The sequence below is a fragment of the Podarcis erhardii genome (assembly GCF_964252035.2).
Source record: "Podarcis erhardii genome assembly, chromosome: 14".
In the NCBI taxonomy this organism is placed as follows: Eukaryota; Metazoa; Chordata; class Lepidosauria; order Squamata; family Lacertidae; genus Podarcis; species Podarcis erhardii.
Genome location: NC_138503.1, coordinates 9,592,067 through 9,664,155, shown reverse-complemented (window position 1 = coordinate 9,664,155; position 72,089 = coordinate 9,592,067). Strand labels below are relative to the sequence as shown.

Genomic DNA, 72,089 nt, shown 5'->3' with positions numbered 1-72,089 from the left:
GGGGCTGCTGGCCTATGCTGGTGGGGGCTGATGGGAGCTGCAGTCCAATGCCCTGTGGAGGGGCACAGGTTCCCCACCCCTGATCTAAAGATAAGAGCAAATAAGAGCCGAGTCTAAAATTATACAACTGGCCCGCTGAAAGCCATGCCGAACAGCATAAGGTATCACTGCAGAGCCAATTGTGCAGGTTGTGTCTGTGCATGCATGCCCACCTTTCCCTTTTGCTCTGTTCCCCACACCTTCAAAAGCCTTTGCAAAAGCAGCTGCCAGTCGCCTTCAACAAGGCAGGCAGGGAGGCCGTGCGCATTCCTCCTGCTGCCCACACTCCGGCAGCATTTGCGACGTGTTCTGCCGCTTAATTGCCTGCAATGGTCTTGATTTACTCTGATGGCATCCAGACGAAGGGCCTTGATGGAACGCGCCTCATTAACCATTCTGCAAAGCACTTTGTATCTTATCAGTCGGCAATGAAGCTGCCCGAACACCAGGCAGATTTGCAGCGTTATAAGGACATGAATAGCTGGGATCTTACAAGATGGTTGCGGGGAGGTGGAGAACAGAAAGGGACTCTACATAGTGCTTTTTTTTTTTTTTTAAAGATTCACCTTGGCTGATCCGAAGGAAGAGAAACATCGGTGTTTTTGATGAGCTCTTCTTGCTTGAAATGGATTAGCCCCAAATAACCCATCAATTCCCTGTCAAAGTCAGGAAATAGCTTGGGTTATTTCCACAGCAACTTTCCTCTCTCCTCCAAACTGCTTTCTCCTCTCTGTCCCACAACTGGCAGTTGCTAAAGCAGGGCTTATCCAGCTCCAGATGTTTCGGACTACAACTCCCATCAGCCCCAAAGAGCACAGGCTGTGGTAGAGGAACGGCAAGCAAATTAGCAGGTGGAAAGAAAGAACCGAACTCAGGGGGGTCATTCCCAGACTGTTGGGACTGTCTGGGAACAACAAACTTCAGCAACATCTTAATGGACCTAGGCCTTAAGCCATGGCTTTTCCTTTGGGTTTGGGGGCAAATCGTGCTTCATCTGATTTGCAAAGTGTGGCAAGCTATGGTTACTGTGAACCAGGGAGAGCACATCAGGGAGGGAGGAGAGGTGAAGGAGCATGTGTGCAAGCTCATTGCTTGTTCTAGTTGGCCAGATCATGATTTGGATGTGACATGTCAACTGGGCCAAAGGCTGCTTCCAGGTGACCACAGATTCAATCACACACCAGCAAAATCAGGTTGGTGCAATTAAAAGTGACTTGGAGCTCTTCTACAACAAGCTAATTTCTGCTCCCCCACTCAAATTGATATTTTGCAATATGGAAAGTGGTGGGGAAATGGAAAAAGTGGGATAACACTTCCTTGATGCAAAGGTGCCTAATTTTATAGGCACATGGGAAGCTGCTTTCTACTGAGTCAGACGGTTGGTCCATCTAGCTCAATTGTCTACAACTGTCAGCAGTTCTCCAGGGTTTCAGAGAGAATAATAATAATAATAATAATAATAATAATAATAATAATAATTTATTTATACCCCGCCCATCTGGCTGAGTTTCCCCAGCCACTCTGGGCGGCTCCCAATCAAATGTTAAAAACAGTACAGCATTAAAAACTTCCCCGAACAGGGCTGCCTTCAGATGCCTTTTAAAGATAGGATAGCTGCTTATTTCCTTGACATCTGAAGGGAGGGCGTTCCACAGGGTGGACACCACTACTGAGAAGGCCCTTTGCCTGGTTCCCTGTAACCTCACTTCTCGCAATGAGGGAACCGCCAGAAGGCCCTCGGCGCTGGATCTCAGTTTCTGGGCTGAACAATGGGGGTGGAGATGCTCCTTCAGGTATACTGGACCGAGGCCGTTTAGGGCTTTAAAGGTCAACACCAACACTTTGAATTGTGCTCGGAAACATACTGGGAGCCAATGTAGGTCTTTCAAGACCGGTGTTATGTGGTCTCGGCGGCCGCTCCCAGTCACCAGTCTAGCTGCCGCGTTCTGGATTAGTTGTAGTTTCCGGGTCACCTTCAAAGGTAATCCCACGTAGAGCGCATTGCAGTAGAGAAGACATCCCCAGTCCTACCTGGAGATACCAGGGTTTGAACTTGCGACCTTCTGCATGCAAAGCAGTTGCTCCACCACTGAGCTACTGCCCTTCCCTGCAAACAAATCAGAATGAATGCTTAGTCAATAGCTGATGCCGTCTAGCCTCCCTGCAAACAAATTGGAACGAGGGCTCAATTAACAGCTCATCTGGATGGAGCCGAAGTCTTGGCACTTCCTTTCCCTGCTTGCAGGTTCCTGCTGGAAGGTTTGCCGATTTCATAACAATAAAAATAACATCAACAATAGACTCAGTTCTCATTGAAATGTTTTTGGAGGTCCTGTAGAGCAGTGTTTCCCAACCTTGGGCCTCCAGCTGTTTTTGGACTACAATTCCCATCATCCCTGACCATTGGTCTTGCTAGCAAGGGATGATGGGAGTTGTAGTCCAAAAACAGCTGGAGACCCAAGGTTGGGAAACACTGCTTTAGAGGATTCCCCAAATATTTTTTTTGGTGTTTCTGAGTATGATAGAACCTTCCTCTTGTGAGCGGGTGGTATCATTTAGGCTACCTAAGGAATGACATTCAGAGATTTGAGTTTGATCTTAATAAATATAAATATATGACATTTTCTCCAGGGAAGTCAAGGCAGCATCTAAGATTCTCCCTCTCCTCAGTTTTATCTTCCCAGCTGGGACTGGATTTTCGTTGTTCAGGAGATGAGATTAAAGGCTCTTTGAAGGGGAACTGCAATCAGAGTCAGTCCCAGAGGCAAGTCGGCAGGATGAGCTCATGGTTTCTGTGTCCTTTGTATCCTAGGATGTTCTGCTGCAATCCTCTGACACCGAGGACTCTATTGCAGCGGCCCTCCGTGAAGTCAGAGTCTCCCTTGCTCAGTCAGAACAAAAGATTGCCGGAACTGACTGCTTCTTACCTATCAGGTTTAGTCCTGCTGGCCACATGACCCAGAAAGCTGTCTGCGGACAAACACCAGCTCCCTTGGCCTGAAACAAGATGAGCGCCACACCCCATAGTCAAATTTGACTGGTCTTACCTTTTTATCTTTACTTATCAGTAGAGGTGGAGTTTACAGTGGAAGCAGATCTGCTGCTCCGGAGACCTTCAGCCAAAGGCCACATTTACACCTTACATGTAAAGTCCTGTCATACCTTCTTAAGGAGTCTTGGCTTTGCCTAAAGAATTCTGTGAGATGTAGTTTGTTAAGGGTGTTGAGAATTGTTAGGACACTCTGCTCCCCTCCTCACAGAGCTACAATTCCCAGGGTGGTTTAACAATCAACCCCTCTTCCCAGGGAACTCTGGGAACTGTAACTCCATAAGGGGAATAGGAGTCTCCTAAGAACTATCAACACCCTTAATGAACTACAGCTCCCAGGGTTCCTTGGGGGAAGCCATGACTCCTTGAAGTGGTATTATAGCCTTTCAAATGCATGGTGTGAATGTTGTTGAACAATAGGAGAGTGCTATTTCCTTATAGCTCTTGCATGCAACCATAGCACCAAGAACCCTGTGAGGTGAGTTAGGGAGAGGGAGAGGGAGAGGGAGAGGGAGAGGGAGAGGGAGAGGGAGAGAGAGAGAGAGAGAGAGAGAGAGAGCCCAAGATCACCCTGTGGGCTTCAAGGGTGAGCGTGGATTTGACCTGGAGTCCACTATACCACTCTGGCCTTACTACTCACAGTTGTTGCTGCTGTAGGATGACAGAGACTGCAGTCAATTCTGGCAAAGCTTTGCAAGCAAATAGTGTACGGCTGGTGTCAGGCTTCAGGGAATCCCCCTCCATCACGGCAGGCTGCCAGTAATGGAAAAAAACAAGAAACTCTTACCAAAGTAAAGGTAAAGGTAAAGGTAAAGGGACCCCTGACCATTAGGTCCAGTCGTGGCCGACTCTGGGGTTGCGGCACTTATCTCGCTTTATTGGCCAAGGGAGCTGGCGTACAGCATGTCTAAGCCATTTCTGGTGAACCAGAGCAGCTCACGGAAACGCTGTTTACCTTCCCGCCGGAGTGGTACCTATTTATCTACTTGCACTTTGATGTGCTTTCAAACTGCTAGGTTGCCAGGAGCAGGGACCGAGCAACAGGATCTCACCCTGTCGCGGGGATTCGAACTGCTGACCCTCTGATCGGCAAGTCCTAGGCTCTGTGGTTTAACCCACAGCGCCACCCGCGTCCCTCTTACCAAGGTATTTTATTCAATATTCACAGAGATAGACGTAGGAAGCAGTCTTTCAGATAATGGCGTTGCTGTGAGCAAAGTCCCACCCCCTCCGTCTCTCCTATTGTATGTCATCCCTGTGTCAATTGATCTGTGCTTTCTGCCTCTTAGCTTTCTGTTCTCTTACTTTCAATGCCCGCCAGATACTATGGGGGTGGGGAGTCAGGAACACTTTCTAAAGACACAGTCTGTCAGCTGTCTCTTCCCTGGTTCTTCTTTCTGCTGCTCTCCCAATATTTCCCAGATTCTCCATTCTGCAGCCTCTGAACTATGACCTTCTGCAAATCACTGTTGTAAATCTATACTGTCCTCCTCTTCTCGGGAAGGATCGGTGGGGGGTGGGGGGGCGGGGCGGTCCCCACCTTTCCTCCTTAGGCCAGTCCTTAACATCCGGACACATTTCTAAACCTTTCTTCTGCCCCTGCATGAATTTGCAATGTTCGGATTTCAGGCGACAACAATATATTTTCCCCCTTCGACAGTCTCACACCTGTTCATATTTCAACTTTCATGCAGTTACTACACACTGCTCAATTCTGCTTACAAGTTAGGAGAGCTGGGGGGGAAACCATTCCTATCCATTGATTTTTTTTTTAAAAAAGAAAACCTCTAACACACCAGAATTTCTCTTTTCTCTCTCCTCTCTCTCTCTCTCTTTTTTAAAAAAAGCAAAGCGGGGCTGCTCAGACAGAATAATCTTGTTAAAAAATCTCAGCGGGGATTGAACATAATTAATATGAGCAAATTCTTTTTGGAACAATCCCTCATTCACCTGCAAAATAAATCCACAGCTGTCACACAGTTCATTTCTCAATCACAAAGGGTGAGATTGCGCCCGCCCCTTCCCACAGACTGAAAAAAAAAACAATAAATCAGGGCCATTTCCCTCCAATGCTGCCAGGCCAGATACAATTAACACAGACAAAAACTGCAAGTACAATAAATCCTCCCTGATCCCAACAGGTCATTGTGAGGCTGTTTGCTGGGAGGAGGTGGTGGAGGTGGGAAAAAAGGATTTTCTCCCTTGTCAGAGCTATTCGTTGTTCCGAAAGAGCAGCGATGGGCAGCCATTTAAAGCCCAACCTGTCCTTTGTGATAGTTACTTCTTCCGTTGAATGAAGTTGCGCCACAGCTGCCTGACCCTCTCTTTTGCTTCACAGATGAAAAGCAGGTTAAAAATAAAGGTAAAGGTAAAGGACCCCTGGACGGTTAAGTCCAGTCAAAGGCGACTATGGGGTTGCGGCACTCGTCTCGCTTTCAGGCCGAGGGAGCCAACGTTTGTCCACAGACAGCTTTCCAGGTCATGCGGCCAGCAGGACTGCTTCTGGCACAACGGGACACTGTGACAGACGCCAGAGCGCACGGAAACACCATTTACCTTCCCGCCACAGCTGTACCTATTTATCTACTTGCACTGGCGTGCTTTCGAACTGCTAGGTTGGCAGGAGCTGAGGCAGAGCAACGGGAGCTCACCCTGTCATGGGGATTCAAACCGCTGACCTTCCAGTCAGCAAGCCCAAGAGGTTCAGTGGTTTAAACCATAGCGCCACCTGCATCCCTTTTAAATGAAAATATAAATCTGCTCACAACATGCCTCTTTTTCTCCCACAGATCATGATGTGCATTGCCACATCCATAATCACACATTGCCGAAGGCTTCACTCCACGTCTGTTTTGCTGCACATTGGGAAGAAAACAGTGGCGGCTGGTCCATCAGAGCCCAGCAGGGGGCGCAAGCAGTCAGCTTCCTCTTCCTTAGTCTCCATGTTGTCATTATGGAGCTCAGTAGGGAGGATGATGGAGACAACACAAGATTAGTGGGCTCCACCTATCAGTAGCTCTGGTGCCACCTACTGTTGGCCTCCCTGGGGCCCGTTGCAGCCACAGAAGAGGTTGGCAGGGCCGGCTTTGGCTGTGGGTAGGCCTGGTGAGGCCTGTCACAAGTTCGGGAATACTGAGGAGGCCTGACCCCTCCTTGAAAATTTTGGGGTGCCTCAGCCCCTTGGCCTTCCCTTCGATGGTGTGCCTGCTGCCTGCCCTTCCACCACCACTATCAACCTTGATTTCTGGCGAGATCTTGTGCAATTTTGGTGAATTGAAGCTGTTTCTCTTCCAGTGGCGATGGCAGGTTGTGTGGGTCACCCATAGGGGAGGGATTCACCACACCTAATGGCTGGGTGCTATCCGCCACTGGGTGTGGAACCTTTTTGCAACTCCTTTCTGAGCATAACTCCATAACCGCCAACACACCTGATGAAAATAGGGACGTCCTAAGGAAAAGCAGGATATTCTGGGATTAAATCAGAAACCAGGACGGCTCCTGTAAATGTGGGACTGTCCCTGGAAAATAGGGACACTTGGAGGGTCAGAAATTGCCACACTTGTCCACGTTAATTAGGCCACCCGTACAGTTAAACTGCACCTCTTGAATATTTGCATACCACACAAAACAGAAGCCACCGAGAAGGAAAAAGGCGATTCTCAGTGCTGCAAAAGAAGACAGAAAGAAAGAAATAGTCCTGATATTGAGTAATCGCCCCAACAGGGAAAAGTAATCAATCAACCATGTGACAGATCTATTATGTACACAACACATCTTGTTATAAGTACATCTTATAATATATTGCAGGGTGATAAAACCATGATATATAAAAGACAGAGCTATGGCAGTGTAGTTATAGCGCTCATATAATTGATCTGTCACAAGGGTTATTTTAATTTATTTTTCTCCTGTTTGGGTGATTCTTCAAAATCAGAACCAGGGCCTGCTCTCCAAGATGCAGAAGACCAGCCAGAAGAATAAGGGGATAAGTATAAAAGGGCCATAAAACACAAAGCGAAAACCATATTGGTGCCAAGCGCATAAAGTTAAGGAACCCCTTGGGGGTTCCAGCAAGGGAGTCTGCGAAGAGATCTAGGATGGTGTGATAACTAAGAGTGCCAGATCTAGGGGTAGATGTAGCTGTCCCCATCTTTTGACCTGAGCTACCTCACTGGTTTGTTGGGAAGATGGAAGGGGAGACTCATGGACCTACATGTCCGGGGAGAAGGAGAAAGAGAGATTCTGACAGCCCTCTTGCCAGCAGTTTATTATTTGCAATATTGCACTACCAAAGCAGCACACAGCTTCCCTGCTGGCATCTGGTACTGATTTGTTGGCGCTGAATGCCAGGCCTTTTTTCAGGTTTCCCCCCTGAGTTCACAGGAACTCAGTTCCGGCACCTCTCAGGTGGGTTTGGGTACCTCTCAGGTGGGCACCATTGCCATTCAAAAAGAACAAGGGAGGTGTTTATAGTGGGCCCTGGCTTCAGGTTACAGACTCCGCTACCCAGAAATATTATCTTGGGTTAAGAATTAGGGGGGAACTTTTGAGTGATATGTTTTATTGTTAAAATATGTTGTTATGCTCAATAAAATTATTTTTTTAAAAAATTGTTGGCTGATGAGCTTGCTGAAATAATTTTTAAAGTGGAATACAAGAAGGGAAGGCGGGTGGAAGTAAGGAAAATAAGGTTTTGAAGGTTATTAAATTGAAAAAGAGGTGTTTTTTTTTACTTTTTTTTTACTATGTTAAATCTTTTTTATGTTGTTTTTTTCTTTCTTTATGATTCCTTGTTTTGTTTGTATTTTTGATGTTTGTCGTTTGTTGTTTTTGAGATTTTTGTGGACTGTTAATTTTTTTGTAAAACTTAATAAATATCATTAAAATAAATAAATAAAAAAAAAATAAAAAATTGTTGGCTGATAAAGGCAGTGGAACCCATGCTAGAAAACAAGGTGGTCACCCGAGTCGTTCCCTCATTCCCAGTGGCTGTGCATGGTCTTTTGCTACAAGGGCAAGAGATGGGAGTGATGGCATTGTGATGCTCAGGGGCCAGGGGAGAATGGTTTTTGTTAGGGTGAGCCCATTACTCATAGACTCATAGAATCATAGAGTTGGAAGAGACCACAAGGGCCATCGAGTCCAACCCCCTGCCAAGCAGGAAACACCACCAGAGCACTCCTGACATATGGTTGTCAAGCCTCTGCTTAAAGACCTCCAAAGAAGGAGACTCCACCACACTCCTTGGCAGCAAATTCCACTGTCAAACAGCTCTTACTGTCAGGAAGTTACTAAAGTGGTCCTGGATGCTTTGCAACAATTAATGAGCATCTGAGGAATGCTGGGATGGAGATAGACAGGGGTGAGACTGGTGTGTGCATGCAGAAATCCAAATCTATCTCTTGGATGGACCTATAGAGAATCTCCTAGCAAAGCTGTTTTTCCTTGTCAGGATTGGACTCCTTCAAAAATTCACTTTGGTATATCCCTCTTGTCTATCCCACAGTGGATTTGGTGTGTTCGTGTGTGTGTGTGTGTGTGTGTGTGTGTGTGTGTGTGTTGTGGGGAGGGCAAGGGGAGGAGAGAGACAAGGAACCCCCTGTTGAGATCTTAAAGAGTTACATTCATTAAAATCTTTCTCCCATGGATGCCAAACAGCTGGTGAAGCAGGTTTTAATTACAGAAACAAAGGGTCTGACTGCACAGAGATTTCAAGTGCTTTTTTGGTTCGGGGACAGTCTGTTTGCCTGGAATTTTCCGAACAGAAAACTGCTGTGAACAAACCACCACCGCTTTAAAAATATTTACATTTACTTTCTTTAGCAATTTATACTGCTACCTTTTCTAATCATTCGAGGCAGCAAACAATCAAGGGAGAGGCAGACAAGATCTTTCTCTCTCACACAAAAATATTCAGGAATGTGCATACGAAGTATTAGTGGCGAAAATAATAAAGAAAAGTGGCAGGAAACATTCACTGTCAACAGAAGGAGTGGCAGCCACTGCTAGACCTATACTTGAATTTAACCCATTGAAGTTGATGAACACGACTATCTTTGGCTCATGCATTTCTATTGGTCTACTCTGAGTAGAACTAGCATTGAAGAGCACTGATGGTGAACTGCAACTCCTGTCACCCCTGGTCATTGGCCATGCTTGCTAAAGCTGATGGGAGTTGCAGTTCAGCAAAATCTGCAGTTCAGCAAAATCTGTTCTAATGAGATCAAAGACCTACCTAGTCTAGTATGTTTCCCACAATGGTAACCAGCATCCTGTGGGAAACTCTTCTGAGCCCAAGGGCTGCATTCTCTTATTGCAACAAGCCACTGGTGGGTGGAGCCAGAGGCAAAACATGCAGACTTTACCTTTGTACAGTCACCTGGTTTCTGCGCAGACTCACCTGGCCCTCTCTGGCCTCCACCCAAGCAAGCAAGAGGCAATTTCAGAGTTCAAGGATACAACCAAACCAGGCTAAATCACTTGAGGAGAGTGCAAAGAATGGCTTGGAAAAAGAGGGTCTACCTGGGGTGTACCATAAAGAAGGCTTATCGCCGAAGAATTGATGCTTTTGAATTATGGTGCTGGAGGAGACTCTTGAGAGTCCCATGGACTGCAAGAAGATCAAACCTCTCCATTCTGAAGGATATCAGCCCTGAGTGCTCACTGGAAGGACAGATCCTGAAGCTGAGGCTCCAATACTTTGGCCACCTCATGAGAAGAGAAGACTCCCTGGAAAAGACCCTGATGTTGGGAAAGATGGAGGGCAGAAGGAGAAGGGGATGACAGAGGACGAGATGGTTGGACAGTGTCCTCGAAGCTACCAGCATGAGTTTGACCAAACTGCGGGAGGCAGTGGAAGACAGAAGTGCCTGGCGTGCTCTGGTCTATGGGGTCACGAAGAGTCGGACACGACTAAACGACTAAACAACAACAAACCTGGGGTGTGTTCTTGGGGGAGCACTGTGGTCTAAACTACTGAGCCTCTTGGACTTGCCGATCAGAAGGTCATCGGTTCAAATCCCTGCAATGGGGTGAGCTCCCATTGCTCAGTCCCAGCTCCTGCCAACCTAGCAGTTTGAAAGCATGCCAGTGCAAGTAGATAAATAGGTACTGCTGAGACGGGAAGGTAAACAGCATTTCTGTGTGCTCTGGTTTCTGTCACGGTGTTCCATTGTGCCAGAAATTGTTTAGTCCTGCTGGCCACATGACCTTGAAAGCTATTTGTGGACAAACGCCAGCTCCCTCAGCCTGAAAGTGAGATGAGTGCCACAACCCCAGAGTCGCCTTTGACTGGACTTAACTGTCCAGGAGTCCTTTATCTTTTTATCCTCTTGGGGGAGAGTCTCAAGGGTCTGATGGAGAGGCTTGGAGGACTGTATTTGGCCTCCAGGTTTGAGGTCCCCCAACCCCAGCCATAAACAGAGCATGGAGACAAAAGCTACTCCTAGTTTTGTACCCCAGAAGCTGGTATTCAGTGGTGCACTGCCTAATTTAATTAAAACCCCAATTAAGCATGTGGTCAGGAGGGGGAGGAGGAGAAAACAATGTTGACGGCTGCATCTTTAATTAGGGACTTTGTATGGCCCCTCAATTTTGTCTGAGGCCCAGATCAGTCCATGTCAGAATGTAGCTTGCAGTGGAGAGACTGAACTCCTGGACTCCTTAGTGAACTGGAGGTGCTCAACCACAAACCTGCTCATAACCCCATCCAACGACACATTTGGTAACTTGCACAGCAACCCCCTCAAAAAGCCCTGTGATGCATGAAGGGCCAAAATAATGGGAACACTAATTTGCCAAAGGTAGAAGATGAAACAGATACTCTCCCTGGTAAATAGAGACATTTGGAGTATATGGTGTGGCTATCCAAGGTCTTTTGCCCAACCCTGGAGTTGAATGTGACGGATCCTCTGTCCTGGGGGAGTTTCCTGTTCCTGCCTCTTTCCCCTCTCAACTTGTATTGTCTTCTAGATGAAATGTGTCAGGCTGTATTAGCAGAGACTCCCCTGATTCCCACCCAGGGAGCTTCCGTTGCAAAACAAATAGTCCGGCATCAGCAAAATGTCCGGAATAATAAAAGCCAGTTGCCAGAAAAAGGAAGATGTAACTCTATATTAATGTTCACTGGACACCTTCATAGCTTATTAGTGGCTCTGAATATGATATCGGCAGTTTTTCTGTTCTGCCTCCCACACTGCAAGGATTTCCCTGAGAGGATTTGCGATAGCAAGAGATGGGAAAGGCAAGAGACCCTGGGAAGCCGCTGCCTCTCGGAGTAGATGGGGGAAGCCGAGATGGTGCCCTCTGGATTTTGTTGTAGTGTTTCTCTCATCAATGGTCTGACAAATATAATTGCTGTACATTGAAATGGAAAAATGGGTCTGAATGGTATTGCTAAAGGGAACATTGGAGAAATTCCATTGAGCTAGAGAGCTCTCTGAGCACCTAAGGGGTTGATGATTAACTGTTAGAATATATCTCTGCTCTGCTCTGTCACATGGTGTTTAACTTTAGATCACATGAGTAATGTTTTCAGTTGCAAATCGCCATTGAGAGAGTCTTTGTTCTTCAGTTTCTGTAGAAGAAAGATGTGCTAATGTTCTCCCAAAGAGAAAACAGCTCCAGGCTGTAATGGAGCCTGTGGAGAGAGACTCACCTTTGATTTCAAGTCTGTTTGGAGTTATTGTAAGAAGCTGAGTCTGTGCTTGGACATGCATATGATTTTATGCAATGATTTGGATGTATCATTTATTGTTTTAAGTCTGTTTGAAGAAAGTTCTGTTAGCAAAGCTTTGAAACCATATTTGGTTCCAAGAGGAGTCAGTTTTTATTCATCCTATTGATTCAAGCTGCACAATATTAATATCTGCAATAGAATTGGTAGGAATGGGTATGTCAAAAGGAAGGCCTAAGGTGGCTTTGTGTTTTATGGGGGGCAGCCTCCTTTTTGAAGGGAATATTTAGCCTGGAGAAGAGAAGACTGAGAGGTGATATGATAGCCATCTTCCAATATCTGGAGGGCTGTCCATGAAAGATGGAGCAAGCTTGTTTTCTGCTGCTCCAGTGGGCAGGAACCAAAGCAATGGATTCAAGTTGCAAAAAGGATATTTCAGCTAAACATTAGGAAGAACTTTCTGACACTAAGAGCTGCTTTGCTTACAGGCTACTTTGGAAGGTGGTGGGGCCTCTTTCATTGGAGGTTTATAAATAGAGGTTGGATGGTCAATTGTCGGGAATTCTTTAGGTGTGATTCCTGCATCGTAGGGGGTTGAACTAGATCAGTGTTTCCCAACCTTGTGACTCCAGCTGTTTTTGAACTACAACTCCCATCATCCCTGACTAGCAAGACCAGTGGCAAGGGATGATGGGAATTGTAGTCCAAAAACAGCTGGAGGCACAAGGTTGGGAAACACTGAACTAGATGACCCTTGGAGTTTTTTTACAACTCTGCAATTCCATGATTCTATGAAGAGGACAGTCCTCCATGTAAAGGAGTCTTCTGTTTGAAGAGCTGGCTGATCCAAGTCTGGGTTAAAGGAAAAGAACTGAGAAGAGAGTGCAGGAGGGGCCTTGGAGTTGCTCATTGACAGGGACTCTGGACTGAGCAGGCAAAGAGGTCACCTGGTCATGCAGTCTTCCCTCATATGAGATGGATTGTGTTTCTATTAAAATCATTGCGATTGTTTCTCATTGTACATCCGTGCACATATATGGGCTCCTTTGGGAAGAAGGGAGGGATATAGATTTAACAAGAAGAAATGTATACATACAAATTAGTATTTGTAAATAACCGTATTTTTTGTTCTATAAGACTCACTTTTTCCCTCCTAAAAAGTAAGGGGAAATGTGTGTGCGTCTTATGGAGCGAATGCAGGCTGCGCAGCTATCCCAGAAGCCAGAACAGCAAGAGGGATCGCTGCTTTCTCTGCACAGTGATCCCTCTTGTTGTTCTGGCTTCAGGGATTCAGAATATTTTTTTTCTTGTTTTCCTCCTACAAAAACTAGGTGCGTCGTATGGTCTGGTGTGTCTTATAGAGCGAAAAATACGGTATATGCAAATTGTACAGACTTACGCTGATGGGTAAATGGCAACCCTAGGGAAGGCTTTGACTCCCAGGAAGGAGAACAAAAAGTAGCAACGGATGTGTTGAATGGAAGGTAAGAGCAGAGGTGAACTATCTGGTAGACTCTGCCTTTGCAAGATGCAACATGGGACTCATAACACTATTCAGAGCTGGGGATTACTCTGGGTGCAGTATTTTATTTATTTAGATAAAATCTTGGACCACTTTCCCAGCTTGCTTAAGAGTTCTTAAAGTGACATGCAAAAACTTTTCCCCCTGGAAATTTTTAAAAGCATCCATTAAAACAGAAAACTCTTAAAACTGCTGAATGGCAAATTAAAATAACAGCAGTCAGCAAAGGGGAAAGAAACCATACACAACCCCTTTTAAAAACACAGTGTTAATCAATGGAGAGAAGTGGAAGCTTTTCCTCTATTATGTACTAAGCACTCTGAGTATATTTCATCCTCCCTCCCTCCTTTAAAGAAGGGTCTTCAGGATTGCAGGAACAGAAATAGCAGCCCAGCCCAGCTCTTTGAATGGGCTTATTTCACTTACGCACTTATTTTCAGCTTGGGTACACAATGGCTACTCATCTGCTCCCCTACCCCCCTCGTTTGGTGCCTCCTTGGGACTACTAAGTTGCTCAATGGCATAGAGGTTGGGTCAAATGTGTGAAGGATCCTGGGGCTGCCTGGAATGTACCACATAGAACAGTGGTAGGTAATATGGCGCCTCTCCAATTATTGTTGGGTTCCGAATCCCATCAGCCCCAGCAAGCACAGCCAATTGTCAAAGATGATGGGAGCTGGAGTCCAAGAACATCTGAAAGGCCACAGGCTCCCCATCCCAGGTGCACACTGAACCCAGGATCTCAGCTGAGATGCTTGTATGTGTACATAAGGAGCACTGGAGCATCTGGAGAAGACATGTATGCAATAGATGTGCTGAATTCACACAAGGGTCAGAAAATATGGCTGGAGATCATGAAGAAAGATAAATTAGCTCTGCTCAGTACAGCATCTCCCTTTGAAGAGCATCCCCCAGCACATGTTCAAACATCCCTCCACAACTACGAGGAAACATTTTTCAACAAACAAATGGATAAACAAGCAGTAAAGTTAAGAATCTCACCAATTAAAATTCTGTACCAGATACTCGATTCCACATGGAATTCCATGCTTGCAGAATCACGTAAGATGAACAGCTTCACTAATAGGCAATGGCACAGCCGCCAGCTGTTTGTTCATAGAGGTGGTCTTTCATGTACGATGCACCAGGATATAGGATTCAGAACACCTGCCTACATGTCTCAAAAAGTCATTTTAATTATGAAGGGGTTCCCTCTCTGCTTTACTGGTTCCAGGACTGGCCCAAGGCAATTTTCTGTCTGAGGCTGAAGACAAGATGGAACTGTTTTCCTCACCTTCCACTTACAGAAGCTGACCAGAATGTCAGTTGAATCTTAATTTTTAATGCCCGCCACAGTGCTGTGTCTTCTTGAGGGGATCTGGCTTAATGTAGGTACACAGGTCTGTTGTCCAATGCGCCATTTCTACTTGACATCTGCCACCTGAGATAGTTCCTTTGTTCTGCCTAATGATAGGGCTGGCCCTGCACTTTTATAGCCAGCTGGTCAACACTTCTAGCAAGCTCCTTGGGATTGGTGCTCCTGATTGGGAACTCCATAGCACAGCCGATGCCTGCTGAAAGTGGGATTGGTGGGAAATGCCAATGTTGATTGGCTGTTATTTCAAGCCCACAGAGTTCCTCATTGAAGCCTGCTCAAAGCGTGGCTTGGGGTAAGTTGCAATGTAAGAAAGCCTTGTTTCCTGCCCTGCCCTGTATTCGTCGCATGCAGCACCACTTCCATTCTGCTGCAGTCTGCCCTCTGCCAAAAACATTATTTGTCTCAATGTCTGTGGTGGCAAAATTACAGCAACTTACATACGTAATTGGGACGTGGGTGGCACTGTGGGTTAAACCACAGAGGCTAGGACTTGCCGATCAGAAGGTCGGAGGTTCGAATCCCCGTGACGGGGTGAGCTCCCATTGCTTGGTCCCTGCTCCTGCCAACCTAGCAGTTCGAAAGCATGTCAAAGTGCAAGTAGATAAATAGGTATTGCTCTGGCGGGAAGGTAAACGGCGTTTCTGTGTGCTGCTCTGGTTCTCCAGAAGCAGCTTAGTCATGCTGGCCACATGACCCGGAAGCTGTATGCCAGCTCCCTCGGCCAATAAAGCGAGATGAGCGCTGCAACCCCAGAGTCGGCCAAGACTGGACCTAATGGTCAGGGGTCCCTTTACCCTTTACCTTTACATACGTAATTAATCACATAAATTATGTAAGTTACATTGTGATCACCTCCTTCGGCCCCTGGAATTTTAGTGCAAAGGGGAAATGATGCAAATTGAGGGGGGGGGAAGCCCACCACGACCCATTAAGTACCGTTTGCCAATTGAAAGCAGCAACAACAGGAAATACTGATTGGATTCGCCAGATTGAATTCTGTTCTGGAGAAGGGGCGAATAAGAGAACATTGTCACTTTCCACTCCAGTTTCTTTTTTCATCAGAATCCCCCAACGTCCCTTGCTGTAAGCTGGAATTGCTGTTGGCAATCCAAAGGATCTTCAGCTACATAAAAAATAAGCTTGGGTCACATAGTGTCACGGTGAGAGCCAGTGTGGTGTAGTGGTTAAGAGCGGTGGAGTCGTATTCTGGTGAACTGGGTTTGCTTCCCCGCTCCTCCACATGTAGCTGCTGGGTGACCTTGGGCCAGTCACACTTCTCTGAAGTCTCTCAGCCTCACTCACCTCACAGAGTGTTTGTTGTGGGGGAAGAAGGGAAAGGAGATTGTTAGCTGCTTTGAGACTCCTTAGGGTAGTGATAAAGCGGGATATCAAACCCAAAAAACTCCCCAAACTGCAAAAGACAGTGGCCCAACCCACCTGCCAAAATGGCCCCCTGGCCAGAGTCTGCTTTGCATCCCTCTCCTGTAGAGCCTTAGACCGCTGGGGAAGGGACTGGGTTGAGAGTGCTTGGGAGGGCAGGGACCTTCAGTCCTCGCAACTGCTTCATTAGTAGGCAAGACATACTGGGAAGAATTGCTGTGCTCAGTAGGCCTGTGCTGTTTTGATTTCTTTGAATAAAGTGTTAACTTCACTGACACTGGTGTTTTTTATTGACCTACTCCTGACTCCAGCTGAGATCTGTTAACCAAATAAGCCAAGGATTAAACTGGGTGTATCCTCTACATGCAAAACATGCGCTCTGTCACTAAGTAATGTCTGCTTTGCACAAAAACAGACATCAGCAGGAGTACCTTAGCTGCTGACACATCACTAAAAAACAGGGAATGCATAGGAGGGAAAACACCACCACAGAGGAAAGAAATTTGCATAAAATTTGCACAAGTTAATTCATATGTATAGCTACAAATTTAGAAGCAATTGTTATAATTCATTTAGGAATTCAGTGTATCTCACTGTAGTGCAGAAGACTGGCCTGTGTGCCTGCCTCCTCCATTCGCTGTCCAGGTTCTAATTGTGGACTGGCAACTTCAAGGCCTCTGATCTCACCATTTGCAGTTGCTTATTATCAAACCAGACTTGGATCAGATAGTCCTTCAACTAGAGAGAACCTACTGCTTGACAAATGGTGGGGAACTTCCAGCCTGAGGGTCTAACTGGGCCCAGCAGGGATCCTAATTGACCTGCAAGGCCATTTTCCCCAAGCCATGTCCCCCTGCTGCACACCTGGCATCATCTATGACATCTGGCATGCAGCAGGTAAAGGTGCAGCTACAAAGGAACAACTGGGAATTTGGAGCCTGCTCTTGATTATTCATCAGCAAGCTGGGTTCACTGACAGTGCTGATCAGCTGATTGACGATGACAGTGAACCACACTTCAAACTAAGCCTGCGAATGGACATTTCCCCTCTGCTGATAGCTTTGCCAGCTTGCAGATAGAAAACTCCCACTTCCAGGCATTGTGTGAATCCCAACCATGCCTGCAAAAGGACAAAGAAGGGCTCACTGTCAGCGCCAATCAGCTGATTGGTGCTGGCAGTGAGCCCCTTTGAAGTTGCCACCTGATGCCATAATGATAGGTGGGCAGGGCTGATCACTTGTCAAAGTGGTCCACAGGGGTTGGGGGGGTATCAGGATCCACCCTGCTGACCAAATCTAACTGCTCACCTCTGAAACAGAGGGCTGTCTCCTGAAAAGCAGGGTGTGTCCTCATTGTAAGAAAAGCAACAACAACAAGCAAAGCCACAGCCCATTTCTGTAACCAGAAACAACAACAACAACAACAACAACAACAACATTAATAATTTATTATTTATACCCCGCCCATCTGGCTGAGTTTCCCCAGCCACTCTGGGCGGCTCCCAATCAAGTGTTAAAAACAATACAGTGTTACATATTAAAAACTTCCCTGAACAGGGCTGCCTTAAGATGTCTTCTGAATGTCAGGTAGTTGTTTATCTTTTTGACATCTGATGGGAGGGCGTTCCACAGGGTGGGCGCCACTACCGAGAAGGCCCTCTGTCTGGTTCCCTGTAGCCTCACTTCTCACAATGAGGGAACCGCCAGAAGGCCCTTGGCGCTGGATCTCAGTGTCCAGGCTGAACGATGGGGGTGGAGACACTCCTTCAGGTACACAGGACCAAGGCCGTTTAGGGCTTTAAAGGTAAGCACCAACACTTTGAATTGTGCTTGGAAACGTACTGGGAGCCAATGCAGATCTTTCAGAACCGGCCTTATGTGGTCCCGGCGGCCACTCCCAGTCACCAGTCTAGCTGCCGCATTCTGGATTAATTGCAGTTTCCGGGTCACCTTCAAAGGTAGCCCCACGTAGAGCGCATTGCAGTAGTCCAAGCGGGAGATAACTAGAGCATGCACCACTCTGGTCAGACAGTCCGTGGGCAGGTAGGGTCTTAGCCTGCGTACCAGGTGGAGCTGGTAAACGGCTGCCCTGGACACGGATTTAACCTGCGCCTCCATGGACAGCTGTGAGTCCAAAATGACTCCCAGGCTGCGCACCCGGTCCTTCAGGGGCACAGTTACCCCATTCAGGACTAGGGAATCCCCCACAACCACCCGTTCCCTGTCCCCCCAAAACAGTACTTCTGTCTTGTCAGGATTCAACCTCAATCCCACCAGCATTCTAAGACACACTGAGTTACTCCAGCTCTAGAGCTGAGGAGGTCCTGGGGGGAATGTTGAGAAGGTGCCCCTCCCTTTCCTCCCGCTGCGTCTCCCTCTGTCGCATTTGATAAGTGTCAAATCAAGGTTCTACCGAGTCTGTCAAGGTCACTTTCAACATGTCACAGTTCGGCGGGCAGCCTCGCTCCACTTCGTTTGCAATTTTCTTCCTTTCGTGTTTGTTTATTTGGCTTTTAAGTAGCCAGGCGCCCACGGAAACCGTTGCCTGCGCTTCCAGCTCGAGGAGAGGCTAGCAGGGCAGGAGGAAAGAGCGGGCTGGGGGTGAGGAGGCCAATGGAAACATTTACTCGGCAAGGACCTGCTCCCATCTCCCTTCAAATGAAAGTGCACGTGACGGAGTCGGTTGGCGTTTCGTGCTACTTGAGAGCCGGAAAGTCTCAAAAGAAGTGCTGAAGTTTTTGTCCAGAGGATGGAAGCAGCTTGAATTGGGAAGCTACTTTTTGCCATGCTGCACCATTTTGGGGGGACAGGTGGCGGGCGGGTGTGGGGGATTCCCTGGTCCTGAATGGGGTAACTGTGCCCCTGAAGGACCAGGTGCACAGCCTGGGAGTCATTTTGGACTCACAGCTGTCCATGGAGGTGCAGGTTAATTCTGTGTCCAGGGCAGCTGTCTACCAGATCCATCTGGTACGCAGGTTGACTCTACCTGCCTGTGGACTGTCTTGCCAGAGTGGTGCATGCTCTAGTTATCTCCCGCTTGGACTAATGCAATGCGCTCTACGTGGGGCTACCTTTGAAGGTGACCCGGAAACTGCAATTAATCCAGAATGCGGCAGCTAGACTGGTGACTGGGGGCGGCCGCTGGGACCACATAAGGCCGGTTCTGAAAGATCTGCATTGGCTCCCAGTACGTTTCCAAGCACAATTCGAAGTATTGGTGCTTACCTTTAAAGCCCTAAACAGCCTCGGTCCTGTGTACCTGAAGGAGTGTCTCCACCCCCATCGTTCAGCCTGGACACTGAGATCCAGTGCCAAGGGCCTTCTGGCGGTTCCCTCATTGTGAGAAGTGAGGCTACAGGGAACCAGACAGAGGGCCTTCTCGGTAGTGGCACCCACCCTGTGGAACGCCCTCCCATCAGATGTCAAAGAGATAAACAACTACCTCACATTCAGAAGACATCTTAAGGCAGCCCTGTTCAGGGAAGTTTTTAATATGTAACACTGTATTGTTTTTTTTAATTGTTTTTTTTAAATGATATTTATTCAAAATTTCAAAAAGAATACAAGAAAAACAAAAATACAACAACAAAACAACAAAAAACAGAAAAAAGAATAACAAAGAAAAATACAAATCTAAATTACATCCTTTCATTTACTTATTTCTTGGACCTCCTCACACCTCCCTTTTTGTATTCTATCTTAATTCATTATTTCAGCAAATTCTTCCCATATTTCACAATTTTTATTTAAATAATTTGTCTTAACAATCTGTCTCTCTCTTCCCCCCCGTTAACTCAACATATCCTTTCCAACTTTTACTATATTCTGTTATTCAATTTACCGTTGATTTCTTTAACCTTATCTTACCTAAAGAACCATAAAATTTCAAAATTTAAACCATATTTATGCATACCTCCTTCAAACCTTTCTACTAAAGCCAATTAATTCCTTTCCAACATATTCTGATATTTCATTAGTATCACACTAATTCCAAAAAGAAAATATCTAAAAAGAAATTCTCTTCTAATTAAATCCAACATCCCTTCTTCCTGGCTTTGGGTTATGTCAGTCCATTCTAACCATTACATCCTGTCCATCAATCTGGTGTTCTAATATCCGAGGCTCTCAAGTCTCTTCCACGCCCCCTCTGCACATTTTCTTGTTCCCGTTTATACTTGACCCTTCCCTGTCCCTTGTTGGTTTCTTTTGTAGTTTCTTCCCCCTCTCCTTGAGGAGAGGGTCTCCGGGGAATTCCAAACGGTAATAATCTTTATTTTCTTTCATCAAGTTAGCCCATTCCCCACAATCCCCCTCCCCTATTTTAATAATATTGTAATCCAAAAAGTAGTTATTCCAGAAGTAGTTGTCAACTTGTTTCACATTCCCACCAGAGCTAAGAGCTTCCTTGACTCCAGGCACTTCCAGACACACTCCAGATTCAATCTTCCAATGTTGCGGCTTTTGGTCATGCAGGACTTTGGATCTCTCCCTTTGTATCTTTTGAGGTGCAATCGCGACCTCTTCCATCTTCATCTGCCCTTGGGCTTGCCTTGTCGAACCAGTTTCCTGCGTTAATTGTTGTAGAATTTTTTTGTCTTTGTTTCCTGTTAGTTCATATTTACTGGCTACAGCAGTCATAAAGTCCAACTTTTCATTCATCAAGTTCATTTTCTCATGCAACTGCTGCAGCATAGCAATTGTTTTGCCAAGGGCAGACGTTAGAACTTCCTCCCTGCACATTTCTGTTCAAGGTCAAATAGCTGGTCCCACGGTCTAATTCTCACAACTATAACATTTCCCTGTAAACTGCAGCAACAAACTGACAAGCTCCCTCTAGGGGGCACAGTTTCTAACGTCCATCTTTAAAAAGTATCCAACAAAGGGAAATTTACTTTCGATTTTCAAATACTTTGTTTCCTTAAAATACAAAAATGCAGAAAGCAGCGTTGAAGTTCATTTGTTTCTCTTTTTTTAACTATCTGTCAAAAGTGTTCCGTTTCCAATCAATGGACATATCCAACCATTTCTGTCCTGACACCCCGTCCCCAGGTTTGGGACGATAGAAACTTATGTTCCTTTACTCTTTCTCTGCAGGATTAAACGGTCAAAGTCCCCCCCTTTTTCTCCTGCTGTCAAGGGGGTTTTGTTGGTTATAAATGCAGGAAATTTCAATCTTTGGATCAATTTTCCAGGCTATTTAGCTTGCAAATTCTTTACTTCAGTCTATTTACAAAAAGCAGAAGGCAGACTTCCTGTTTAGACCTTCCCGCTTCGTTGCCTAATTCATAAATTTCATAAGTTTCTTAGTCAAATCTTCCGTTTTTACTCACGGGTACTTGTTTTAGAGTCCAATTATCATCAGGAAAAAGTAAGCGCTCTCCGGCGATGGCTGTGCGGCTTCCCTCCGTGAAAGTAGCAACTGGTTCGCAGCACCGCGCTGCTCACCCCACTCCGCTCCGGAGCCCCAAAAAGGGGTTTCCCCGCGAGTGAGGGAGGCGCTCTTGGTGCTCTGCCGAACCCCACGTTCCCAGGCTTCTCCGCCTTGGATTTCTAGCAGGTCCCCACCTTCGCCGCGGTGGGAAGACCCAGTTTCCACGGAGCCCGTTCCTCCGATCGGAGGAACTCCGCCATTTGCTGATGGCGCTAACCCAGAAGTCCACTGTATTGTTTTTAACACTTGATTGGGAGCCGCCCAGAGTGGCTGGGGAAACTCAGCCAGATGGGTGGGGTATAAATAATAAATTATTATTATTATTATTATTATTATTATTATTATTATTATTAGACCCACTGGCTCAGCATTGGAGGTGTGGAACCTGTGGCCCCCCAAGCGTTGTTGGATTCCAACTCCCATCATCTCAGATGATGGGACTTGGAGTCCAATGACATCTGGAAAATCACAGTTTCCTCATCCCTGGTCTACATTGACAGGAACTGCTCTCTGGGGACTCAGGCAGAGATGGGTCCTTGCCACCACCTGACCCCTTTCTTAAAAGGAGGGCTGTTAACATATTTCCAGGTAATCCTGCCATAGGGAAATGTGAAACAGAATCTTAAATAAAGTGGTGCAGAGGAACAGAGGAATCTGCTCTACCAGACCCTTGGAGCAGCCACCTTAGTGTTGTCCACTGTGACTGTCTGCCATCCTACCCGGAGAAGATAGGGATTGAATCTGGAGCCTTCTGCATGTGCAGAGTTACTCTGCCTCTGAACTCTACCCATTCCTTATGCTTGGTAATGTTCAGTAGGGGAGCCAGCCCCATCACAGCTTCAACCATCTTTATGAACATGGTATCCTCTTAAGAATGGAATCTTTCTCACCGTGGATCTGGTCTGGCTTCAACTAGCCTGATGCTCCACTTGGTGCTAAGGCAACAGTGCATGCAGTTAGTCTATCTTTCTTGCTCTGACCCACGTCAACAGGAGCAGAGAGAGGACATCTGCCCCCAGTTGATTTCCATTCTGTGTCACTAACACCACTCAGGCCACGTGACTCTTTTGACTTTTATAACAAGGCACCTTTATTACAGTGACAGACCAAAGAACTCCTTGAACTCCTTCGGAACCTGAGGACAAATGGAGGACACATCAGCAATATATATATAACAAAGAGAATATATCATTGTTCACCTCCCGCCACCCTTTTTTTAACTAGGGAAACTGCCTGAAGTGGCAGGGAACAAATGACCTCACAAAGGTCAACAGGGGTTTTTGCACCAGCTGTACCCCCAACAGTGACATTTCTCAGGCTTTTGCCTGATTAGTAACAAAGTCTAGTTGTGCTTGAGTTTGAGCTGCCTTTGTTTGTTATTGTGAGGACAGGCTTTTTTTATTTTAAGAAAAAGCTTAAGGCTGTGTATGGAATCCTTCTCCGAACCCAGAAATATTATATTGGAAGGAGAGTTCCAGTCCCCCCGCCTTACCTTATCTTTATATTTCAGGAGAACCTCATATGTGTTACAGGATTTGGAGATCAATTCATCGGCATCCAGATCCACAATGTTATTGCACAGCTGTAACAGAGAAGAAAAGTGACAGATTATCAGTCACCCAGGCTTGCTGTTTCACAGATTATATTGCCATTTTGGTTTGGTTGCAAATGTATTTTAGTCTCTGATATGAAAATATTAAAATAGAAGAATAATGTTGAGTGATCAGTCGGCTCTAGCACCAGTGGGAAGCATCACTGGTGATGCCTGCCATCCTGCAGGATGGCACTGCCAACCCCTGGAGCCTCCCGACTCTGCTATTACTCTTCCTTGCTTTCATTGAGTCTCATTCACACATGACACCAAACACAGGTCCATGTGTTTGCATAAAAGGGTTAGACTTGTTGATTTGTACTACTCAACTATTGTGTGCTCAGACTGTGCACTCATTGATTGTTATATCTGAATTAAACTCAGAGCTTAGAAAGCTATTCTTTAGGGACTAGTTTTCAAAATGTTTAAAAAGGAACTAATATTGGTTCCTTCACAAAATGAACTAGTCCATTCACATTCAGTTCACAGTTCAATTCAAGTTCATCCAAATGATCTTTGGCACTTTTCCCAGGATCCAGGCTGTTACAATCTGCTGGGCTGATGTATAAAGCGTATTAATAATAATAATAATAATAATAATAATAATAATAATAATAATAATATTTTTTATTTATACCCCGCCCTCCCCAGCCAAGGCCGGGCTCAGAGCGGCTTACAAACAATAATAAAAACAAGAAGAATGATTACAACTTAAAAACAAAAATAAAATACAACATTAAAATAATGGAACATTAAAATATTAAAATGTAGCCTCATCGCAGGAGGAGAAGGAAAAGAAAGAAAAAGAGAGAGAGGGGGGGGGGGAGGGAATCAAATTGGCTCCAAGCCAAAGGCCAGGTGGAACAACTCTGTCTTACAGGCCCTGCGGAAAGAAATCAGATCCTGCAGGGCCCTGGTCTCAGGAGACAGAGCGTTCCACCAGGCCGGAGCCAGAGTTGAAAAGGCCCTGGCTCTGGTTGTGAGGCATCTAATCATAAGCCTGCATTTTTATCAAAGCTTCTATATATTTCAATCAAGGCTTGTATTTAAAAATGAGCTTAAAAAAAAAGGATTTTCAAATGTTTCATGCCAGGCAAAAGACCAGCTGCCTAAAAGAACCTTGGCAAGATGTTTTTCCTCCTAAGACAAGAAGGGCCCCATTGATTTATAGTAGAAAAACAATTCTCAAAGTCATAAAAAGGGAGAATTACATATGCTGCCCCAAGGCTGAGAAAACACCATTAGGAATGGGGAAAGATAATACCAATGTGCCTCCCAGTAAAATGAGCCAGATCTTCTTTCTAAGGTTGAAAGGCCAGGAGCAAATGGAAGGAAAAACATTTAGCTAGAAAGAAAGAGAGCATTTTTGGGGAAGTCTCTTCTAAAGCTGTTTCTTAAACTGAGAGAGTTAAAAGGTTAAAATGTGTTAAATGTTGGAAAGGCAACTGGCTTGGCAGAAGAAGCAGCTTCTTCCTATTTTATTTTGAGGCTGGAGAGGAGGGGGAAAGGGGGAGGTGCAAACTGAAGAGGCTTCTTTTAAAAGCTGTGTTTTATTGAGTTCCTTCCTTTTCACTTTGAGAAGCTTTATTCTTTTAAGAGGCTACCTATGATAAATGTATGAAATATATTAGCTTAAATATATTGGCTTAAATGTAATTATGCAAAGGATTTAAGGAATGCTAGATTCTTATTTCATATGGTTGTAAGAGTTGTATTTATCCTGAAATTAAGTCAGCCACCAGCCCCCCCCCTGCCAGACAGAAGACGCCATCCGGGCAGTCTTGATATATGGTTGTCAGGCATTTGTTTAGAAACATTAAATGAAGGAAATCTTTCAATGTTGATGTGAAACTCAAGATCCTTGACATCTGTTGAACATAAAATGTAAGATTAAACCATTTGTTTTAGAAGGCAATAGGGCAAGAAGGGCAAGAGGTGAGCTGGTAATTAAGATTCCATGTAAGATATATTATTACTTATTTGTCATTTATATATAGCTCTTTGTCTCCCATATAAGGGCAAGGAAATGGGTGTATCTTTTGTGGGTGTATCTTTTGTGATTGGCTCTAGCAAACAGCCAATAGGAATTTCAACCAGGCTGATTGGACAGAGGCAGCCACAGGAGGAGCAAAGGGGGCTGGATTAAGGGAATATAAGTGCTGGCCAGAATGGCAGGAGGCCAGGCCAGAGCTTGGTAACCACGTACCACTGAGCCTCTTATTTATTTGTCTGACAAATAAATTACTATTTTAATTTCTCTATTGCTGCGTTGAATATTTCATTCCAGCTAAGCGTTAACCACAAGCAGGGTGCTACATTTTATGGTGCCCTGTGACTCGGATAAGTGGTCTGCTGGAACGCAGCCCCTTCGCCCTACTGGGCAGGGTACAAGAGAGAGGACAACTGCTTACCCAAAGCGCGCACTGGTAATTTTTTCCAGGGGGAACGCAGAAGACTCGTCTGTCTGATACCCTGCTCACTGGCGGCGACGGACCGGGGGAAACAGGGAACCAACCAAGGGTAAGTGCACAAAGGGATTTTTGGCCCTCCAATTAATTAGGAGGAAGAGAAGTCTTGATCAAACTTCTGCGTCTCAGTAAGGGGAAACTGAGTACGCTAGGTGGTTGGGTACATCAGATGGTGATCTGGTGTAGGGAAAGGGAAAAATTGGGAGGTAGAGTGTGGTGAAGTATCCAGCGCATTGTATGTGTGAGAAAGTACAGAGCAATCTGTAGCTGACCTTAGTGTGGAGTGGGCAGTACTTCGATTCCTAGTGAGGCGACTCCATCTAGGCAAGGAAACCCACGAAGCGCGTCTGTGAGTGACTGAGTGGATACTTCACAGGGCCATACAATGGGAGTTGGGGGTTCAAAGGGGGAAAATACACCTCTTGAGTGTATGTTAAATAATTTTAAGAAAGCCTTCTCAGGGGCATATGGAGTCAAAATGACGCCAGAGCGCTTGAGAACGTTATGTGAAATAGAATGGCCAAAACAAATTACTGGATGGCCATCCCAGGGAACCTTTGATATAAATTTAGTAAGCAAACTTTGGACTGATATCGCCAAAGAAACTGGAGGGTGCCCAGAACAATTTCCATATATAGATTCCTGGCTGAGCACATTAAATAAAAATCCTCCATGGATAAGGGAATGCAAAGTCAAACGATGCAAATTATTGGCTGTAAAAGCCGAAGCTAGGAAAGGAATCTTGCCAAATAAACTCAAACCCATTTTTGAGGGGCCAGAGGAAGAGGTGCTTCCACCTCCACCCTATGCTCCACATCGAAGGGAGCTTAATCCAAACACTCCACCAGTTGTAACCCCAAGGCAAGAAACTGGAATGAATAATGGGAGTGGAGTCACAGAGCTTGATTCCTTGATAGATTATGATAAATATCTTCAGGAGGCATTGGAGTTCTATAATAAAGCCCAAGCAGAAGTGGTTATTCCACCTGTGACTCCTAATAGACCTCCATCTACAGTCTCCTTTAGTGGAACAACTGATTGCCCACCCCAAACCCCTGTACATCCAAGTCCCAGAGAAATGTTACAGAAGTTACAGGGAGACCTTGCTCGGTCAGCAAGCAATACAGCCAGGCGTATAAAGCTGCTAAAAGAACGCCTTGCGACAGATACCATCCCCTATGATTTGAGGCCCCTAGAGCAAAGTGAAGAGAAAGGTCACGTAGTAGCCCCTCTTAGAAGAGTATTTGATGCACTTGAGGAGCCTGCGCTGGTTAATGGGCAACCCGGACCACGGCCACCTCGAACTTCGACCCTGCAATATATTCCATTCACAACTACAGATCTGATGAATTGGAAAACACACACCCCATCTTTTGCAGAAAAACCTCAGGCTATGATGGACTTGGTGACTTCAATAGTAAATACTCATAGCCCTACTTGGACAGATTGTCGCCAGCTCCTAAATACTCTGTTCACCACTGAGGAAAGGAGAGACATAATTGAAAAGGCACAGATATATTTGCGTGAGCAGGCCAGAGGGGGAAATATTTATAATATTGACCGTCATCTCCAAGATAACTTTCCCTTGGAAGATCCTAATTGGGATCCAAACAATGCAATTCACCTGGCCAGACTTACCACCTACCGCCAGACACTTGTGCAAGGTATCCGCAGGGCATGCCAGAAGCCCACTAATATGTCTAAAGTCTCAGAAGGGTAGATGTGTTACCCATAACACTGTTTCGTGTTCGGTGTGCACCCACAAAAAGACTTAAGTTGTCACCTTTTGAGCTCCTGTATGGGAGACCGCCCTCCTTTGTTCAGGATATTCCAGCTGACCTTAAACAAATAGGAGACCATGTGACACAGGAACAAGTGCAATCTCTCTCCCGTGTTTTTGTTTCTCTTAACAGGTGGGCCCTCGAGCGCACGCCGTGCAGCATTGCCGAGCCGATTCATCAGTTCCAGGCTGGCGATAGCGTATGGGTGAAAGAGTGGAAACGCGATCCACTTGCACCTAAGTGGCGTGGACCTTACACCGTCTTGCTCTCTACTCCAACAGCGGTGAAGGTAGCTGAGGTGACCCCCTGGATTCATCACTCTCGTTTGAAGAAGTCTGAAGGCAGTTGGACGTGCAAAGGTGACCCCTCTAATCCTTTAAAACTAACTCTCTCCAAAAACCCCTGTATCTAGCCCTACCGGGAACGGGCTAGGTCACGGGCAACATTTGACGACCGGCCTGCTGCAGCCACAACCTGGAAGCTGGCTGACCTGCGCACGCCTGAAGCTTGAGGAGCGTCTGAACCAGCGACTGTGAACGGAAAGATTCTCTAATACAATTGATTGACTGCCCCCCCCTTGTGGAACAATTATCAGAGATATTACTCATTGGGGATCCTCGGGATATATGTTTTGGTCTTGGTGGTTCCCCATTTCTGTCACTGGGGGAATTATATTGGGGCTAATAATTATTTGCTATCATAATAAGGTAATCTTTTGTGGAAGGAATGCATATACTAGACATCAACATGATTTTATTAATCCTGATCCCTTGGGAAGGGGAAGGGTCCTTGAATCTGACCAAATTGGCTAAATATGGATTCAGCCATGACCACAATATGTGGGTAGGTTTAGCTGAAATGGTAGCTAATGTTGCAAATAGGACCAATTGCCTTGTTTGCTCTCTTGGGCCAGATGATTCAGAGGGAGGTATGCCGTTATTACCGATACCATTAGATGCTATTGGTATGGTAAGCGAAATGCCACACCAAACTGAAATACAGAATTTCCCCGGATGGAACTCAACTAAACCATTACGAGTTATACCTGTACAAGGGGAATTCTGTGTACATAAATCATCAGATGCAGCTGATTCTCCCATGATAGGCTCTTCTCATTGTCACTATACTTGGGATTATAAGAAGAATAGTCATACCTGGGCACACGGTACTACCTATCGAACTCGGAATGCCTTGCCCTGTGCACCTCCTTTTATTCATGCATGGAAAGTGGTGTGGAACATAACTGTGACAGAAGAAGGCAATCTAACATACTGCACTGTAAACTCTCTACCCCTTTTGGTATTTCGCCTTCTGTATTCCCCGTACCAAAAACCTCAGACCCGATGGTTGTGGTGGATATGTGGAGAATGGGCATACAAGAAACTCCCTTCCAAATGGAGTGGGACTTGTTTCTTGGGTTGGGTATTACCACCAATGTGGATTATGCCCACTAGTTCGGCCAGGCGAACACGAAGGAATGCTGATATTTCTCATATAGCAGGAGGAAGTACCCAAAGTTGGAGCGGTACTGATGATTGGCCGCCAGAGCGCATTATAGCCTATTATGATCCTGCCTCCTGGAATCCTGGTGAGCTCATACAAGGGGCACGGGATCCTATTTATAATCTAAACAGAATAATTCGATTGCAAGCAGTAGTGGAACTTGTAACCAATGCAACGGCCCAGAGTTTGAGACTTATTGCACAACAGTTGGATGAAAGTAGAGCCGCCATTTTGCAGCTGAAAATGGGAATGGATTATGTACTTGCCAGGCAGGGAGGCCTATGTGGAGTCTTGAACTTGACAGGGAATGCCTGTTGCTTTAACATTTCTGATAATGGTGAGGCAATCCGTGTGTTGGCCACAAAGATGGAGAATATAGCACATGTCCCAGTACAAACATGGGAAGGATGGGATATGGGATGGCTCACCAATTGGTTACCTAATGTCACAGGACTCAAAGGGATACTATTGTCTTGCTTGTTTTTCTTGACAGTAGTAGTATTGGTTTTATGTATGATGCCATGTATCATTTCATGTTTTAGAAGTACAATTAGCAAGATGGTTTCAAATGAAACTCTACCTCATATCATGGCCCTATACAGAGCTTTACCTCAGGAATATGATGAAGGTCAAGCTATCAAGGACACTTGGGATGAAGGTCCTTGAGCTTGAAAGGGGGGAATGAGGCATCTAATCATAAGCCTGCATTTTTATCAAAGCTTCTATATATTTCAATCAAGGCTTGTATTTAAAAATGAGCTTAAAAAAAAAGGATTTTCAAATGTTTCATGCCAGGCAAAAGACCAGCTGCCTAAAAGAACCTTGGCAAGATGTTTTTCCTCCTAAGACAAGAAGGGCCCCATTGATTTATAGTAGAAAAACAATTCTCAAAGTCATAAAAAGGGAGAATTACATATGCTGCCCCAAGGCTGAGAAAACACCATTAGGAATGGGGAAAGATAATACCAATGTGCCTCCCAGTAAAATGAGCCAGATCTTCTTTCTAAGGTTGAAAGGCCAGGAGCAAATGGAAGGAAAAACATTTAGCTAGAAAGAAAGAGAGCATTTTTGGGGAAGTCTCTTCTAAAGCTGTTTCTTAAACTGAGAGAGTTAAAAGGTTAAAATGTGTTAAATGTTGGAAAGGCAACTGGCTTGGCAGAAGAAGCAGCTTCTTCCTATTTTATTTTGAGGCTGGAGAGGAGGGGGAAAGGGGGAGGTGCAAACTGAAGAGGCTTCTTTTAAAAGCTGTGTTTTATTGAGTTCCTTCCTTTTCACTTTGAGAAGCTTTATTCTTTTAAGAGGCTACCTATGATAAATGTATGAAATATATTAGCTTAAATATATTGGCTTAAATGTAATTATGCAAAGGATTTAAGGAATGCTAGATTCTTATTTCATATGGTTGTAAGAGTTGTATTTATCCTGAAATTAAGTCAGCCACCAGCCCCCCCCCTGCCAGACAGAAGACGCCATCCGGGCAGTCTTGATATATGGTTGTCAGGCATTTGTTTAGAAACATTAAATGAAGGAAATCTTTCAATGTTGATGTGAAACTCAAGATCCTTGACATCTGTTGAACATAAAATGTAAGATTAAACCATTTGTTTTAGAAGGCAATAGGGCAAGAAGGGCAAGAGGTGAGCTGGTAATTAAGATTCCATGTAAGATATATTATTACTTATTTGTCATTTATATATAGCTCTTTGTCTCCCATATAAGGGCAAGGAAATGGGTGTATCTTTTGTGGGTGTATCTTTTGTGATTGGCTCTAGCAAACAGCCAATAGGAATTTCAACCAGGCTGATTGGACAGAGGCAGCCACAGGAGGAGCAAAGGGGGCTGGATTAAGGGAATATAAGTGCTGGCCAGAATGGCAGGAGGCCAGGCCAGAGCTTGGTAACCACGTACCACTGAGCCTCTTATTTATTTGTCTGACAAATAAATTACTATTTTAATTTCTCTATTGCTGCGTTGAATATTTCATTCCAGCTAAGCGTTAACCACAAGCAGGGTGCTACAGTTGAAGCCAATCTAACTTCCTTAGGGCCCGGGACCACTAAGGTGTTGCTATTTATGGACCTTGAGGCTCTCCGTGGGGCATACCGGGAGAGGCGGTCCCATAGGTACGAGGGTCCTAGGCCGTGATGGGCTTTAAAGGTCAAAAGCAGCACCTTAAATCTGACCCTGTACTCCACTGGGACCCAGTGCAGCTGGAAAAGCACTGGGTGAATATGCTCCCATGGCAGAGACCCCATGAGGAGCCTCGCTGCTGCATTCTGCACCCGCTGGAGTTTCTGGGACAGCTTCAAGGGCAGCCCCGCATAGAGCGAATTACAGTAGTCAAGCCTGGAGATGACCGTCGCATGGATCACTGTGGCCAAGTCGGGGCGGGAAAGGTAAGGGACCAACGGCTTGATGCGGCGAAGGTGGAAAAATGTCGCCTTGGCTGTTGCTGTAACCTGCGCCTCCATGGAAAGGGAGGCGTCAAGGATTACACCCAAACTCTTAACGGAAGGCAATGGCACTAATTGGGCCTCCGCAAGAGAAGGGAGTTGGTCCCTCATCCCCATGCCATCCCGACCTGGTCATAGGACCTCTGTCTTCGAAGGATTTAGTTTCAATCGGCTACCACGAAACCATCCAGCCACAGCTTCCAAGCATCTGGTCAGTGTGTTCGGGGTCGAGTCGGTGTGGCCATCCATCAGCAGACAGAGCTGAGTGTCATCAGCATATTGGTGACAGCCCAGCCCAAAGCTCCGGATAATCTGGGCAAGGGGGCGCATAAAGATGTTAAAAAACATCGGGGAGAGAATTGCGCCCTGCGGCACTCCACACACCAAGGAGTGGCGCGATGACATTTCCCTCCCTAGTGCCACCCTCTGTCCCCGACCAGAGATAAAAGAGCACAACCAGGGCTATGCCCTGTATCCCCACGTCTGTGAGGTGGTGGTCCAGAAGATCATGATCGACCATGTCAAAGGCTGCTGACAAATCTAAAAGGATCAGCAGTCCTGACCCGCCTCGATCCAGTTGTCTACGGAGATCATCTGTTAGGGCAACCAGAGCCATCTCCGTCCCAAAACCAGGACGGAAACCGGACTGAAATGGATCTAATATTAATATTAGATTATTATTAATAATAATATTAATATTTTATTAATATTAGAATATTAATAAAACACTAAAACACACACACAGTGGAATGTGATCTGTTAATTTCCCCCAATTATTACAAACTTCACAGAATAATAAAATTGTAGAGTTGGAAGGGACAATGAGTATCATCTAGTTCAACTCCCCGCAATGCAGGAATCTTTTTGCCCAACATAGGGCTTGAACCAAAGAGTCTAAAGAGTAAAAATGCACATGTAAAAGAATGAACTTGAAGATGATCTTGAAGGTGACCTGTATCAACTGGCAGCAGCAGAGATCAAGAATCTGTGGCCCTCAAGATGTAGCTGGACAACATTTCCCATCATCCCTAACCATTGACCAGGCTGGCTGGGGTTGATGGGTGTTAAAGGTCAATAATATCCAGAGGGTTACAGGTTTCCTACCCCTTGTTTACAGCATGGTTGCTGAATACGGTTAGCTCGTATTGGTGCCTTATAATCTTTGTGGCAGGCAGCAGCAAAGATCTAGAAGTTCCCTAGGTATGCTCCGTTACTTTCCTTCCAACCCTACAACTTCACCATTCAGCATTCATTCATTCATTCATTCATTCATTCATTCATTCATTCATTCATTTATAAGGGTATGTGTGTGCCACTGTATCATAAAATATCAGGGCAGTATACAAAGTTCACCAAGATTTTTGTAGGTAGCTTGCTTATGTGGGAATTCCAGAGTACCCTGGATTATAGTCCTGGTGCTTAAATCGCATCTCATGTAACTTTTAGGTGTCCTGATAGTCTGACTCACCATTAAAATGTCGTCTCCATTCATGTCTTCTCTGAGGATCTGATCTCTCACTGTCTGCAACATTGTGTAGGCTACAATCACTTGAAAGTTTCTGCAAGGCAACCCAGTCAGAAACACCTTGGAGGAGACCAACACAAGCTAGAATTAGGGGTGAATGCATCAGTCTATTCCCATCCTGTGTGTGCTCATTCATACATCTGTTCAATCTCTGCATTCATCTGTGATTTTTTTTCATTAAAAAAATCTGAACTCTAATTTTGTATAGACAGAGATTTTTTTTAAAAAAAAGTTAAAAGAAAAGTAAAATACCATCATTATAAATATTCTGGAGGGTGTTGTAACAAATGTTGCTTACACATGATCTATTGTTCTTGTGTGAACTATACATTTTGAATATTATCTTTAACATATTTTGTTGTTATACAGTATAACATCTAAAACAGCTTGTCCTGTGTTTGTGCATTTATTATGACATTTAAAAATTAGCTTATGCCACAGTTTTAACAAATCTTTGCACTTATTTAACATTCGTTCCCATATTTTCATATAATGCGATACATTATACCATAGAATTCTGTGCCAAATTCCTGGTCCCCATTCTTTTATAGAAGAAGAAGATGAAGATGAAGATGAAGATGAAGATGAAGATGATGATGATGAAGAAGAAGAAGAAGAAGAAGAGGAGGAGGAGGAGGAGGAGTAGGAGGAGTAGTAGTTTGGGTTTGATCTCCCACTTTATCACTACCCGAAGGAGTCTCAAAGCGGCTAACATTCTCCTTTCCCTTCCTCCCCCACAACAAACACTCTGTGAGGTGAGTGGGGCTGAGAGACTTCAAAGAAGTGTGACTAGCCCAAGGTCACCCAGCAGCTGCATGTGGAGGAGCAGAGATGCGAACCCGGTTCACCAGATTACGAGTCCACCACTCTTAACCACTACACCAGACTGGCTTGTCCCCCCACCCCAATAAGAACATATGGAGAACCTGCAGGATCAGGCCAATAGCCCATCTAGTCCAGCATCCTGTTCTCACAGGGACCAACCAAATGCCTGTGGGAAACCCATATGCAGAACCTGAGTATAAGACCACTCTCCCTTGCTGTGGTCTCCAGCAATTGGCATTCAGAAAGGCCTTCGACCCTGGAGCCAGGGCAAAAAAGAAGGAAGGAAGGAAGGAAGGAAGGAAGGAAGGAAGGAAGGAAGGAAGGAAAGAAGGAGGTAAAGGACCCCTGGACGCTTCCGTCCAGTCAAAGGCAACTACGGGGTTGCGGCTCTCATCTCCCTTTCAGGCCGAGGGAGATGCTGTTTGTCCACAGACAGCTTTCTGGGCCATGTGGCCAGCTGGACTAAACCGCTTCTGCCACAACGGAACCCCATGATGGAAACCAGAGCGCTTGGAAACACTGTTTACCTTCCCGACGCAGCAGTACCTATTTATCTACTTGCACTGGTGTGCTTTCAAACTGCTAGGTTGGCAGGAGCTGGGGCAGAGCAATGGGGGCTTCACCCCGTTGCAGGGATTCGAACCGCCGACCTTCTTATCGGCAAGCCCAAGAGGCTCAGTGGTTTAGACCACAGCGACAAAGCTAAAGGGGTAAAAGGGCTTGGAGAGCTGGGAGAGTCTGTGGCAGAGAATCAGAAGCAAGGGAGGAAGGAGTCGAAGAGGCAGAGAGTCTGGCTGGTGAAGAGGCACAGGTGTCTCCTGCTGCTGCGACAGCCTCCTCTCCTCGCTGGTCTCCCAGAACCCGCAGAGGCATGAAGCAGGAGGAGCAGAGGACAGGCATGCTGGCGCAGTCTCAGATTGCTTGCAGAAGCCCTGGGAGGGGAGGGCACTTAGGCAGCTGTGTGAAGGCAGGGACCTCCAGCCTCCACAACTGCCTCATAGGGGCAAGACCTACCAGAGAGAGCTGGTGTGCTCATTAGGGCTGACCCATGTAAGGAGCCACCTCAGTGGTTTAGACCACAGCACCACCTGTATCCATTATGGCTAGTAGGCTTTGATTGGCCCGATCTTCCATGAAATTGTCTAATCCTCTTTTAAAGCCATCCAAGTTAGTGGCCTCACTGCCTCCTGTGCGAGCAAGTTCTAGAGTTTAACTGTGTTGCACTGTGTGAAGAAGTCCTTTCTTTTCTCTGTCCTTAATCTTCCATCATTCAGGTTCTAGTGTTGTGAGAGAGGGAGAAAACCTTGCTCTATCTACTTTCTCAGTGCCACGCATAATTCCATAAACTTAGCATGTCACCTTTTCCTCGCCTGTTCTCTAATCTCAAATGCTTTAACCTCTTCTCGTAGGGGAGTCACTGCATTCCCTGGATTCTTTTGATTGTCCTTTTCTGAACATGTGGCTACTAAATTGCTCCCTGCAACCCAAATATTTGCCACTTGCTGGTTGTTGTTGTTGTTTTTTAAAATAGATCTGGGCAAAAGTTTTTATTTAAGTATGTGTTCTTTATCACTATACACATTTTAACACATTTCTGCAATTTTGGGCAGACTTTGCTACATTTTGAGCTGAAAATTGTACCAAAAGATTCAGAGAAGTGTAAGATCTGAAGGATTATTCCATCTCACTCAGCACATTGGTCTGGGAGCTGCTGCAGATCAGATCAATTTGCACTGGAATGCCAGAAGCTGAATTCTTCCAGTGTACTTCACTAGAATCAGTGGATGTGATGGGGGAGCAGGCGAGGGAGAGGGCTGAACCGCTTGAAATCTCTGCTTAGCATTTATTCTACTTTCTCTTCCCCATCAGTCATTTTAGGTTGACAGCAACGTGTGCACCGAAGTGTTGTTTTGTGTAAGACATGCACTATGTCTGAAGGAGAAAGGATGACAACAAGGTGATATGAGCCACACTGCGATGCCCGGTTATTATAGAAGATGCCTGTTTTGTAACACCAGAAGATCACACTGCAAAGAATCTTATCCCTGACTTCTCAGGATCTGTATAGAAGGAGTAGTTCAGCACACGATTCAATGAAGTGTCTAGTCTGACACATAGCTGGGTGCCAGCAGGAACCACAAGGCACCTAGAGCCTTAGAAAGGAGTCAATTTCCTCTGTAACTTCCTTTGTTTTTCTCCTGATTTGTTTTGCTCTGCGTGCCACTCATCCCAGATTCTGGTTTAACTAGGAAAACGGCAAGCAACAATTTCAGAATTGGAGCATGCCTCATTCACAGCTTTCCGTTCCTTCAGAGAATTTGCATCTCTTAGACCCCACCCCTGTGCACAGGTGCATTGACAAAACACTGCAAAATGGCTCTCTTGATGTGGTTGCACATCAAGAATTTTTTATGGGGGGGGGGGGGCTTTGGTCTTGTGCATTAGTAAAACACCACACCAGAAGAATCTTTATTAGTTATTGCATTGCAACACAGAATTAGGTGCAGAAGGTGCAACTCTTTACCCACACTTTTGCCATGTGGGATGTATATTTTAAGAACTCACCTTATTTCTAGGATGCAATATGTTTTAAACTGCTTTTAATTTTATGTTTTTATTGTTGTAACCTCCCCTGGGACCTTAGGGTGAATGGCAGCTTATTTATTATTGTTGATATTAATAAGGCTTTTTTGTTCCACCTTTTATCTAGGCTTGCGTGTGAATTACCGTATTTTTTTGCTCCATAAAACTCACTTTTTCCCTCCTAAAAAGAAAGGGGAAATGTATGTGCGTCTTATGGAGCGAATGCAGGCTGCGCAGCTATCCCAGAAGCCAGAACAGCAAGAGGGATTGCTGCTTTCACTGTGCAGCGATCCCTCTTGCTGTTCTGGCTTCTGAGATTCAGAATTTTTTTCTTCTTGTTTTCCTCCTCCAAAAACTAAGTGCGTCTTGTGGTCTGGTGCGTCTTATAGAGCGAAAAATACGGTAACCATGAAGGTTGGGAAGGAAGATGTGAATGCAACAGAGTCGCCAAAAGTTGTAGCAGAATGTGCATGCGGTGTGTGGCATATGCAACGTTTGGAGAGTTTAAAAACCAAGAAAAATCGAGAATTCTTAATGCATTGAATCTACTTTGGAAGCAAAGCCAGGCAATTCCAGAACTCTAAAATGCAGCGACAAAATTGGAAGATGAGAATCCTAGGTGTGGCTGTGACCGTTGTGGGTTTATCCTGCCACAATGAGGCCCACCTTCAAGATCAGGTGCTTTCCCTCCCCCATATTTTCCTTTCCCACTCCATGACCTGCCCAAGATTAGGATACTGAGTCACTGCAGCCTTCAGGAAGTGAAGCAAAGCCCTTTATGAACAGAAAAACTCAGATTTCCTGTGGAGCACAGACTGATCTGGGCTGAAAAGTTTTTTTCCGCATGCATATTTTTAAATAGAGTTTAGCTAAATCCAATTCTGCCATGTAGCCAGTACAACAGAGAAGGTGACCTTTGGTTATTTCTTAAGCAAGACAGAGGTGAGCAAAACCAGTGCAGGGAAAACAAATGTGGCATTATTTGGTGGAGGAAAGAGGGCAGGGACAAGGTTGCTTCTAAGGTAGGCTTCCTCAAACTCGGCCCTCCAGATGTTTGTGGCCTACAACTCCCATGATCCCTAGCTCGCAGGACCAGTGGTCAGGGATGATGGGAATTGTAGTCTCAAACAATTCCTGAGGGCTGAGTTTGAGGAAGCCTGTACTAAGGTCCCCTGTGGCTCAGGGGACGGGTGGTCTCAGCTGGTGCAGAAGGGGTGGAAGCTGTTAGGGGAGGGGTGGAGCCTAGTGACACTTTCAGGAACATCTGGATTGGTGTGATGAACTACTGGACTGCAGGTGGTAGCTTCTCGGTAGATTCTTCATGCTCTGGATTGGCTCTGCCCATTCAGGCTGGTCATTGGATTTTGGGCAGGAGACAGTATAAAAGGACTCCTGTTCCAGATGAGCTTTATTTGAGCAGGAATATCTTCTTGTACTCTAGTGTGCCCATGTTTCTTTGGTGGTTGTTTGGTTCTGGCTTGCTCCTCAACTCTGCTTTCCCGTGAGTCCTTCAACCCTGATTACTGGCTGGTTCCATGGCATAGCTGTCATCTTTTCCCTTTTCTTGTGAGGAATCCTATTCAGAATAAGGGAATTTCCCTTTAAAAAAGGGAAACGCTGACAGCTATGTTCCATGGTTATTAATTCAAGGTTTCTGGCTCATCCCAGACTTCTGCCTGTAACCCAACTATGACCAGCCCTGTCTTTAGCATATGCACCGCTAGGGTGCAAAGATCCACCCAGAACCCCCAAATTAACTTTTATTATGCTTATGTCAGACACCACGCTTATGCCTTATCTCTTGTTGTGAATGACAAGCGCCGTCATTGAGTCTGACAAGCGCTGCCGTTGTGAATGACAAGTGTGGTGCGTCTTTGGTAAATGAGCGCAGAAAGTTGAAAGTCCTTTAGTGAAACAGTAGATGTACATTTTGGTAATACCTAGGTATATATGTATTTTGTTTTTCTAGCTTGATCAAAATAATTTATTATTTCATAACAGGGAGACAGTTAAGAGCTTAGGCAACTTCAGCGGCGGGCGCCTGGCACCCCCCCCCCCAGAATTCAGCACCTGGGTGCTGTGCATCCCTTGCACCCCCCGGGTAAAGACGGCCCTGACTATGACATGGGCTAAGGATTGCACATAGCTGGAACACGCCTGACTTAAGGCATGTAGGAAGCTCAGTATTTGTCTGCACTGATTGGCAGAGAGACCTTCTACGTGCAAAGCATGTCACGGCTAAAAATTAGCCACTCTTTCTTTAATACAAAAGGAATGGAGTCAGCATGAGCCAGTGGCCTACAATGAATCGGCAAAGCCTGCATGACGCATGCAACCTTTCACCTGTGTATGCCTGTATATATAGAGTGGTCATTGATGGTGTGTGTGGTGGGTTGGTCGGATGGTAGAAAGCTGGTTGCGTTTGATATGTATAAAGCTGTCGGTCGTGGTTGTAGAAGATGACTTTTAAGAAGAAAAGCAGCATTCTGCAAAGTACTCCTGCCACTCACCATCTGGCCTGGGGCGGGGCCTGAAGCCTCATAAAGGACTGCTGGACTCTGCTGCCCAGGAGGACTCTCCTGCATGTGAGTGTCTGAGGGCCCTGCTCCTTCCTGCCACTCACCATCTGGCCTGGGGCGGGGCCTGAGGCCTCACAAGGACTGCTGGACTCTGCTGCCCAGGAGGACTCTCCTGCATGTGAGTGTCTGAGGGCCCTGCTCCTTCCTGCCACTCACCATCTGGCCTGGGGCGGGGCCTGAAGCCTCATAAAGGACTGCTGGACTCTGCTGCCCAGGAGGACTCTCCTGCATGTGAGTGTCTGAGGGCCCTGCTCCTTCCTGCCACTCACCATCTGGCCTGGGGCGGGGCCTGACGGGCCTCACTAGAACAGTTGCTGTTACTGCCGGAGGGGTGCAGAGTGCTTTTAAAATGTTTTAAAATTTTTATTTTGAATTTTTTGTATGTGGGGGGGGGGGTGCGGTGGATGTTTATTGGGCCTGGGAATTTGTTTGATTTATGTTTTTGTAATTTTGTAATTTTGATTGTTTTTTGTTTATATTGTCTTATTTGTGTTTTGTTTTGTTTTGTTTTGTTTTGTTTGTTTGTTTCTTAAAGGGGTTATTTTGTTCTTAAGGGGAGGGGTCAGGGCTGCCAGGGAATGGGCCCCAGCCCACAAAATGGCTGGGATATGCTTCACAGGGGGGAATGCACTAGGACAACCGATCTCAGTGATCACGGGTAGGAGGAGGAGTTACGCTAAGACCAGACCATGTCATTACAGAGGAGGCAGGTTTAGTCGTTGTCTGAGGACTATCCCTGCCTCTGGGTCTGGTCCTGACCGGATGAATACTAGAATCAGCAAGGGATACCCACATGACCTGAAAGTGTTGCTGTGCAATGCCAGGTCAATGATTCATAAGACCACTGCCATCCATGACTTGATCGTGGATGGAGGACTTGACCTGGCATGTGTAACAGAGACTTGGTTGGATGAAGCAGATGGGCCTGTCCTTGCCGCTGCTTGTCCACCAGGTTTCTCTTACGCACAGCAACCCAGGTCATGTGGGCGGGGAGGGGGGGTTGCAGTGATTTTTAGGAAGTCATTAGTTTGCACCAGGCGTCCTATTGGGAAGACCCAGTTTTCTGAGTGCATGTTCTGGAAGTTGGGCAATAGGGGCAGTACAGGATTCCTTTTGGTGTACCGACCTCCCCGCTGCACCAAGGATTCCCTGCCCGAGCTGCTTCAGGTCGTGGCGGATGTTCTCCTGGAGACACCTAGCTTGGTCGTCCTAGGGGATTTTAACATCCATGCCGACACGACCTTACAAGGGGCCGCTCGGGACTTCGTGGAAAGCATGGCCTCCATGGGGCTGTCCCTGAATAAGTCTGGCCCAACCCATAGCCGCGGACATGCCTTGGACCTGGTGTTTACCTCTACGGATGTTGGTGATCTGACACTAAGTAAAAGCGAAACGAAAGAAGTGCCATGGTCAGATCACTTCCTGGTGCAACTGGACTTCTCCGCGACCCATCCCCTCTGCAGGGAGGTGGGACCGATTCGGATGGTCCGCCCCCGCCACTTAATGGATCCAAATGGTTTCCAGAGAGTGGTTGGGGATGCTTTATCCCATGTTGATGGCCTTTCAGCCGATTCCCTGGTGGCCCGCTGGAATGTGGAGTTAACCAGGGCTATTGACTGTTTGGCTCCGAAGCGCCCTCTCCGATTGCATGAAGCCCGGAGAGCCCCGTGGTTTTCCACGGATCTGAGGGCAATGAAACAATCGTTGAGACGGCTAGAGCGCCGGTGGCGGATAACTCATTCTGAATCTGACCGGACACGGGTTAGAGCTCAACGTCGAGCCTACCAAGTGGCGATAGCGACGGCGAAGAAGACTTTCTTCACCGCCTCTATTGCATCTGCAGAAAACAGCAGCAGGAGACTCTTTCAGGTGGTTCGCAATTTAGCGGAACCACCTGTAACATCGGGGCCCAGTACGGGCCACATGTTCTCCTGCAATGATTTTGCAAATTTTTTTGCAGATAAAATCGCTCAGATTCGGGAAGAAGTAGACTCCACCGTGGGAGCAGGGCCGGGGCGGGAGAGTGCTAGAGTCCTGTCTGGTCAAGTTGTGTGGGATCAATTTCAATCTGTTACCTCCGAGGATGTGGACAGGCTGCTTGGACGAGTGAAGCCAACCACCTGCCTCCTGGATCCTTGCCCATCCTGGCTTATAAAAGCTAGCCGGGAAGGACTGGGCGATGGGCTTCGTGGGGTGGTGAATGCTTCCCTCCGTGAGGGAGCCTTCCCAGACCCGCTGAAAGAGGCGGTTATTAAACCGCTTCTTAAAAAACCATCTTTAGATGCGGCCACGATGGCCAATTATCGCCCAGTCTCAAACCTCCCATTCTTGGGCAAGGTGATTGAGCGAGTGGTTGCTGAACAACTCCAGGCACGCCTGGAAGAAGCGGACCATTTGGATCCCTTCCAGTCGGGATTCAGGCCTCATCATGGGACTGAAACTGCCTTGGTCGCACTGGTTGATGATCTCCGGCGGGCTAGGGACAAAGGTGAGAGCTGTTTCCTAGTTCTGCTGGATCTCTCAGCGGCGTTTGATACCATCGACCATGACATCCTTCTGGACCGTCTTGAGGGGCTGGGAGCTGGGGGCACTGTCATACAGTGGTTCCGCTCCTTCCTCCTGGGCCGTGTTCAGAAAGTGGTGGTGGGGGATGAGTGTTCAGACCCCTGGCCGCTCACTTGTGGGGTGCCTCAGGGTTCTGTCCTCTCCCCCATGCTTTTCAACATCTACATGCAGCCGCTGGGAGGGATCATCAGGAGGTTTGGGCTGGGTGTTCATCAGTATGCAGATGATACCCAGCTCTACCTCTCTTTTAAATCAGAACCAGTGAAGGCGGTAAAGGTCCTGTGTGAGTGTCTGGAAGCGGTTGGAGGATGGATGGCGGTTAACAGATTGAGGTTGAATCCTGACAAGACAGAAGTACTGTTTTTGGGGGACAGGAGGCGGGCAGGTGTGGAGGATTCCCTGGTCCTGAATGGGGTAACTGTGCCCCTGAAGGACCAGGTGCGCAGCCTGGGAGTCATTTTGGACTCACAGCTGTCCATGGAGGCACAGGTCAAATCTGTATCCAGGGCAGCTGTTTACCAGCTCCATCTGGTACGTAGGCTGAGACCCTATCTGCCTGCGGACTGTCTCGCCAGAGTGGTACATGCTCTGGTTATCTCCCGCTTGGACTACTGCAATGCGCTCTACGTGGGGCTACCTTTGAAGGTGACCCGGAAACTACAACTAATACAGAATGCGGCAGCTAGACTGGTGACTGGGAGCGGCCGCCGAGACCATATAACACCGGTCTTGAAAGACCTACATTGGCTCCCAGTACGTTTCCGAGCACAATTCAAAGTGTTGGTGCTGACCTTTAAAGCCCTAAATGGCCTCGGTCCAGTATATCTGAAGGAGCGTCTCCTCCCCCATCTTTCTGCCCGGACACTGAGGTCCAGCTCCGAGGGCCTTCTGGCGGTTCCCTCACTGCGAGAGGCCAAGTTGCAGGGAACCAGGCAGAGGGCCTTCTCGGTGGTGGCGCCCGCCCTGTGGAATGCCCTCCCATCGGATGTCAAGGCGATGGACAACTACCTGACATTCAGAAGACATCTGAAGGCAGCCCTGTTCAGGGAAGTTTTTAATATGTGACATTTTAGTGTATTTTTTATCTCTGTTGGAAGCCGCCCAGAGTGGCTGGGGAAACCCAGCCAGATGGGCGGGGTACAAATAATAAATTATTATTATTATTATTATTATTACTCCTTCTCAAAGACCACACAAAGGAGGCAAAGTGTTATGTACTGAGTTGAATAGGATGCAAAAGGCAGGAGTCTGATTGGTCCTATAACAATAGGATTCAGAATGCAGCAGTCTGATTGGTCGTAGAACAATAGGCTCCAGAATGCAGCAGACTGATTGGTCCTCAGGAGCCACCCAATCCAGCTCCAGATGGAAGTGAATCCGCAACCTGATTGGCCTACAGGTGAATCCCCGAATTAGCCAATCACGTGGGGCCCATTGTGTAAATAATGTATATAAAGCAGACATTCTGGGGGAACTTCCATTCTTCCTCACCACTATGAGCTGAATAAAGAGCATGAAATCCACTCTCGACTCCAAGTATATTTCACTAAGGAGGTCAGAACCTTTTTCTTTTCAAACACTGACAAAGCAGATGCCCCACCACTGGTCCACAGTCCTTCCTTTGCTTGGTTTCTTGGTGATAGAAACTGACAGACGTATGAGAAGAGGGGGTTACAAAAGGAAAAAAAAAGAAACCTCTTAAGCCATAAGGAAATGAGCTTGTCCCTTTGATTCTGACCCTTCACCCTGAAATTTTACTCCTTCCACTAGAGACCCATAGAAGAACCCTGAAACATTAAAAGATCAGGTCAAACTCTGAGGTCTGGCAATCCTAGGAAGGATAGGCAGCTTTTGCAATAAACTGCTAGAAGCCCAAAGACCCCTAGAGGAAGTGGCTAGAAGGCCAACCTGCTACAACAATAACACCAACGCAAATCCTAATGGCCTGGATTAATTGAGCTTCTTTGGAGATAGCGAAGAACTTTCCTTTCCCAACCCAGATGGAGCTTTGCCCTTTCACCTCCCTTCCACATAATTACCGGCAAACGGCTGGTGTGCAGAAGCCGACTCAGCAGGAAGGACAAACACAAGGGAAAAATTCTCTGCACATATTAATTGAAATAATAAAAGGCGCCGGGGTACAGGAGGGGCGGCTGAGGCTGCTAAACAAATGGCTGCTGTTCGGCGGGGTCAGAACATCCTGCTACAGCAGCAGTCCTGGCCTCCATTTGGGATTCGACTTAAAAAAAGAAAAAAAAAAGGGAAAAAGGGGGCTTTAAGAGGAGCTGTGGCGCAACCACTAATGCGCACCAGCTGTGTAGCTGGCAGGAATCACTGGCCAGCATCAGGGAGGCAACTGGCGCAGGACCATGGAGAGGCTGCTTCTCGTCTGGCAAGGCTGTCAAGCCCCCTAATTTTTGCCCAGAGAGTCAACAAAACGGAGAGAACTGCCAGCCATAGTGAAACAGATTTTGCATTTAAAATCCACTGTGGCATCCGCTGCACGGAGAAGATTTTGCTCACTGGAATCTGAATGCAGGTTTCCAGGATTGTGCTGAGAATCTCCCTCTCCCTCCCTCCCTCTCTAGATATATATTCTCATTTAATTATGCATTTGCTTTAGGAACTGCCTCTCTATCACTGTTGCTCTTAGGAATGACATGTGGAAGCAATCTAAATCCAGTTAGCCAGCATGGTAGCAAGCAAAATATGCCAATGCATTAAGATGCACAGATGAAGCTGCCTTATACCAGGCGAGACGAGTTGTCCATTTAGTCACCCAAACAGGTACTGAGGGGTGTTTTATATCCAGCATCTCTTCAGGAGCATAAACATCCAGCCATGTACATAGCAAAAACCACTCACCTCCCAAAGTCTCCAGACATCGTCAAAAGACTTGAAAACTCGCTGGAAAAACAGGCAGAACCAAGGGAACAAGGACTGTACCACTCGACCTTTCTCTTCTAGAAATATTAAGGAAATGGAAGTTTAGAACCCATGAATTGTATCTCAACCCAGAGGGACTGGCTGGTTGCCCTAACAGAACAAATAGGTACCTTTGCACTCATCTAGTTCAACTTTCTGATCCATGTAGAATCTGCAGTGCAGTGCAGGATGCGACAAAAATATCCCTGATCGGATGCCTTTTCGGCAAATTATTCCATTATCCAATTGCTCTTACCATGAACACATCTGTCTGTAGCTTTCCTTTGGGGAATTATAGGGACAGAACTACCCAAATTGTATAGAAATTTATTCATGTATGCAACTACAGCGGCAAGAATGTTACTTGCCCCAAAATGGAAAGATGAAGAAGTCCCAGCGAAAGAAGAATGGATACAAAAACTTATGGAATATGCAGAAATGGCGAAACTTACTGGAAAAATAAGAAATCAAGATAACAAACTTGTTAAAAAAGAATGGAAATGGTTTGTGGAATACAGTGGTACCTCTAGTTACGAACATAATTTGTTCCGGAGGTCCGTTCTTAACCTGAAACTGTTCTTAACTAGAGGTGTGCTTTCGCTAATGAGGCCTCTTGCTGCCCCTGCGCCACCAGCACACAATTTCCATTCTCATCCTGGGGCAAAGTTCTCAACTCAAGGTAACCCTTCCAGGTTAGCAGAGTTTGTAACCTGAAACATTTGTAACCTGAGGCGTTTGTAACTTGAGGTACCACTGTATTTACAAATAAACTGTAAACAGATAAGAACGTTGGCAGGATTGTTGTAATAACCTGCAGTTTTCTAAGAGTATATATTTACTCTTATGTATTTACTGAGTAAATTAAATTAATTTGGAATATGCAGGAAATATAAAAACAATAATTTAAGGGACTGCAGAAAGAGGGTCAAGGAAGTTGAATTTTGAAATATTAAAATGATTGTAAAATTATTGAAATGTATAAAATTGAAAATAATAAATAAAAGAAGAGCAGGAAAAGAATCTGTTTCTGTAACAGGGACTCTTTGCACACATACGGTATCTTGGCCTGTATAACTTCTGACCCTTAAAGCCAACAATACTTTTCACTACCCATATATTGTGGCCTGCTAGAGTGGTTGGCAATCCCAAAACTGTTGCAGGCATGTTGATGTGGCGTGATATCTGAAGAAACTGGCCAGGTGGCAGAACTTACCCAAATGCTTTGCAAAGGTTGGATCCATAAATGCAATCAAGGCTCTAAGCATGATCAGGTTTTTCTCCACCCCAACGTTCATAATGCAGCTATTCTCCTGGAAAACAAGAATCCTGGACTGTGAAAATATTCAAAGGAGCATGATGAGGCCAGATGGCACAGGCTGGCTGTGTCCTGATCTTGCATAGGTCAGTCCACATGATGGGAATAAGTCCTCCCCAAGACACCCAGGAAACCAAAATATATAGTTGTTCCAGGGACACATTTGTACTCTGCCCAGACCTGTACGCGAAGAGCCCCTATTGTGGATATCTAGCAAAATGTTGGATGTGCTAGCTTCTGTTCCCCAGCACAGAATGCAGAACAGGCACTCCTGCACCTTTGCTTCAACAGAATGCAGTCCTTTGCCTCATTGCTCCAAGAGATTGTAACTGGAGCTGTGCACTGCCCCGTGTATTCTATTTTGTTTTATAAAGAAAATCCCCAGCATTACTTTGGAGTTCAGATACCTTCCTACATCAAGAAAATGCACTCTTTAAAAAGACTTCCACCCCAAGCTTCCCATCTATCAGGACCCACAGGATGGCTTAACAAATATATACCGTATTTTTTGCTCTATAAGACTCACTTTTTCCCTCCTAAAAAGTAAGGGGAAATGTGTGTGCGTCTTATGGAGCGAATGCAGGCTGCGCAGCTATCCTAGAAGCCAGAACAGCAAGAGGGATTGCTGCTTTCACTGCGCAGCGATCCCTCTTGCTGTTCTGGCTTCTGAGATTCAGAGTCCCCCCCCCTTGTTTTCCTCCTCCAAAAACTAGTTGCGTCTTGTGGTCTGGTGCATCTTATAGAGCGAAAAATACGTAAATGACTTAAAGCACATGAACCTTGTTGTATCAGAATACATGTCTATCAATAGGATCCAGCTTGCTGTTTCACACAGTGGCTGGGCTTGTGGAAGTCCACAAGCAGGGTATAAGCACAATTGCCCTGCTGCTCATCAACATACTGGTATTCAGTGGCATACTGTCTTCAGATATCTGAAGGGTGGCTGTTGTTGTTATTAGAATTGATATACGGAGGCAGTTCACAAGCAATAAAAGCACACAGCCAAATAATGATTATCAAACCAATTATAAAAATACAGCTACCTGTAATTAAAATAAATAGTAAAACAACCACATTAAAACATCCATAATTAAAATACATAACAAAGAAGCCAATTAAAATACATAGTAAAGAAGCCTATTAAAACAGTTTAACAGCAAAAACCACAATCAAAGCTGGGAATTCAAGCCAGGAGGTCAGGAGAATGCTTGTGTAAACATGTGTATTCAAGAGCCAGTGGAATGCCAATACTGATGGGGCCTCTCATATTTCAACATGCAGTAGGAGATGGAATGGACTTATTACCAGCTGTTCCAGGACTACAACTAAGGAGTGGGACTGGCTAGGAAGTCGTTTTCAGCAAATCTTCCTAATAGTAAGAGCTTTCTACCAGGGGAATGGATTGCATTAAGTGGGGATGGGGGCTCCCCATTGGTGCAAGCATTTAAAAAGAGGCTAGATAGTCATCTCTCGGGGATTCTGTAGAATCCTGCACTGCAGACCATGCATTGAGCAGAGGGTTGAGTACAAATTCCAAAGTCCCTACCAGCTCTAAAGTGTTTTGACTCTGGAGACTATGTGGACCCATAATGGCTAACAGTACCTGATAGAAACCATATCTCCGAATACCAGTTGCTGGAGATCACAAGTGGAGAAACCCCTGTTGCACCTGAGCCCTGCTTGTGGGCTTTCCAGAAGGTTACAACAGAATCCTGGACTAGATCCAGCAGCACTCTTGTGTTCTTACCAGCTGTTGTAGGGTTGGTGAGAAACAAGGAGAAAGGTCTTCTGCACAACAGCATACAGACTGCGGAACTCTGCCACCAAGCGCACTATCACTGATGGTCTTTACAGAATGTACTTTTCAGCAAGCATTTAGCATTCTGTTTGAGTCTTTACTCTCCCTGCTGTATTTTGATTTCTTCTGCTGGTGAGTTCTTTTATGGGCTCCATTCTGATTTTTGCACATTTCTCGAATAGTTAAAAATATTGCAACCTGCTTTGGACACTTCTTCTTGCAAAGGCAAGGTGCAAATCAACCAACCAACCAACCAACCAACCAACCAACCAACCAACCAACTTACTGTTTTTTGGAGGAAGAACTGGAAGAGCCAGTAGATCTCATGCTCCTTCTCCACAAGTAGGCGGAAAAGCAAAAGCATCTCATGGAAGCCTTGCTGATATTCTGCCAGAGAGCAGAAAGAGTGTGGGATGGGAAGATACAGATGAAACGTTCTGCCCATCACTCTTGTTCTATAATTATTCTAGTTCCCCATTTTTCTAACCAGATAATTCATTGTTACAGCTTGTCCCCAGTTACAACCGACACGCAAGCACCACTGATGTGGTGCCTCTTATTGTCCTTCCAGGCCAGAGGACACTGCTGTACCAGCCTCCTTTGATTCTGAAGACTTCCTCCCAGGAGAGCCCACATCACTCCCATGCCACAAGTGTGGGATAACCAGTCTCATATAACCAACAAGCTTAAGTCTAATTAATGCATGAAGGGGTTAAGACCATAGAGTAAGCTGTCCTGCCAGACTTAGCCCAGGTCAACCAACCAGGAAATTTTAAACTAAGCGTATGGTAGCCTTAAAAACAAAACAAAAAAATCAACAGTCTACCATGAGACAAGTAGGAAATATAATTGCATTTAAACAACAACTGCATATGCCAGAAATCTGGTCTGGGGAAAATGGGAGGAAAACCAGAAAAAACTAAAATAGCATGGGTTGGGAATGGCATCAGAATTAACCTCTACAAAGGCCAGATATGATGGGATTTTCTGTTCATCTACTTACCAGCTTTCACATTGCACACATAGTTCAGCAGAAGGATCTTTTCCAGCTGGCTTTTGTCTACAAGTGTGTTGCCCTGTGCATCTTTGATGTAAAGCCTCTGAACATCAGATTCTGTGGGAAAAGAAATGACCAAATGGAGCTATTGCCACAAACCAAGCCAGAGTACAAGGAGAGAAAAGGTGTTGCAACCCCTCTGAGTGATATTGCCAGCTTGCTGCAAGCAAAGACCTGGATTCAATCTCAACCAGTCTAATTTATGCTGTAGTAGATGCCAGTGAGCCAGGCAGTACATTCACTTGCTGACTGGTCACACAGCATGCATTAAAACATCTCGTTTGCACATTAGTATCTCCTCTTTCTCCTTCTAATTCATTCCAACAGTCTCCTTTTAATCTTTGGATCTTTTCATGAATGTCACCTACTGTGCTTTTCAGCAATGCCCCCAGGGTATTTTGTTTTTTGTTTGTGGAGTAGGGCAAGCTTCTCTCAGTGTCCCCCTTTTTTGAGTGCCCTCCCTGCTGTTGAAATTGCTCAGGAGGCTCCCAGATTGACAATGGACCCAAGTGAGGTGTGGGTCTTGGTAGGTTCCATACACCTCCAACTCCAAATGCCCATATATTGGACTAGATTTTAGTACATTCTCCACTCATTATGCACAATCACAACCAGGGCTTGGGGTAATATGCATATATTGACTGAATTTTCTTCCTCATCTGGCCATTATGCATGACCTCCAACAGGCTTTGAGGAATGACATATCAACTGCATTTTGTGCATTCTCTGGGCAATGTGCACACTCTTCAGCCAGTATGCACAGTCTCTAAGAAACATGGCCTTTTCTATTTCTTCTTCAGAAACGTGAAATTTGTACTCCCTAAACTGCATTACTTACATCTCAGGTGCCTATACAACACAAAATACTGTTGCTGTATGTAGGTTTTATTTTATTTGTTTTTTATCTTTTATTTTGGAAATGTACATCCAGGTTTTCCCCCCGTTAATTTTTTTGGGGCCCCCAAGAGAGTAGGGCCCTAAGCTAGACCTTGTTTAGCTTATACGTAAATCTGGCACTGCTCATCTGCACAGACTGCTCTCCATGAAAGGTGTTGAGTAGAATTTTGATAGAGACAGAGCCATGAGACAGAGATAGATGTAGGGAGAAGAAAAAGGCTGGAATGGATCTGTGGCTACTGCAATCAGAAGTCCTTCTCCCTTACTGCTGATCGCCCTACCGCCACTTCCAGAGATAGACACAGGCAAAAGCTGCAGATTCATTCCAGATCCATTCCAGCTGGGTTGCAACTCTCTACTCCCTCCTCACCATGATTCCCAGTTAGTCAGTTTGCTTTAAAAAACACATTAGCACATGGCTATGTATGGGACATAGTTGGCACTGTGGGTTAAACCACAGAGCCTAGGACTTGCCGATCAGAAGGTTGGCAGTTCGAATCCCCGCGATGGGGTGAGCTCCCATTGCTCGGTCCCTGCTCCTGCCCACCTAGCAGTTCAAAAACACATCAAAGTGCAAGTAGATAAATAGGTACCGCTCCAGCGGGAAGGTAAACAGCATTTCTGTGTGCTGCTCTGGTTCTCCAGAAGCGGCTTAGTCATGCTGGCCACATGACCTGGAAGCTGTCTGCGGACAAACGCTGGCTCCCTCGGCTAATAAAGCGAGATGAGCGCCGCAACCCCAGAGTCGGTCACGACTGGACCTAGCGGTCAGGGGTCCCTTTACCTTATATGTCAGCAACCAATAGAGTTGCTGTCTTTCTCAGAAGAGCAAGAGAAGTGAAAACTGCTCATTTATGTATGCTAATTCATCCACACATCTAGAGGTTAAAGAGTTCATAGTCAAGTGAAGAAACTGATTGTAAAAAAGGGGAGATCTAAAATAAAAAGCAGTGAGGCGATTTAAAACAAGACAGGAAATTTCAAAAATCTAATGGTGAAGGTGAGATGTCTTGAAACCCCGAGTGCCCTTGAAGTGCGCATCGTTGAGGAACTGCTATCTAACACGTTATCTTTTTCTATAAAAGTGGGAAATGATTTCATTTTAGACCAACTCCTGGGAGAACGAAGGGCAGTAATAAAGGGGAACATTTCCCTGGGTATGTGACCTGCTTAAGGAATCCTCTGCCGAGATGGAATATCTATTACTTCTGAAGGTCCCACCTGGGTCCCACCTAAACTGTAAATCTTTCTCTAGGCTCACTTGGCCAGATTTATGACCATTACATTGATTTGTAACATTAATTCTGCGGTATCGTTTAATATTCTTTTTGTTATACAACTGGGAGACGCTTGCATGGGAATCTGAATATAATCATAATAATCACTTACACGCTGCCTTCCTGTCATTTGTGAGAAAATATACTCTTTGGTGCTTTGATGGCCTTGGACTTTGGGAACATCATTTTCTAACTCTGACCCCACCTGCACTATGCATTTAAAGCAGTACCATACCAATTTAAACAGTCATGGCTTACCCCAACGAATCCTGGGAGCTGAGAGTTGTTAGGAGACCCCTATTTCCATTACAGAGACAATTCCCTGGGAAGAGGGGATTGGTGGTCAAATGACTCTGAGAACTGGAGTTTTGTGAGAAGACTATGGGGAGTCTCCTAACCATTTTCAGCACCCTGAACTGCAGTTCCCAGGTTTTTTTTGAGGCGGGGGGAGCCATGCTTGTTTAAAGTGGTACAATGCTGCTTTAAATGCACAGTGCAGGTGGAGCCTCTCTCTTATCTCACATATGTGTGCATTAAAAAGGTAAAGGTAAAGGGACCCCTGACCATTAGGTCCAGTCGTGGACGACTCTCAGGTTGCGGCGCTCATCTCGCTTTACTGGCTGAGGGAGCCGGCGTACAGCTTCCGGGTCATGTGGCCAGCATGACTAAGCCGCTTCTGGCGAACCAGAGCAGCGCGCAGAAACACTGTTTACCTTCCCGCCGGAGCGGTACCTATTGATCTACTTGCACTTTGACGTGCTTTCGAACTGCTAGGTTGGCAGGGGCAGGGACTGAGAAACGGGAGCTCACCCTGTTGCGGGGATTCAAACTGCCAACCTTCTGATCAGCAAGTCCTAGGCTCAGTGGTTTAAACCACAGCGCCACCTGCGTCCTTTATGTGTGCATTACATTTGTATAATTACATTTTGTTAACCCTTTCCTGCCCCTTAACAAGCTCCGGGTGCTCTATTTCAGGTATGGGCAAGCAAAACAGCCTTATGCACACAAAACACAAAGGAGAAGTAGCCCAAGAGTGAGGGAGAAAAGAGACAAAGCCACACTGCTGATACTCATGTGCGAAATATCATGTGAGCAGCAGCCACATGTTTTGAACATCATAGGAATACAGAAAGCTGTGTAATACTGAGTCAGATCATTGCTCCATCTATAGCAACCGGCAGCAACTGTCTCTCTCTTCAAGCAGGGGTCTCTCTCAGCCCCACTGATATTGAACCTGGGACCTTCTGCAAGACACAATCGCTCCTTTGCAAATTTGGCAGTGCTATATTTGTATTAAAGTATTTGTAGCAGAGCTCCAATGATTTAAGATATTGTGGAAGACTGGTCTTCAACTAGTCGGTCATGTCTGATCAAAGGTGGGTCACAACAGGAGCTCAACCACCAGGCAAATACAGTGGTACCTCGGGTTACAGACGCTTCAGGTTACAGACTCTGCTCACCCAGAAATAGTACCTCGGGTTAAGAACTTTGCTTCAGGATGAGAACAGAAATCGTGCTCTGGCAGTGCGGTGGCAGCGGGAAGCCCCATTAGCTAGGGTGGTACCTCAGGTTAAGAACAGTTTCAGGTTAAGAACGGACCTCCAGAACGAATTAAGTACTTAACCCGAGGTACCACTGTATAGGGTAAAGGTTTCAGAAAGGGGTCCTGGGTCTGAAAAGGTTGAACATACCTGTTTTAGAAGAACAAGATACAATTTGGAAAAATCAAACAATTGGCTTTAGGGGGATCTACAGCTGCCAATTACAAGAAATTATGCATTTTGTTTCTGATGAAGTATGAAATTGGATGCAATCCAGTAGATCTCATGTAATATTTGAAGTGTTTGAAAAAATTGAAATTGTCACGCAACAGTAGCCATCCTTGTGTGTGTGTGTGTGTGTGTGTGTATGTTCACGTCATATGTAGTCTTAAACTGTTCCTTGTAAATCACTTTTCGTGCTTATCAATTGCTTTTTGGGGTTCCTGTGACCTTACGTGTTGTGTTCTCAAACTTATTCACAATTTTTAAAAATCGTTTTTATCTAAACAGATTTTTATTTCAAAAATTCATTTCAATAACCCAGTCCAGAGGAGAGGCTAAGCCATGGCCGTTTGGACAATGTGCTAAGCCAAACTGTGGGTTAGCGCACAAAAAGACAATGGGAGGACTCAAGAAACAGCAACTTAGTTACGACTCTGGAAGACCACACATTCGCACTAAGCCATGCAAACTAAGACAAAGTGTGATCCTGTGGTGATGGAAACCACTGAATCTGCAATGAAGATGACTTCACTATGAACACATAAAGGGTTGTCTTCTTTCCATAGTTTAGCAGTGGTGTGCTGATGGTAAAAAGAATTATCATACCACTCAGAGTTAACAGTGCATTCAGTAACACAATTCTTCATTACTAATAGGGCTGTAATCCTGTAGAAATGAGGTCTCTTTTCAAGCCAGAGACAACCAATCGTGGTGGTGGTGGTGAGCCTGTGGCCCTCCAGATGTTGTTAGACTCCAAACCCGTCAGTCCCAGCCAGCATGGCCAATGGTTAGGGATGTGAGTTGCACTGCAAAACATTGAGATGGTGCCATGGCAGCTGCCCCAGAATTAGGTGGTTGGAGGTGGCCAGAGATACTTTCAAATTTAACAGACCTTTCTTAGAAAGCTTTGAAAACAAAGACAAGGGTAAATAAAAGCATGCTTATGCTAGACCTACAAGAAATGTGGCTGGTGAAGGGCCATAGTTCAGTGGTAGAATCTGTACTTTGTCTAGGGGTCAGTCTCCAGCAGCTCCAGTGGCGCTGTGGGTTAAACCACAGAGCCTAGGGCTTGCTGATCAGAAGGTTGGCGTTTTGAATCCCCGCAACGGGGTGAGCTCCCATTGCTCGGTCCCTGCTCCTGCCAAACTAGCAGTTCGAAAGCACGTCAAAGTGCAAGTGGATAAATAGGTATCGCTCCGGTGGGAAGGTAAATGGTATTTCCGTGCACTGCTCTGGTTTGCCAGAAGCGGTTTAGTCATGCTGGCCACATGACCCGGAAGCTGTACACCGGCTCCCTAAGCCAATAAAGCGAGATGAGCGCCACAACCCCAGAGTCGGTCACGACTGGACCTAATGGTCAGGAGTACCTTTACCTTTACCTTTACCAGAAATGTGGCTGGGGAAGGGCCATAGTTCAGTGGTAGAATCTGTACTTTGTCTAGGGTTCAGTCTCCAGCAGCTCCAGTTAGAAAGGTTCAGATAGCAGGTCATGAGAAGGACATCTGCCAAAGATTTGCTGCCAGTCAAATAACATCACCATCGTCACCATCATCAGTTTATTATCTATACCCTGCCCATCTGGCTGGGTTTCCCCAGCCACTCTGGGCAGATCCCAGCAGAATATTAAAAACACGATAAAACATTCAAACATTAAAAACTTTCCTAAACAGGGCTGCCTTCTAGTGGGCTAGATCTGGGGTGGGCAAAAGATGCCTGCCATATCTTGCTGACCACAACTCCCATCATCCCTGACTATTGGCTGAGGCTGATGGGATTTGGAGTTCAACAACATCTGGATTGGAGGGCATCATGTTCATTACCCCCAGCCTAGATGGAGCAATGGTTTAACCTAGAATCAGTCGGTTTCCTAATGCCCATTGATTGCATTTAAGCCACCTAGGTAAAAACCCAGATCCCATTTAGAATCATAGAATCATAGAGTTGGAAGAGACCACAAGGGCCATCGAGTCCAACCCCCTGCCAAACAGGAAACACCATCAGAGCACTCCTGACATATGGTTGACATATTGTGAATGCTCCCTTCATTTTGATCGCTGCACTCCTGACTACTCACTGATGATGTTTCGCACCTCCATGAAATCCCTGTGCTCCGTCTCCAGCAGAGGTTGGATCTTTTCACACATGTTGCACAAAGATTCGTAACTTTTCCTGCAAGGAATTAGGGAAATAGTCATGCACAGAACAGAATATAAGCCAGTGCCCTCTGGTGGACCCCTCCTCTGTTTGAATTTCCTACACTGCCCAGACTGAAGTGATGTTGTGGGGGCATTGTGGGGATATTAAAAAGGCTGCCACTATCAGCCAGACCTGCAGCTGGGACTTCTGCCACTGCCCTAGTGAATTAAGTGCTGCCACTGGGCTTGCTTGTTCCTTCATCTGTTTTCCCAAGACACACTTCTTTGGCCTCCTGTGGGCAAAGGCAGCAGCAGGGGCAGAACAGGAAGCTGGGCGACCATCATAGGTGCATCTCTTTCCCCCAGTGCCTTAAAACTTTTAAAAGCAGACACATTCCTCCCCTGTACAAAGGTCTGTTAAAATGAATGCTGCACTCCTTAGGAAAGGAGTCGAGCTGGATGCTTTAGTTGAGATCGCTGCATTGCAAGCAGTTGTATTGCAGGGCCCCTTCCAACTCCACGATTGTACGATTGGAGCAATGGAAACTAACTACAAGAAAGTAGATTCCACCTACTTTCCACCTACAAACTACAAGAAAGAAGATTCCACCAAAACATTAGGAAGAACTTCCTGACAGTAAGAGTTGTTTGACAGTGGAATTTGCTGCCAAGGAGTGTGGTGGAGTCTTCGTCTTTGGAGGTCTTTAAGCAGAGGCTTGACAACCATATGTCAGGAGTGCTCTGATGGTGTTTCCTGCTTGGCAGGGGGTTGGACTCGATGGCCCTTGTGGTCTCTTCCAACTCTATGATTCTATGATTCCGTGATTCTAACTCAGCATGCTCTCTGATTCTGTTGCTCACGGGATATTTTGGATTTTAGTTGATGCGAAGTTCTTTTGAGGACTGCCCCAAGCTCATATGTGCAGCAGTGGCTGGTGTCCATTGGTTGGTGGGGCAGAAGGCAGGGAGACCAATGGTAAGTGGAGCCAGATCCAAGGAGAGGCAGGGCCACACCCTGATTGGCTGTAGGTAAGAAGATAGGCTGGTGGGCGTGGCTGAGGGAAGAGTCAGACATTGCTCCATTTGCCCTAATGAACCAATCTGTGCTACGTGTGTGTGTGCTTTTGTGTGTGTGGGGGGGGGGGGAGAACAGACCTGTTTCATGTTCTTACTGTCATCTAAGACAGGACTCTATATAAGAACTTTACAGTCTCCTTCCAGGGAGGAGACAACAGCCACAGGAAGCTCCTGCCTCCACCCAGCCACAACTAAGTCTAGTGCCATCTAGTGACTAAACTGTATATTGACATTATCCACATACCGCCTCATGCTGTCAACTGTCAGTCTCTCGTCACAGGAACTCCTCCAGGAGTAATAGCCTGTGAGAAACTTCCATGCTTCTGACCTCACAGAGGGATCCAAACCCTGCAACAACAACAAAAGGAGGGGGTGAGGCCAAAAAAAGGTGTGTCATCCATCTCCCCCACCCCCAACCAACAACAAGGGTCTATAGCAGGCATCACGAAACTCAGCCCTCCTGGTGTTTTGGGACTACAACTCCCATCATCCTTAGCTAACAGTACCAGTGGCTAGGGTTGATGGGAATTGTAGTCCCAAAACATCTGGTGGGCTGAGTTTGGGGGTGCCTGATCTATAGTCTGGGCAAGAAGTGAAAGTCTATGTAAGAGGTTGAATCCTGATAAGACAGAGGTGCTGTGGCTGAGGTATTTCCTGTGTCCAAAAATTAGGTGGGTGACCTTTCCTGGGAGGGCTTGCATTCCCCCTGAAGGAAACAGCTTCATAGTCTGAGACTACAGCTGGATCCCCCCATTTCACTGGGATGAAATGTCAGAGAATTCCAATGAAAACAGAAACAGGAAATTGTCAATGTTCATTTATTTGTCCTATATTTGCAATATAAATCAACCCAGCCAATACACTGGGTATTCACTGTTGTTGCATTTAGTCTGCAAATGATTACATCCTGCCCACCCTTTGCATTGTGTTTCCTTTGCGCTGGCATGAATGAGTTGGAATAATAAAGCAACAATGTAAATTACGTCGTGCAAATTGCACCCTAGCAGACGGTGAAAAAATAACGTCCTTTCCAGTGAGAGGTGAACTGCAGTGGAATGGAAACAGTGCTGCATGTACTGAATAAAAGGTGGAATGGGAAATGATGCCTTCTTGCATCCATACCCTCAACAGCTTAGCTGTGTTTTGATGCCGGCAGAAACTCACCAATAGAATACTTTCACCCAAAGCCAAATTAAAAGCGCTAGAGAATAATTAAACTTGAGTAAGCAATCAGTGGCAATCAAACTGCTTTTCCAGGTAGAAAAGCAACAAGTTCAGAGGTTGAGAATAAGCACTCTCCAAGTCCCAAAGACAGATGCTGTGGTTTAGATGAGAAGGGGAAAGGATGCAGATGTGGAATAACTTGGCAATTTTGATAAAATTACACGAGAGACAAATGGGATCTGCCAAGGTCATGGCACTGGCTAAATTTATCAAGGCAAAGACTAACATTTATGACAGACTGTGGAGCTCTTGAGGGGGGAGAGAGAACATTTTCACAGCTCTCTTTAGAAGTGCTAGGTTTCCCTGGGTTCATCTGGGCTTTGGTGGCTGTCTCCTTTCCTCCAATGACGGTGGAAAAGCACTTCTCACCGACTGAAGAAACAACTTTAGAACATGTAGACTGCTTGAAAAACCCCTTGCATGATGAGTGAAACTAATTTGCCAAAGACGTAATAGGGAGATGCAACATGTTTAAGCTTTTCATCGGATAATTGGCAGATGGATTGGTTGGAGATTACACTGTTGGCTCTCCCATCATTCCTGGCCATTGGCTTATGCTGGCTGGGCTTTATGGGAGCTGAAGTCCAACAACATCTAGAAGGCACTTACATGGAAGCACTTCTCACTGTCTTTAATGTGAATTATTTCAAGGCAACATGTAAAGGAGTGGATTGCAAAGGTTTTGATCACACCTATGGTTCTCCAGAAGCTGTTGGAATTCAGCCCCATGAGCCACAACCAGGGGTCATGGGCAGAGATGGCAGGAGCTGAAAGAGTTCAACAACCATCCATGGGTCTCTCTCTCTCTCTCTCTCTCTCTCTCTCTCTCTCTCTCTCTCTCTCTCTCATTTTTATTATCTTTTCTGTTTTACAATTTAAAATACCCATTTAAACATCCTTAAACTATCAGTGGCTTCCCTTCTTCTCTTTTCATGGTTCATTTTACATATCTTAAATCCCTGCATATTTTACAAAAACTAAACCATTCAGTATTCCATTACAGTGGTGCCTCTGGTTAAGAACTTAATTCGTTCTGGAGGTCCATTCTTAACCTGAAACTGTTCTTAACCTGAGGTACCACTTTAGCCAATGGGACCTCCCGCTGCCGCTGCACTGCCGCTGCACGATTTCTGTTCTCATCCTGAAGAAAAGTTCTTAACCCGAGATACTATTTCTGGGTTAGCGGAGTCTGTAACCTGAAGCATCTGTAACCTGAAGCGTCTGTAACCTAAGGTACCACTGTATTACATTCATCAAAACTTATTTACACTTACATTAAATTATCTTAATGCTGCCAACATTTTCAGGTGTACACAATTTCCCCCCATGTATTCAATAAACATTTTCTAATCTTCTCTAAACGTATGTTCTTCTTGTTCTCTTATTCTTTATGTTAAGTTTGCAAGTTGTGCATATTCTGTCAGCTTAAGTTGCTACTCTTCTTTGGTTGGGACCCCGCTCGATTTTCATTTTTGGGCTAACAAAACATGGGCCACAGTAGTGGCATACATAAATAATCGTTTTTAGCTCCTGTGAATTTCCGTCTGGATTATCCCCACAAAAAGGACTCTGTTTTCTTTTTTGGGTTGTTTTTTTTTTTTTTGGAAATGTACTTTTAAACATTTTTTTTCAATTCATGATGGATTATTTCCCAATACTCTTTTACAAGTCCACCACATGTGATAGAACCATCCATGGTTTACACTGTGTTCCTGTGGACAAGACTCATGCTGCTTAAAACGTTTGTGGAGCGTCTGCATGATGATTTCTCATATTTCTAAAGTTTAGACCAGGGGTCAGCAAACTTTTTCAGCAGGGGGCTGGTCCACTGTCCCTCAGACCTTGTGGGGGGCCGGACTATATTTTGAAAAAATAATAATGAACGAATTCCTATGCCCCACAAATAACCCAGAGATGCATTCTAAATAAAAGGACACATTCTACTCATGTAAAAACACACTGATTGGCGGACCATCCGCGGGCCGGATTTAGAAGGCGATTGGGCCGCATCCAGCCCCCGGGCCTTAGTTTGCCTACCCATGGTTTAGACTATGAGTGCCATAGTTTATGTAGGCAAAATGATATCACCCATGAACAAGAGGGAAATCTCTATGGGCTTCAGGAAACCATAAGCTTTTTTGAAGTAGAAGGAAACATTACTGTGCCAGAGGAACATAAGCAGAGGGGAACCCCTCTCCCCAAAACCCAAGTCTAATGAGGAATGAGCATACTCAGTGGACAAGGATTGTTGAGTGACTGTTGGGGTGGGGAAGAAAATGTGGTGGGGGGAAATGGGAGGGAATGGCAGGAATCCTAAAAAAGGACAACTCCACACGGCAACATTTTGTTGCCGCTCCCATATGTTATTTAGTTGGTTTAAAGCCTAGCTGTTTAATCCAAGTTTAATTGGTTGGCAGCTCTGCAACACTGATGATTATCATCCCCCAAGGTGGATTTCTCCAGTTCTCTCTAGGTTCTGCTGGAACGCCAGTGAACGGAAAATCCTTCTGACCCCAAACCCACATCTGCTGGGCAAGACCGCTTCCATTGCCACGAAAAGAAACTTCCCTGGAGAAGAATCCTTTTCCGAAGCTGCCGGGGCTTCTGATTACCATGGCAACCTCACCTTGGCTCTGGAGATGTGCTAAATGAGCTAGCAGAAGGAAAGTCACAAATCTTTCACATGTATTAGATGCTCATAGACAGCTTAGTCCCACTCGGCCATTCAGGGATGTAGAAACAAGGCCATCGTGTCCTTGCCCCAGTGATGCATCTAAAAGGCTTATTTCCCCTCCTTATAGGAAAAACCTGAAGCGATGAATCATGTAACAATACTCCCAGGAAACCACTCCACTCTCCCATGTCAGCGTCATTATATTTCTTACCTTCCTTCTGAGTATTATTCTGAATGTTTGCAAAATAAAAATAAATAAATAAATGCAGGGCTTTAGCAGGGTAGGGGGGTATTTGAATGTGCTTTGGGAGTCTGCTTTACTGAGCACAACTTGGTTGGTTGGTCCAAGTCTGGTTTAAAGATCAAGAACCTGAAGAAGAGAGAGTAGTACAGGCCTTGAGGTTGACTGAGCAGTCCAACAGGTAGAGATGGAGAAATCTGACAGTTGCAGTTCTCTGCGGTTCACATTTTCCCAGTCTTAAATATTAAGAGTAATTGTTTAATTGACATTGAAATCGGAAATAACTCTTGATGTGTTTGAATGTGTATTGCTGAAGGTTTAACATGGAAAATCCATTGAATCTAAGAAGAGATCTCTGGGAATCTTATCAGTTACTAATAAACTGTTAATATAGCTGCTCTGCTACCTCTCACGTGGTGCTTAACTTTAGATCATGTGAGAGGGTTCTTCAGTTGCAAATTGTCATTTTGAAGAGTGTTTCTTTCTCTGAAAGCCACCGAAGACAAAGGTGTGCTAATGAAGTCTCTCCTGAAGACAAAACAGCTGCAGGCCAATGGAGGTTGGGTGGAGAGACAGACCTTTGATTTTAGGTCTGTTTGGAGTTATTTCAAATTTGTAAGAAAATGAACCTGTGTTAGATATGCACATGATTCAATGGGGAGTGTGACTTTTTTTTATCCTAGCTTTCCTTCAAGAAACTCAACACTGTGTACATGGCTCCCCCCTTTATCCTCCTAACAGCCCTGCTTCATTGCTGAGTGGGAATTTCAACCCTGGCCTTCCTGGCTGTAGTTCAATATGCTAACCGATGCCCCATATTGGCCCAGAGTAAAAACAGCAGCTTCCAAGAGAAAGGGCACACCATCAGCATTGCAAGGGAACATTTAATGGGTAGATCTAATATTGCATGTAAAAAATGGCAAATGATAGCAACAAGCATGAGAATGGAAACTGCCTCATCACCTCCAGTCTGTTTACATTGCGCATAAGAAACTGCCGTCTTGTATCTTTATTTATTTAGAAGATTTATAAACTACTTAGGTAAAGGGGGACCCCTGACCATTAAATCCAGTCGTGACTGACTCTGGGGTTGCGGCGCTGATCTCGCTTTATTGGCTGAGGGAGCCGGCGTACAGCTTCCAGGTCATGTGGCCAGCAGGACTAAGCCGCTTCTGGCGAACCAGAGCAGCGCACGGAAACACCGCTTACCTTCTCGCTGGAGCGGTACCTATTTATCTACTTGCACTGGTGTGCTTTCGAACTGCTAGGTTGGCAGGAGCTGGGAACGAGCAACGGGAACTCACCCCGTTGCAGGGATTCGAACTGCCGACCTTCTGATCGGCAAGTCCTAGGCTCTGTGGTTTAACCCACAGCGTCACCCGCGTCCACTTACTTGATAAAAAAAAGCTCTCCAAGTGGTGTGCAAATAAAATGAGAAATGAAACACAACTAAGCCCACAGTGCAAATAAAAAACACCACACACAAACACACACACACACACACATTACAAGCAAAGGTTCCCAGCTACCACTCACCCTCTCCAGGATTTTGGCTGAAATGCACTCTTTTGACTTGAGTAACTGGCCGCTCTCATCAAAATAACTTTGCCATTCTGAACTGTCAATGGGCAACTTCTTCATACTCTGGAAACAAAGTCAAGGGATTGCCGTTCACCAGGATGCAATGCAAAAGGACTTCAGGATATCCCACCCCATGATGTGGATACCAAACAGGTAGGGATGCCAGTATTGGGGGAAGGTGTGTACAGCCACATTCTTTCTTTTTAAAAAATAATATTTTATTGAGTTTTCCAATTTAATAATCCAATAAAAACCACAGTATGACATTCCAAAATACAAAACAATAAAAAAAGAAAAAGAAAAAAGAAAAAAAGCCAAATATATTGCCAAATGATATATCTTTAGGTGACTTCCCATGTCCTGAATTTCGTGGAATGGTAATCATCTAATATCACATTGCATTTCTTAATTAATCTTAATTAGTCAATAAACCACTCTGATGTCAATCCTTCACTTAGTTTTCATTTAAGTTTGCAACCACTGGTCTTCATAGTTCTGGTGAAATATTTTCCCCCAAAAGACACCATTTGCTCCGGGCAGCTGTCCAGAATATCCCTCCATAGTCGCACACCAACTACCAAGGACAAAGTACCATATTTTTTGCTCTATAAGACTCACCTTTTCCCTCCTAAAAAGTAAGGGGAAATGTGTGTGCGTCTTATGGAGCTAATGCAGGCTGCGCAGCTATCCCAGAAGCCAGAACAGCAAGATGGATCACTGCTTTCATTGCGCAGCGATCCCTCTTGCTGTTCTGGCTTCTGAGATTCAGAATTTTTTTTTCTTGTTTTCCTCCTCCAAATACTAGGTGCGTCTTGTGGCCTGGTGCGTCTTATAGAGCGAAAAATACGGTAACTCCAATCCAATATTTTTTCCTTCCTTCCACCGAGGAAACAGCAGCAGTGTTCTTTTCAAACCCACTTGCGTGTTTCAAATTGTTGCCTTTCGGGAGAGGTTTACCCAGTAAAACTGCAAATACATATATATCAAAAGAGAATAAAAAAGGCTCACCTTCCCCTGGGGTGTACAGCCACCTTCTAATCATACAATTAAAGTGCTATGATGCCACTTTAAAAAGTCACAGCTTCCGACAAATAAATCTGAGAGATGCGGTTTAAGGGTGTTGAGAGTTGCTAGGAGACTCCCCATAGTCTTGCACAGAGCTACAGTTCCCAGAGTGGGTGAGCAATGCCAGAGGTAGCTCTGTGTGGGGAATAGGGGTCATTGTGGGAAATTAAAATGGCAGCTCCCCATTGTTCCTAGCATTTCAATTTCTCACAGTGCCTTGGAGCAATGCTACATTGGGGACACTGCAGAATTAAAATGGTATTTCACCACCCAGGGTTAATTCATGGTCCCAAATGTAGCCATTGCCTGAGGATATTGCTGGGAGGTACTGCCACTGAAGACAGCAAGTATATGTCGCGGAAAGAAGGGTTTGGACAAAAATTCTTAGGATGAGAAGGATGTTAAGAGAGTGTGAAGTATTAGAAGGTGTGCTGCATAGGTGGCCATGTGTCCTACTTAACAGAGGACAGTTATCTCTGTGAAAGAGTTCTCTATTTGTTTTGCAGCTGTTGTATTGCAATTTTTTAAATTACTGATTCAGTGCATTAAAACCCAAATATAAATAAATAAATGGTTTCTAACAGACTGAGATAAACACAATTAAAAGACATTACCTGGCATTTATATCCTTTTCAGAAGGAATCTGTTAAATTAACAAATATTCAAACACACACGGGCATTTTATGCCCATTTGTTTTTAGCGCTTGCTTTTATCAGTATTTTTTATTTTAATGAATATTTGAATTGTTCTTTGTAAACTGCTTAGAGGCTTTCTGTGGAGTATGTGGCATATGGCTTCTGTTAAATAAAAAACATATCAAATTAGGGCAGGTAAAATACAGATTTAAAACCTACAGTGTAAAACCTGACAGGGGACTTAGTTTACTTATTCAGCTATAACTTGTGTAGATGCATATAAAATTCACAAATGCAAATTGTCTGCCAATTTGTGTCCACTTTTGGTGGCAATTCATATGTGGCCACACAAACCATTCTTGCCTTGAGCATTGCTTTAAATCCTTCCACAGGGTGATCCTCACCATTCATTGACTGATCTATTGGTTATTGCAAAAGCTTTCAGCGTTCCAAATGGGCCGTGTCATTTTCTACAGTGCACTGCAAAACTGTCAAAGAAAAAGTTTGCTGTGGAGTCATATAATAGCCTCAAATATATTTTATTCCCCATGTGGTTTAATGTCTATATGAAGCCTCTGAGTGGAGTCTTCCAGAGTTTGGGAGTATGTTGTCAGCAGTGTGCTGATGACACACAACTCTGCTTCTCCTTTACATCTGTAGGTGAGGCAGTAGATGTGCTGGACTGCTGTCTTGCCTCAGGTAGTGGACTGAATGAGAGCCAACAAACTGAAACTCAATTCAAATAAGACAGAGGCACTGTTAGTAGGTGGTTCCTTAGACCGGATTGTCAGGGACTGGGCAGAGGAGGAATGGCAGAGACCACCTCCCCATCCTGACCCTTCCAGGGAGGAGAAGGATGAAGACAGTATAGATTGACAGCAGGGGTTTGAGGTAGCTCAGAGGGAGATGAGGGGGAAAGCTGGGAAATCATGGGAGAGCCAGAACAAAACCCAGCTCACATGTTGTCATTAGAAAGCATCCCAGACCCAGAACCTGGCGAGCCTTAAAAGTAGGAGAGCAAAGAGCTCAAAGACAGAGGGCACTTAGCAGCACCTGTAGAGGAGATGAATGAGGAAGTGGGAGAGACGGGGGTGGAAATTCACTCGGGACAACGCCATTATCCAAGAGGCTGGGTTCTATAGCCTCTCCCTGTAAGATTGAAATAAATATGGGTGGTAAGATTAAGGAATGTTAGAAGGATGCTGGAATGAAGTTATGTGTTTTTAGCAGTAAATGTTATAAAGGAGTATTTAAAGATGGATTGTTAACAGGTGAGAATGTAATGTTATAATATATTAAGATAAACTATTAGGATAAAAGCAAAAATGGAAAGGATTTGCTGAAATAATTAATTGAACTAGAATACAAAAAAGGGAGGTGCGAGGAGGTCAGGGAAACAAGTAAATGAAAGTTAAGATATGGAAAGGTTGATTTGTTTTTAATTGTTTTTTACCTTTTTGTGTTTTGTATTTTTCCCTTCTTTTTCTTTTCTTTTTTATTATTGTAACTTTTTTGAAATCTTAATAAATATTATTTTTTAAAAAATAAATAAATATGGGTGGTAAGAAATTTTTCCTTTTCTTTATACTTTCCTGGGCAACTCGCTGGGAGCTGCTGACAGTATCCTGACAGGATGGATGGGTTGCCCACTCTTGAGGGGGGTTACACTCCCTCTTAAGGAGAAGGTACATAGCTTGAGTGTGTTCCTAGATCCATTACTGTCACTAGAGGCCCAAGTGGCCTCAGTGGCATGGAGTGCCTTCTGTCAGCTTCAGCTGGTGGCCCAGCTACGTCCCTATCTGGACAGAGATAGTCTAACCTCTGTGGCCTACGCTCTGGTAACCTCTAGGTTGGATTACTGCAGTGTGTTATATGTGGGGCTGCCTCTGAGGATGGTTCAGAAACTGCAGCTGCTGCAAAATTTGACAGCCAGGTTGCTCAACAGAGCAACATGGTTTGAACATATCACACTGATCCTGGCCTGACTGCATTGGCTGCCAATTAGTTTCCAGGCCCAGTTCAAAGAGCTGGTGCTAACCTATAAAGGCTTACATGGCTCAGGACCTCAATACCTTAAGGACTGCCTCTTCCTATATGAACTAACTAGGACCCTGCACTTGTCATCCAAGGTTTGGAGGGTGACAGCACGAGAATGGGCCTTTTCTGTGGTGGCTGCCCATCTATGGAATGCTCTCCCCAGAGAGGCTGTTCTGGCGCCATAATTACCTCTTTTTAGGTGCCAGGTGAAAACATTCCTCTTTACCCAGCTCTTCAACCATTAAATAATCTATGGCTTGTTAAATGTGGTGTGGAGGGCCTGTTATTATTATTATTATATTATGCTGTATTATGTGTATTATGCTTTTATTATGCTGTATAAATTATGAACTTAATTTTGTACACTCCGCTGGGATGTTTGGATAAAGGATGGTATATAAATCAATCAATCATCAATCAAAAAAACAAACAAAAAGCAATTAAAATGTTTATATGACTGCTCTGAGGTTTTATTACAATCAAATAGTATATAAATGTTGTGTGCATATATATCTCTTCTCACTTCCTTCTCAAATGGTACATTTTCCAATTGGGAAACCTGAACTGGGATATTTGTACTTAGGTTTAGTTACAAAGGAGCTTCAAGACTGAATGTGTAATTAGTTACAAACAACCTGATGAGAGGGACTGAGGAAATAAAATCAATGACATCAGGCAGAGGGGGCCATTTAAGCAAATCTCATCAGAATCACAGAAGCTGTGTGGCCTATGGAATTGAAAAAGAAATTATGGGATTTTCAAGGCACAGGAATCTCTTCGGGTCGAAAAATCATTGACGGGGAAATTGAGAGCTGGCCAAAGTCTGCTAGGAGAGAATGCTACATTTATACCTACTGATAACTTGATAGCCTTGAGTTTTTGCAAGGCTTCCCATGATGACAATGCAAATCCAACAGGTGAGCACACAAATAGAAGGAGGGGTGGGGTGTCAACATCTAACAGGAAGCCCTTGCTGGCACCATCACCATTACATATACTTGCACTGAATTGGACTGCTGGTCCATTTGGCTTATTATGGGTAGACAACATGTTGCTGGGCATCTCTGGCCGATGGTCAGGGAAGTTTCTCTTGCTGTTTACCCAAAATATGCTTCCCTGCCATTCCCAGTTCCATCTGCAGCACCACAGAACACAGCTTGATCCATCTTCTTACATGACACCCTTTGAAGACAGTTATCATGCCTTATCATGATTTTCCCAGCTCTTCCAATTGGTCCTCATTATGCTAATGGAGGGGAACTCACCAGTAGAGTTGAGATAGAAGCCCTGAGTCCTACAATATTTTCTTCAGAGGACGTTGGGCCTTCAACATTTTCTGTAGATACCCCTTTCCGCATTGTCCCACAAAAAATAGTCTTATATCACTCCAAAACAAACAGATCTGAATTCCCTTTACACTTCTTAGAGAAGCCAAAGGCTCCCTTGATCTTCTCTTTTGTCTTTTCATCAAACGAATGAGACTCATGGAGATGAAGTCAACTGATTTCCCCTGCAGAACTGAAAGTGGTTACCATAGTAGCATGAGGTCACAGAGGCATGAGGTCACTGGATAAAGAAAGGATTTGCAGAATGGATGTTCTCTCAAGGGGCAAGGGCATTTGGAGATACTTAGTGTGAGAGATGTGTGAGAGATTTCTAGAATGGGGTTGGGAAACCTGTGGCCTGATGTTGCTTGACTTCAGCTCTCACCATCCCTGACCACTGACTATGTTGGCTGGGGCTGATGGGAAATGGAGTCCAATAACACCTGGAGGGCCACAGGTTACCCATCTCTGCTCTAGAAAATGGGCAGAAGTGGCTTACTGGTGGGATGAGTCACTGTCCTTAAAACAAACTAGCTGGTGTAACATCAACCCTACCTCCACCAGGGGCAAAGTCTTCTGCAGGCTTGCTTTACCTGGCTGGTGGTGACTGATGCACTTGCACATGCAGAGTGTGTGTATCTTGGGCATGTTGAGTTATACAAGTGGGCCCTGCAACAAAATGTTAGAGGGTTCCTGTCCCAGCTTCCCATGTCATCTTCCAAGATTCCCTCCGCCCAACACACACACAGCATTGCATGGCAACCAAGAATGCTCAGTCTTCATGAATCTGCTATCTTTCTTTTCTTTCAATGGAGTGCCCTTTAGGTTTTCTCTCCTAAAATTGTTTCCATACTTCTGCAAACATTGAGGCTCCACATCCTACAAACACACAGATTTGGTTTGTAGCCTTTTGTTTTTCAGTTTCACCAACAATCCTCTTGCCACTCTTCATCTGAGTATATTTTAGAATCCTGTCTTTGCTCTGAGATCAGGTTCATTGCTGCTGGATCCTTGCGAGTCTCCTGGATGTAGATATTCCAGCAGATATGCACGTGTGAGAGGCAGTATGCTGCTGAATATCAGTTGCTGAGAATAGCAGCCACTGCACTCAGGTCCTGATCACATGCCTCCCACTAGCACCTGGTTGGCTACTAGATGGGCCATTGGCTTAATCCAGCAGAGTCATCTTATGTTCTTATGGATCATAGAATAGTCTACAGTGACTTGCTTCCTTTAGAAACTGGTAAAAATGACAACATGGGTAAGTACAGATTGTGCGTGAGTTGTGGTCCACACATGCCTATTTGTGTGCCCTTTGGTTGCCACGTCTATTGAGGATACTGACACAAAGGTAAATGTTAATACTTTGCAAAAGGGATTCAACTGCAAAGCAGGAAATTTAGATTTGTGCAACTGAAGTCTTGTTGGTGCTGTGGGTTAAACCACAGAGCCTAGGGCTTGCTGATCAGAAGGTCTGAGGTTTGAATCCCCACAACGGGGTGAGCTCCCGTTGCTCGGTCCCTGCTCCTGCCAATTTAGCAGTTCAAAAGCACGTCAAAGTGCAAGTAGATAAATAGGTACCACTCTGGCGGGAAGGTAAACAGTGTTTCTGCGCGCTGCTCTGGTTCGCCAGAAGTGGCTTAGTCATGCTGGCCACATGAACTGGATGCTGTATGCCGGTTCCCTTGGCCAATAAAGCGAGATGAGCGCTGCAACCCCAGAGTTGGCCACAACTGGACCTAGTGGTCAGGGGTCCCTTTACCTTTACCTCATCCAAGCACAACCAACTTTTTGTGTGTCAGGGACTGGGCAGAGGAGGAATGGTGGAGACCACCTCCCCAGCCTGACTCTTCCAGAGAAGAAGACAGTTCAGAATTACAGCAGGGGTTTGAGGGAGATCACAGCTCAGAGGCAGATGAGGGGGAAAGCAGGGAAATAATGGGACAGGAGGAGGAGGAGGAGGAGGAGGAGGAGGAGGAGGAGGAGGAGGAGGAGGAAGCACCTGGAGGGCAACACAGTGTCTTTAGAAAGCATTCCAGACCCTCCATCTCCCAGAACCCAACAAGCACTGAAGGAGAGCAAACAGCTCAAAGGCAGAAGGAACTTTTCAGCACCCATCTCAATGACGCATGAGGAAGTGGGAGAGACGGGAGGGTGGAGACTCACTCAGGACAACGCCATTATTCCAAGAGGCTGCATTCCCAAGCCTCTCTCTGTGAATATTGAATAAAGAGCAGATGCCAAGGGCTTTTCATTGTCTTATCTGCTCCTGGCCACCTGCTGCAGGGGTTGGATCCTCTGCTGCCTGACACTGTGCTTAGGGAAGCCATGGGGAAATGTTTCGAGGAGTACAGAAGGAATGATAGGTATTTATACAGGTAGATGCATAAATACCTCACAAGCAAATCAGGATGAATGTATAATGAAGCAGAATGAATGCTCAATAAAGGAAAGATATAATATAACTTGTGCATAAACTTTGTGGAAACAAATTAGGATGATTGCTCAATAAATGCTCATAAATGAAATAAATAATAAGTGGTTCATTTGAGGGAGCCCTAAAAGGAGGCTGATAATGGTTCATTGATGCTTACGGGTGCATCTGATGGGCCCCAAACCCATCAGATTAGATGATGATGCCATCACCAGTGAAGCTTTTAGGGCTTCAGGAAGCTTCAGTGGTGACGTTTTGCTGATACCCTTGCCATAGAAGCTGAAAGAAATTGCAAATGGGTTGGAAGAGTATGAAATGAAGAGGAAATGAAGAAGAAAAGAGGAAAAACAGCAGAAGCAGAGGACCTCTTTAAACTCTGGAGACAGTTAATGGAGACGGCAGTGTTGCTTGTTGGTTAATTACCTGCCCTGAAAGTGATACACTAGAAAATGAATTTTTAATGGAAAAATAATGCACTTTGCTAGTAATGTTCATTTCAAGAAAGCAAAATGGGAGAGGATACTAGACCTCCACAGGCTCCACTGGCGCTTCGATCACTGGGTTGCAAACAATGTGGGGGGGGGGGGAGCGATGATGAAGAAACAAAAATTAGCAATATGCTTGCTGATTTAGGCAAGGGAAAACTTCAAGGAAATCATGGTGATAGCTCATTGTCCTTTAATTGAGTTGGATCATTTGTCCATCTAGCTCAGTACTCTATTCATTTGACTAACAGCAGCACTCTAGGGTTTTCAGTCCTGCCTGGATATGCCAGGGATTGAATTTGGGACCATATTCACCCCAAACACATGCTCCACCCTTTCCAGTAGGGCTTCAGTCTTCTTTCTAAAACTAAACACCCAATTTGCTCCCAAAGCTCTCTCTTCAGTTTTCCACCAGGAACACTGATGTCATATAGTCACTGGGAATTCTCTGAATAGTCAAATATTTGACGTGAATATATCCCAAATGCTCAATATCAGATGTACAATGAGCTTTCATTTGAGGTTGATATATGACTTGAAGGGCAATTAGGACCTGCCTGTCTTTGATAGCAGACATGAAATAGCATTTAATGCTCAGGTTTGATCCACGCAATGGTATGGACACTATTTGATGGTTGGTGGCATGTCAGACTTCATAAACAGCACCTGACAAAATCAGAGTAGACAGCTGTCAGCTAAATCCAAAGCACTTCATTTAAGACTTTCCAGATCATCTTTGGAGAGATCTGTTGGGACAAGGGGGAAAATCACAGAGATTAATAAACTTGTGGCGGTTTGCAATTGGCTATGACTTCCTAATGTAGGTACAGTGGTACCTCAGGTTAAGTATTTAATTTGTTCCGTAGGTCCATACTTAACCTGAAACTGTTCTTAACCTGAAGCACCACTTTAGCTAATGGGGCCTCCTGCTAACGCCGCGCCACCAGAGCCCGATTTCTGTTCCCATCATGAAGCAAAGTTCTTAACCTGAAGCACTATTTCTGGGTTAGCGGAGTCTGTAACCTGAAGCGTATGTAACCTGAAGCGTATGTAACCCAAAGTACCACTGTACAGTGAAATAGATATGGGGACATGCACCACATATGATGGTGCAAATTGTGCTTCCCTGACATCAAGTAGGGTTGGGAATATCCCTTGCCTGAATTCCTGAAGAGCTGCTGTCAGTCTTAGTCAATACTGAGCAAAATGGGCCAATATAAGGCAGCTTCCAATGTTCCCAGTTCCCAGTCTTGCAGTATTCAATGTCTGACCAAAGAAAACAGCTTGCAAAGGAACTAGCTGCCCAGATGTCATGAAAACAATGAAGCCATGGTGTGGGAATATGGTCATTTGTCCATAAGAGCATGGGCAAAAGTTTATTATCGCAAGGATGATTTCATAGCAGAAAGCATTGCTTGGAAGCATGATCAACGCGTGGAGAGCTCATGCTGCTCGATGATTGGCCTACGTAGCATAGCCTGATCAAATACGTGGTCTGGTGTGAGAACATGAGACTAATGTATTGTATTGTCTTTTATCTGCTGACTGAGGCAAAACTCTCTCCTTGAATTTGTATCTTTTCTGGGACTCACAATAAAGGTTGGGGCAGCAGCAGCTTCGAGAGGGAGCTGCGGCCAGAGATTTCTGCAACCCATCTTGGTGCGAGACTGATTATTTACGGATGGCGAGCGGGTTCTCGTCACCATGGACCAAGCAGAATATTGCCACCAGGTAAAAGGGGAGGTGGTGCTGGTGAGTTTCTTATTGCAAGTTCATGGATCCAGCATATTCATAATAACTCTTTTAGCTTCTCTGACAGCCTCGTCCATCTTGAATGGATGGAAGGCGGTGAGTATTCCTTTCCCTGCCTGTATTTTCAAAAACCTCTTATCCTTAAAAAACAAAACAAAAAACTGCTCTATCAAAGAGATCTATGAAAGGCTCAGTTCTCAGCTGCTGAGCCATCTATTTAAAGTTTACATACCCGGCAACACTCTGGAAGATGCATTAATGGGAAATTGCCAAAGAAGTCTCTGCCCACAGGTTTGCACAGAACGAACACGGAGCCATCAAAGTTTAATGTTCCCCAGTTAACAAAATTTAATGTTCTCTCGTAACTCTTCTCCTTCCACTTTTAAATGCTTGAGAGAATTGTTTGGTTATTTAGTGCCCGCAAGAGGCGAGTGGAATGGGGAGGGACTTGTGCGCTTCATCCAGGCACCGAGGGCCAAGCAGCTAAACGCTGCTATCAATGCACAGCTTTGCTGCTGCAAAACTGATAAGCAATTCATTTGCTGCCTGCCTGCAAAAAGTATCCTAAAGAAAAGCCCGCCAAAGGATTTGGCACAAATCTGATTTCCTTCTGTTTTGACCGTTTTTATCCTAATGTTCTTCCCAAGCGATGCTCTGATTTTGGTTCAGCATTGTAAATAGAGTGCCAGGTTATTCTCAATATGTATTTTGAAGCCTAACAGTGACATTCAGATTGTAGCCGGTGTTAATGCTACTCAGATTAAACCCATGGAAATTAATGGATGTGCCTGGTCAGCGTTGACTCATGACGGGGTCTTTTCGGTGGCGGTCCCTTGTTTGTTGGAATGCCCTCCCTGGTGAGGCATGTGTCTCTATTATTAATGACTTTCAGAAGGAATTTGAAAACACCGCTGTTTATCTGGGAGTTTAATGTCTGAAGTACACTGGTCCGGGCAACCATGAGACCACTGGGTGAGAGAATGTGCACTAAAATCCCAACCAGGCAGAGGGCCTTCTCAGTGGTGGCACCCGCCCTGTGGAACGCC

At 45.3% G+C, this 72,089-nt stretch overlaps 1 protein-coding gene across 1 annotated transcript; it reads right to left on the bottom strand.

Annotated features, from left to right (window-relative positions):
* Window positions 1-22,537: 22,537 nt before the first annotated feature.
* Window positions 22,538-66,571, bottom strand: TBC1D21 (TBC1 domain family member 21). The gene is made up of 11 exons (XM_081839219.1): window positions 66,313-66,571; window positions 61,265-61,372; window positions 55,834-55,937; window positions 54,452-54,546; window positions 48,387-48,497; window positions 47,670-47,770; window positions 45,484-45,580; window positions 44,211-44,308; window positions 32,737-32,853; window positions 22,965-23,054; window positions 22,538-22,607 (listed from the first exon to the last, which is right to left on the bottom strand). Exons 1-11 carry the CDS (start codon window positions 66,403-66,405, stop codon window positions 22,566-22,568), a joined length of 1,056 nt encoding a protein of 351 aa, XP_081695345.1. The 5' UTR covers window positions 66,406-66,571; the 3' UTR covers window positions 22,538-22,565.
* Window positions 66,572-72,089: the final 5,518 nt, after the last annotated feature.

Coding starts and splice junctions, on each gene's coding strand:
- TBC1D21 (XM_081839219.1), bottom strand. CDS start 66,405: ATGCGGAAAGGGGTATCTACAGAAAATGTTGAAGGCCCAACGTCCTCT. Junction 61,373..66,312: donor CTTCTATCTCAACTCTACTG/GTGAGTTCCCCT, acceptor CTTTGTTTCCAG/AGTATGAAGAAGTTGCCCAT. Junction 47,771..48,386: donor TGTGTGCAATGTGAAAGCTG/GTAAGTAGATGA, acceptor GCTCTCTGGCAG/AATATCAGCAAGGCTTCCAT.